Source organism: Tachypleus tridentatus, chromosome 13, assembly GCF_004210375.1.
Source record: "Tachypleus tridentatus isolate NWPU-2018 chromosome 13, ASM421037v1, whole genome shotgun sequence".
NCBI classification, from domain to species: domain Eukaryota; kingdom Metazoa; phylum Arthropoda; class Merostomata; order Xiphosura; family Limulidae; genus Tachypleus; species Tachypleus tridentatus.
This window is the reverse complement of record NC_134837.1, coordinates 126,074,295-126,146,383: the sequence shown is the minus strand read 5'-3', so window position 1 is coordinate 126,146,383 and position 72,089 is coordinate 126,074,295. Positions and strand designations below refer to the sequence as shown.

Sequence of the window (72,089 nt, the reverse complement as noted above, 5' to 3'; positions counted from 1 at the left end):
ATGTTACTGTTCGAAACACTGGAGTTGAAAACCTGATCCATGCCAAGCATGGTCAAGTGTTCTTATAAAGTTTTATCAAATACCTGACAGTAGGATTGTTGGTATTAAAATACTAAGAGCGCCCAGGAGCATTAAGCTAACATTAGTCCATCGTCGTCCAATCCTTTCCATTAAATACCAGCATAAGAAATAAGATGGTAGTTCAACAAGTCCGAAAAGAAAGAAGTTGAGGAATTCGTTTCCATAGAGATTGGTAGCGTTTATCTGTAGACCATAATAAACCATTGAATTTGCAGCCCTGTAACAAAGTTGGGAGTTAATTACCATAAAGCTACAACAAAACTTTTATGTTTTAAATCACTACATCTTAAAGCTTTAATATAGGCTTTTTTAAGAAGGAAAATCTTCTATAAACCTCTTTTTTAGAATAATTTTATAAAATGGATTTCACTAAAGATGTAAAGTTTCTTTTTTGATCTACAGAAAACAATGATATTGTTCATAATGTATACAAAAATGTAGGCCTGTTTTCTACGAGAAAGAAAACGATTGCGGACAATAAATCTTTTTTATAAAATATTGGAAAATAAACCAATACAGCTTATGCACTACATAGGCAAATTTAAAATCTTGATGTGTTCAGTATTGAATACTAAAATAAATTATTAGTGAGTGAAATTTTATACCAAAGAAAACAAAATTATCTAAATTTATAATTTAGTTTACCCAACCTGAAAAAATCTATTAATTTACAGATATTTATGAAAACGTCAAAACTAATGATCGAGGAACAAAACGAAAAAACACAGTATGGAATGTATAGGCTTGACTGATACTGAGCCTGTGTTTTTCTAGCCAATTAAACACGAACATTTCGTGTGTATCAATTCATGAATCTTTCTAGAAGTGATATTTACTTGAGTACAAACTGAAATATCTCAATCTTATCTTTTAAAGTGATGGTAAGGGCCTTCTTATGATCCCAACATCCTAAAGAAAAAAAGCCAACAAAAAACTAGTGATATTTCTCACTGACACATGTAGAAAAGATTATTAATTATTTATTATAATTAAAATACTGAGCTTCTAAATGTCAGATGTATTTATGAGTTTTCAACAGTGCTATCTCTTACCACGAAACGGTGACTATGAGAAAGCGTTTCCTCAACGTTCGATAACAAAAGAAATCAGTTATGTCGTGTGTTGTTTCGACGATTTTTTCTTTCTTCATAGCTTCTTCTGCAGCCTGTGGGCGAGAAAGAACTTCAAATTTCAAAACCTAGGTGGCAATAATGATTTAATATAAATCAGTTTGGGTCGGTTACTTGTAACTTGAGTTTTCGTCTCTTAAAAAAATACAGTGGTGCAGAATACTATCAAAACATCATGCCCACTTCGTATTCTTAAAAACGTTTCGATGGATATTTCATGAAATATTTCACAGATGTTGTTATTTTATACAAGGGCAACAATTTACGTACGTATGAAAGAAACACAAGGGTTCAAGAATAACATTTGTTAATTCTGAAGTTCTAACTATTCAGGGTATGCACTAATAGGAGTTTTGTTTTGTTTAGATACTGCTATCAAATATCATTTACTTTTACAAAGCCTATTCAAAAGCATCGCAACTCGAGCTTTCGGCCTTTCACTAGGTCACGCTCAGACCAATGTTTCTTAACAAGAACTAACTAATGTTTGTTTTTTTTCTAGTTCTGTAAGTTTTCAACCGAAGAAAGTGGCTTCAAAGTAAAACGATTTTTTTTTGCTAGATGATTATAACAAAAACAAAATATTAAGGATAGAAAACGACTGATGAGAAATTATTATATATTATGTGAATATTTGTTTTTACATTTAAGAAACAACTTTTCTGTATTTAATTTTGTTTTGTTGTTGTTTGTTCTAGAAAAACATAACTATTGTTTTGAATATATGATTAAATTTGAGTTAAAAATAACAGAGTACACTGTGTGATATTCTCGAAGTCTGTCAGTTTTTATCTTTATGGAAATACTTTCTTTAAAAATAATAGTTCTTAACTTCGATACATTTAATGTACTGTAGATGTTTTAGCATAGTTGCGGCTCGGAAATGGTTTTCAAGTTGCCAGATCTGGTGTTATCCGTCGCATAAATAAGGCAGTTTTAATTATGTTAACAAAAGTTACAATTCATTTATTTGCGTAAGATCATATTAATGCTTTATCTCCTTGAAGATTTCAGGTTGTAGGATAAATTCTGTCTGGTCCAAAAATCTAGCAAACCAACAAATAAAACTTAAGTCACACACGTGTGTACTGAAGTACTAAATACAAGCGTAAGCGACTTAACTTGAGATGGCGGGTATGTACTTAACCGTATTATGTACGACCAAATATATTTCACAAAAAAAGACTGAACTGCTTATTTGTAAAGACAGTCATTTGCAATTAAACAGTGACATATAATCACAAAATGTTCTTCAAATATTAAACATTAAAAAATAAGTTAACTCACTGTCAGTCTTTTAACTAGATCAATGGGCAGAGGGCGTCCATTTGTCTTGGCCATTTCAGTCAAAATCACTACCGCTTCTTCGTAACGTCCAACGGACACTAACCACCTGGTACTTTCAGGCAAAAATCTGAAGAGTAGCAAGAATGAAGATTTTTAGAAATTTTATTCTGTAATGAAGTCAATAACTGGTGATAACAATTCTGTGTTGATTCGTTAGAACGTATTAGCCAACGCCAAGTACGCTTCACTCTTCTAATTGAGTGCTTTTTATATCACAAATTAACGAATATCAGTATACAAAAATATACAGCTCTTTTCCATACTACTTTTGAAATACGTTATTTTCGAGGGTAATCGAACGTAGTTAGGTAAGTAAATGAATATTTTTGGAAACGATTTTTAGTTGTGTTTTTTATTTATTTCGTGCTTTATAGGGCAGTTAACCTTAATGTCAGGCTTAGCTTACCACAGGTACACGTTGAAGTCGGCAAAGTTAGGCTGTGTTTCTCTTAATTTTTCTTTATTGAGAACTTCATGGATAACAAATGGTGCGAGTAGAAAACAAGATATGTTTAATCTACAGTTTATTAAGAAGGTACTGTTGAAGTATATATTATTTAATAAACAGATACAACAGTTACTTACTCGATTATATCTTTTCATATTGATGTAGCATGCGCTGAAAAGGTTAATTTTCTTGTCCATGTTTTCGTGAATATTCCAGATATACTTTCTCATACCCAGCCTAACTAGTCATTACCTAGTTCGAACACAGAGGGCCAGTTATAAGATACTTTGATCAATTTAGATTAAGTTTTGATTTGGTTTGTTTTGAATTTCGCGCAAAGCTACTCGAGGGATATCTGCGTTAGCCGTCACTTGTTTAGTAGTGTAAGACTATAGGGAAGGCAGCTAGTCGTCACCACTCATCGCCAACTCTTGGGCACCTCTTTTTACCAACGAATAATGAGGTTGACCATCAAATTATAAAACGCCACTCAGGTTGAAAAAGCGAACATGTCCGGTGGGACGGGGATTCGTACCTGGGACCGTCGATTTACGAGTCGAGCGCCCTAACCATCTGGCTATGCCAGACCCTTAAAATGAACTACAATTCTTTAAGTATTTAGCTGAAGCTTTTAGAGAGAATTCTATCCGCCCTTAAATACAACAAAAATAATAAAAAATACATAAGAATAAAATTATATGTCAATAAATGCAGGAATTTCCTCGTTAAAACAAAGGCATCGAAAGTGAAAATACATATTTATTAAATCAATACATAAGAGACAAATACAATCAAAAGACAACTGTACCTCCAGTAAAAGAAATATGGAATACAAAAGCAAGTGGTTATGAGTCCAAAAGTTCTCCAATTCCGGAATAGAAAGGCAAAGAGTGGCAAACTACAAAGACCCAGGGTCCATCCGATGCAGGCAATCCCCATCAATCGAGTTCGTTTCTCTTTTCCAACGATTTCCACTACTGAAGTAATGTATAACAAAGTATCTGTATCAGAAATAAGTTAACTTTTGACAATGAAAACATTAGACAGAACAGACGGTAGAGATAAAGTGATCAGGTGTATCCTTTAGAAGTTGTTGACATTTTGTTTTATGAATGACTAAAAGGGCACTTTGGGGGCGTAAGACTTGTTTGTTTTATGAATTTCACGCAAAGCTACAGGAGGGCTATCTGCATTAGCCATATCTAATAAGCAGTGTATAACGAGAGGGAAGGCAGTTAGTCATCACCATCCACTACTAACTGTTAGGCGATCCGATTGTGTACGTCACTGAAATGTTTCTCATAAAAATGATACTAATTTTGGCTGGATCTTTTTATATACTGGTAGACATTTCGAAAATCAACTAATGGAACAGTTGGTTCATCACGATACGCAGTTATGTGTCGTGAGACAAAAACAACCTCCAGGACACACTGTGTGTGTGTGTGTGTGTTTTTACAGGAGCGATATTTTACCAATTTTCCACTTTCCGTAACTCGAGTTGTGGTCATTTAAACTTTGACTTATTTTTCACGGATGTGTCCTACTGGAGCCTTGCACCTCACACCAGATTGCAAGACAATCCATCAATAAATGTACGAGATATAAAATATTGAGTTTGACTTATTTCATCATATTTTTTCTACATTTCGCCTGGAGAGAAACTTTGATATAAAATATCCTTGACTTTTACGTGTTTTTTTAAGGTTAATACACTGATAGATATTTAAAACCTACAATTTATGGCAAATAGCCAAGTGAGCATTAGATTTAAAAAAAAATTACTATTGCTTCACCTCAGAGTAGAGGTGGACCATTTATTGTTTTTTTCGTCATTCAGATTAAAGATGGCTAACTTAGAGCAACTAAACTATAGGATGAAAGCACGTGCAGATACAGAAGTGTTGTTCAGGTCAAGCAAACTAGATCAGCAGTTTCTAGCTCCAGTTTTCAAAAGAATAATACAGGTGGACGATTATAATTGATTATACAGGCCTAATTAAAGAGCGTTTAGCGTCACATGATATTAGTTTAAGCAATTAGCATAAATATTGATGGTTAATACGGTTGTACCAATTACACAGGGGTGATGACAAAGAACTGTTAATCTGAATTCTGTGGCGTTACTATAAACGAAGCTATTAACACTTTTCTGGCCGCCAGTTTTTGATTTCGTTCCATTAGGTCACATGTTCATTCGTTTTGTTGTAGGGGCACCTTTTTTTATACCTAAGGTGTTTTTCATTAGATAATCAAAAGATAGCCGACAAACAAAGTCAAACTACTTCAGTTTCTACGCTAACCTCAAGATATTTTAGTATAAATAAATGTCGTGGAAGTATATTTCACAAACGTGGATTGACCAAAGCGTCCTTATCAAATGTGCGTTTTGACCAAAGACTTGTGGCAGTCATATCTGGTTTACTCAAAAGGATGTCAAATGATTTTATTCAGATTATGGGCAACACCTCCAATAAAAAAACAAACAAAACCCATTCATGTATGTCCTACCACACACCACTACCTGGATGTCGTGAAGCATCCCTGTCGACCCCCCTTGAAAAAAGAAGTAAAACAATTGATCAACAGCTACATAATTCTTTGTTTGTTGTCATCACATTAACATTTAAGTTAACACGTGTGTTAATTCTAACAATAATTATAATGTGTAGCTGGACTAAAGTCAACAGATAAAGTATGGATAATCGTGAGACAGATAATATAATGGGGAGTAACTTACGCATAATGTATGGCACTTGGAAGATCGTGGGAAGTAGCGAACCGTTGATGAAACGAAACAGAGCAAACGCTGTAAAATTAGGTAAAACCAGAGAAATGACTCCAGAGACAAACGTTATCATGACGCAGATGAAGAACGTCAGTTTACGTCCTATTCTGTGAAATATAGTTAGGATCAGTTTACGACGTAAGACTTTGTTTTATGTTGTTTTTGTGTTTTTAATTGTAATTATGAAAGTTTATAATTTAATAACAAAAAATAAAAAGCAGAGATCCATTTTGTGATTAGACATGAAACTTGACGGCATTTTAAATTTCTTATACTAAAATTCTAATCGTCAAATGACTGATTAGTGAATTATGTTTCTTGCATTTCAAGAAGTCAAACATTATTTGGAAAAGGTTTAAAATTGTGAGATTTACGGATCCAACTTAGTGGAAATAGATTTATAATGTAGTATCAGAAGTTGTTATAAGTTCTTAAAAACTAAAGTTGAATAATAACTTTATTTTTAACTGTGGTTTAGTGACAACATATAAACTACTTTTTATGGAAAGAACTTTTGATTTTATTCGTGTTAGACATTTCTATTAGTTGTTTAAAAAGCATTTATTTTTTTATGGCAAAAATAAATAAATAATTTCCTAACTTACCTGTCCGACATGGTGCCATAAATTGGGGTTGCTACAGCGCCCCCTGCTAGGGCAAGAGTAAATATGAGTGAAGGCAGATGATTATTGTCACAGACCAAATCCCACTGAAAAGTATATCATGTACGTTATAAACATAAAACAATGTAACACGAACAACATTTTAATTAATAATTGAAAGTGTTTTAACACTAGACTGAATCTAATCCACTTAAAAATAAAAAACAAAAGCTTATGTACGATTTTAATGCTTTACTCCTTTAATTGGTATTATTAGTAACCAGCTGGAGTACTCGTCCCTTGGACAGGGATTACATTAGTGGTAAAAAGCCACAATAAAAACTGAAAATGTGTACGTTCCTCAACATTGGCTTTATGAACTTTCATATTAAATTTGGGGAAGATTCGTCCACCCCATGCGAAATAGTTACATGGACACACAACAGACAATACTGTTATATACTGGTCTAAATAATTAAAGGAACAAGTACATATTTCAGTATATTTTTGTTATAACTAAATTTATGTGTGAAAAACATATCCGTTCGTCTACAAGTGTATTTTTAAGCTTGCGAGTGAAGTTTGAAGCAACTCAAACGAAACTCACCTCAGTGAAAGAGAATACAACTCATGGTACCCTATATAAGGCTGTTACGTGAAACTATGCATTAATTCTCGAAACAAACACCAACATGAATCTTCTGCGGCTCGTTTTGTCAGTGTGTACTTCATCTTGTGTACCAAAGTAGTCAGGCGTCATCTGACAGAGAACGAGGTGGCTAGGGCGGTTAAGATGCTGGAGGATAGCCAGACCCAAAGGAGAGTGGCACAATGCGTCGGTGTGTCACCAAACGTCATCAATCGACTTTGGCAAAGCTACCAGGAGACGAACTCTTATGGCAGGAAACAAGGTCAAGGCCATCATCGCTGCACAACAGACAGAGAGGACCGCTACATCGTGACTACCGCTCTGCAGGACAGGATAGCTGAGGCTCGGTAACTGCGAAATAACCTTCAGCATTCCACTGGAACCCGTGTGTCAACCCAAACAGTTCACAATCGTCTGCACGAAGGACGCCTTGAGACCAAATGGCCTGCAAGAGGAGTTATTCTGACAGCGCGACACCGTGCAGTCAGGTTGGAGTTTGCTCGTCAGCACCTGGACTGGCAACTTCGTTAATGAGCCACTGTGCTGTGAACAGACGAGAGCAGGTTCACTGTGTCTCATGATTATGAACGTGCGAGAGTGTGGAGATGCCGAGGAGAGCGATTTTCCATCTGTAACATTGTGCAACTCGACGCTTATGGAGGAGGTTCTATAATGGTCTGGGTAGGCATATACTTGAGTGGCCGCACGGACTTACTCATACTCGCAGGGGTGCTCTGAATGCACGACGATATAGAGAGACAAAATTCTGGAAACCATTGTGAGGGCTTTTGCCAGTGCAGTTGGCGATGGGTTCATTCTCATGCAGGTTAACGCGCGAGCCCACGTCGCTAGACTGTGTATGGACTTTCTTGACCAGATCTTCAGGTTTAAATCCGATTGAACATTGTTGGGATATGTTATCGAGACGTGTTAGTTAGACCTTAGTTTTGTGCCTGATTTTTGAATAAATTTGGTATTAACTGGAATGTCATATTTTGTAACTAGTTTTTGCCAAATGTTGGCTATTTTTCTGCTGATGTCGGGAATATATGGTATGCAGCAGTATATGGTTTCGTGATTTTTTAATTCATGAGATATATTTAATTTTGTTGGTTGATTTTGCTTTTTGTCTTGGTGTGTGCGTATAATGTTTTCTACGGTTTGTGGAGGAAACTTGTTGATGAAGTATTGTTTTATTTTGTCTAATTCGTCGTTAATTTTATCTGGTTAGCATAGTTTTATGGCTGTTTATTTGGTTTCTTAGTATGTCGAGTTTTTGTTTTGTTTCATGTGCTGAGTCCCAAGGAATGTATAGGCCAGTATGGGTGATCTTTCGGTGGATGTCTGTTTTAAATTGTGTACCGGGTTTTGTAATTTTGAGGTTAAGAAATAATATTTGATTGTTTTCTTTCTGTTCACATGTGAAGTTAATGTTGGGATAAATAGAGTTAATATGATTGAAAAATTAAGTGTGTGTTCTGTAGATGTGAATCCCGCAATCGTGTCATGTGGATTGTCATCTGTACCAATATAGTGGTGGATGTAACTTGTGTCATAAAAATTTTGGCTAGAACTGGTGAAACTGGGTTGCCCATGCTTAGGCCATTTGTTTGTATGTAGTTGTGGTTGTTGAATATGAAGTTTCTCTTCATCGTGGTGAATTCTATGAGGATTGCTAATTGGTTGCTGGGAATGTTTAATGATGGGTTAGGGTCTCGGATGTAGAGTTCTAAGACTATCTTGCAGGCTTCAGCGGTTGGGACTTCTGTAAAGAGGGATATAACATCGAAACTAACCATTAAGGCTTTTTGAGTAAGTTGATTAAGATTAGACTTAAAATTAAGAATCTTTGATGAATGAGTTGGCTAATGTTACATATTTGGAGAATGCCCATGCTATGTATTTACCAAGATTGTAATCAAACGATTCGTCTGTAGACATTATTGGTCGTGATGGTTTGTTTGTTTGTTTTTTGAATTTCGCACAAAGCTACTCGAGGGCTATCTGTGCTAGCCGTCCCTAATTTAGCAATGTAAGACTAGAGGGAAGGCAGCTAGTCATCATCACCCACCGCCAACTCTTGGGCTACTCTTTTACCAACGAATATTGGGATTGACCGTAACATTATAACGCCCTCACGGCTGAAAGGGCGAGCACGTTTGGTGCGACGGGGATGCGAACCCGCGACCCTCAGATTACGAGTCGCACGCCTTAACACGCTTGGCCATGCCGAGCCAGGTCGTGATGGACAATTTGGTTTATGAGGTTTGGGGATGCCGTATATTTGTGGTGTGCGTGAGTCGGTCTTACGCATGTAGGAATAATGAATTGTGCCAAATCGGTGTCAGGAGTGTGTCACAGCCTGTGGAGGTCACACTAGATATTGAATGTTTTAAACATTTCTTGAAGGAACACACGTAATCTGTTTAAAGTATTGTTTAATATGGGACATCAGTTTTGCTGATATTAGTCATTTTTAAGAATTTTATTTTTCCATGTTTTACTGTTAATCACACCTTAAACAATGGATACAGATGGAACTGAAATGAGGCAAATTACCTAAGAAAATAAAAATGTTATCACATTTGGAAAATTGAGATAAATTATATAAGAAAACGTAAATGTTCCTTTTATTTTTTGAACAGTTTATTTATATCGGCTAGTTGGAGTATCCTTGTCCTGGATGGAAGCTACGTGAATTCATGATTAATTAAAGGTTATCTTAGGACATGGAAAATTACTTCCCTTCTATTTAATTGAGAAAATCGAAAAAAATACCATAAGAACGACGAAGCACAAAATGTAAAACTACACATTTCCGTGTATTTCCGCTTGGACCTATTGAACCACCGTTCCACTTTTGTTGAAGTTCCATCCACACCATTTACGTAACTTTCGCCCAGAGAACAAGTACTCCAAGTAGTTGTAAATATATTAGGACTTGCCTAAATCAAAGTCATGTTAGCTTTCTGCGTCAATACCAGGTGTTTGAAAACCAACAAAGGAACCCATCATTAGGAGTAAAGTAGTACAACCAATAGTGGTGTACATCACATATTTGAACAACAAATGTAGGTTTCAGGACCTAAATACAGCATATGTGTTTGGATGAAGTCCGAGACCTTTAATATCATAAAGTCACAGAATGAAATCGGTAGAAACAGACAAGTTTGTTCTTAGTTTTCAGAATGATGCTCTATCCAGTTTTAATCTATGTATGGAATTCCGGCCTTTTATTCGAAATGCGTAGCAAAACGGATTTTTAAAATGGACAATGCGAACAGAGATAAAGTAAATCACATAGAACGTTAGTGAACCAATGATCTAGAAAATTCTCACAGAAGAATATTTTTTTTATTCAGTTTCTGGCCGTTAAGAAATAGTTTTTCAAATATTTAAACGAATGTATGAAATATTGTATGTTGGCTGACCGACTGAGTCTTTATGAAAACGTACACTGATAAAATCTGATTATTTGAAATTTTACTTTTACCACTTATTTCTACTTAATGGGATCTGTGGGTAACGTATTTTGAATTAATAATAAAAATAAAGAATATTATGGTGTGGCCTCTAAGTGAATTTTACCTGTTCTGTTCGTTTTTTACAATATATTACGTATTTTTATTAGGTGTTATTTAGTCAACAGATTTCCTTTTGTCATGCTTGTTTCTTAAACTGTTTACCCAGATTAAAACAACAACAATACGTGTGTGTCTTGTACTAAAACAGCATATCTACAGATCATGAACTACACAAACAATATTTCCCTTGTGTGGTGGTTGTTTTAAAGCTAAACCCGAAGAAAGGATTTAGCATAGAACCTTAAATTTAACCAGAAAAACGGAATCAGTAAAGAACCTGAAACTTCACCTGAAGAAAGGGGTTCAATATAGAACCGACAACTCCCCCCTCGCAGTGGCATAGCACAGATAGTCTATTGTGTAGGTTTGGGCTTAACTTCAAACAAACAAACTCTTTTGATATAAAAAATGATGGGGTTTCAACGTTTGCATTGCCTTTACGTTCTATTTTATTAAATATCTGTTGTTTTGAAAATAAATTTATTTTAGCTTGACGCTTTAACAAACAATTGATTTATAATTATCGTAAAACATGATTACCTAAGAAGGTTTAAATAACGAAATTAAATGATATTTGACATTTTTTGCATGCAAACCTATCTCTAAAGAACCTTCTGTAAAGATTTCTTAGGAATCAAAAGATAATTTTGAAACCTAGCATAGGGACAAAAAAGGACCATTTGGTTCTACGAAACTATTATTACACACGCACACCCACAGATCAAAAGGTGCCTTGTGGTAAACATTTTGGGACCTTGAATCCTAGGGTTAATTAGTTTGTATTGCTCCGTCGTGAAAAAAACATTCCGTGTTCTACAATAAACCAGGTTTCTATATTAAACTTCTCAAAGTTTTACACGTAAAAATACATGAACGTAATATTTCAACAACTTCATTGAGGTGGCCTTGAGGTGACAGGAAGACACTGTATTAAGAGTTCAGTTCCTGTTTTAACGTTTGGTTTGTTTTGAGAGGTAGAGGAAATGCAGCTAGTCATCACCACCCATCGCCAACTTTTGACTACTCTTTTACCAATGAATAGTTGGATTGACGGTCACATTATAACGTCCCAAGAGCTAAAATGTTTTGTGTGATGGGGATTCGAATCCGCGATCCTCAGATTACGAGTCGACTGCCTTAATCACATGGCCATGCCGAACCTAATTTTTTATTTAAAACATTTAATGAATGTAAAAATGTAAATAGAAATGTCATGAATCACCATTGATTTGCTAGTTTATCATAACACAGTAAATAGAATAGTTTAAGACATCTAAGTACATAACAAAAAAGAACTTTAAAAGTCTGCAGCTGTTTAGATGGGACATTTATGAATTATTTGGATTACAATATTCACTGATATTACATATTTTCATGATGTGCAACTAAGACTCTCAGGTTTTGTTTGTTTGTTTGTTTGTTTGTTTGTTTGTTTGGAAATTCGCACAAAGCTACTCTAGGGCTATCTGTGCTAGCCGTCCCTAATTTAGCAGTGTAAGACTAGAGGGAAGGCAGCTAGTCATCACCACCCACCGCCAACTCTTGGGCTACTCTTTACCAACGAATAGTGGGATTGACCGTCACATTATACACCCCCACGGCTGGGAGGGCGAGCATGTTTAGCGCGACGCGGGCGCGAACCCGCGACCCTCGGATTACGAGTCGCACGCCTTACGCGCTAGGCCATGGACTCTCAGGTAACCAAAAATATATTTCAAACAGTTAGAATTAGTACTTACTTGAATTAAAGCTGTGAGACTGTAGAGATACTTATTAGAACCATATTTACTTGAATGAAAGCTGTGAAACTATAGAGATATTTAAAACAGTTAAAACTAACACTTACCTGTGTGGAAATAGTGGACTATAGAAATATTTAACACAGTTACAACTAACATTTAAATGTGTGGAGGTACAGAGATATTTAAAACAGTTAAAATTAACACGTGTATGGAAGCTGTGGACCTATATAGATATTTAAAACAGTTAAAACTAACACTTACACGTGTGGAAGCTGTGGAGCTATAGAGAGTCCTGTCGTAAACCCAGCCGTTCCGACACGCCTGTATTGAGACATTCGAGAGTATAGTTTCTATTTCAAAAGTTATATTTGACTTTGAGTTCTTTAACAAGTTCAAAATGGCACTACTATAATTGAGGTCATGCATTTGACATGAACTAGGTATCTGTAACCCATGCTGGTTTTCCATCGGCCGAATCAACATTTGTTGTTGCTGGAAACTGAGATTGGTTTCGGTAACTTCGGGAACGTGACACCAGTGATCAGGAACCGACATCAGGAAGATCTGATTTAGAGAAAACCATGCTAATGGAACAGTGCAAGGCAAAAGAAACCAAATGACGAGTCTTTTTTGGAAAACCCCATAATCTCCTACTTCTGCAAGGATTTCTTCAAACTCCATTTTCTTCCAAATATTTCGAGTTTATTTTAGATGTTTTCACTTTATTTTATGCAGTTTGTTCACAAATAACCTCTCTTTTTACAGCTAGCCTATTTATTACAACTACCTTAAAATGGTTTTCAATATTGTAAAGTTGACCACGAATTAAATAAAGATTGAAATTATTACTCTGTTTTCCTCTCTATAATTGAAGCCGAGTAACAGTAAGTGAAATAAAAGAGAAAAGAAAAAATTGGTCACTCTGGTTTCTAATCCGGCCTAAAAAAACCTTTAAACCTAATTTACAGAAACTTTATAGATGACTATAAACACAAGCAAACAGTTGCTTCAGTAACACAGAAATGATGATCCGGTTTCATACGATGACGCATTGGATCAACGGAGGTGTTGTGGTAGGAGAAAAAAATAACTAAAATACGTCTTTCATTAATGCACATCCCGTTAAATCACGTGGTAGTCACTCGCCCGGCTCTTTTCCTGTCACATACACACGATAACTTTGATATAGAGAGAAATTATTTTTTCTTCATGTACTTACTATACAGGATTCAGAATAAAACAAAAGCCAACTGAGGTCTTTCTTCTCTTCTCCACATTTTCTACTGTATTCAGAATAAGAGACAAGCCAACTGAAATCTTTCCTCTCTTCTTCATGTACTGTACTGGATTCAGAATAAGAGACAAGCCAACTGAAATCTTTCCTCTCTTCTTCATGTACTGTACTGGATTCAGAATAAGAGACAAGCCAACTGAAATCTTTCCTCTCTTCTCCATGTACTGTACTGAATTCAGAATAAGAGACAAGCTATATGATGTTTTTCTACATATACTGTATCTGATATTAGTGTCTTCTATTTACCTTATGCCAATCTGCGTCTCAATGCTAAACATAATCTGAATTTAGCAATGGTTAGGATTGCCCTAAAAAATATGTTAATCCTCTAAAAGTGTTCTGAACACATATCAAGCCAGAACTCTTGGAAAAGGGATCAAATGATATGTTAATCTCCTGAAAAATAAATGGGGGGAACTCATACTGTTTCTTTTTCACGGCACCATCTTTACAATGGAGAGACATAAACATTTGCGTGTATCTTATAGTATTACTTGCTTGCATTTAGATGTACATTTGATGTTGGCTTAGTTACTGGCGAAAGACCAGACCATCACTTGTCAAACTGCTGACTTAACCAAGTTAAGATTTTTGTGTGTGTTTACTTCAAGCCTCGTTTCTCATGTTTTATCAGGCTGAAGCAATGCTTTGGTTTCATAAACAACAAATAATTCTTTAACATTATTTCAACATGGTCAAGTAGAGTTGTTCACGAGATACAACACGAGACGATTGGCTGCTGACAGATTGTCCGGGGCTATGTATGACGACACCTTAGGTTCGAAATATCAATCCACGTGAGCAAAATAGTGTTTTATTTTAGGGTTAAACGTCATACGGTATCGAATAATTAGTTTTACACGTGTTTAAGCTTACGCTCTAATATAATGATCATGAGATATACGAAATTAAGTCATTTTTATATAAGGACGAATTTTCGCTACTTACAACCACTAGTTTCATTTTTTATAAAAAAAAAAAGTGGTTACTTGGAGTATGTCTCCACTCCAGTGGCTCAGCAGTATGATTTAGAACTTATACCAATAGAAACCGGGTTTCGATACCCGTCTTGAGCAGAGCACAGATAGCTCTTTTGTGTAGCTTTATACTTACTAACAAAATACCAACGTTTAGTGCATATTTGAGAAACGCACACATATATGTTTAGTCAGACACTGTAATATGGACATACACCACGTTTTGATTACATTTTCTTTTTCTCAAAAATGCTTAAACGTTTTTCCCAGGTACCACTATAAGTCTGCAGACATACCACTAAAGTGTTGCACCTCCCTCTCTCTCTCCTCATTAACTCATCTATGGATATTCATAATACATTATAGTTTTATTGAATTATGTATACATTTTTTTAACTTTTGAAATGTTTTCACAACAAGGAGCTGCCAGTCTTCCCACTAATTGAGCTACAGGAATTTTATTTCGCAATCCTGCTGTGGAGACAAATAACCCATTACAATGTGTGTGTCTGTGTTTTTCTTATAGCAAAGCCACATCGGGCTAGCTGCTCAGCCCACCGAGTGGAATCGAACCCCTGATTTTAGCGTTGTAACTCCGGAGACTTACCGCTGTACTAGCGGGGGGCGACCCATTACAAGACAAACGGACACAACATCCACAAGTCTGAAAGATCACTTGACTTGTTGTAATGTGACGGAATGGACTCTATAATGTGGCGCAATTTGAGACATCTCGCTAGCCATGTTATTGTCTATGAGGATTAGAACAGAACTCAGAAAGGTACATCAATATATGCATGTGCGCACACACACACACATATCTCCACTGTACAATTTTCTATGTTTCTTGTGTAAATGTTCCACATCGGGAATTGATAAAACGAATTTCAAGACGTTTAGACCCTTGAATTTACCAAAGACAAATACATTTGAACAATTTCAGTTGACGTATTTATTGTAAAATACGAAAGGCGACTTTATATTAATCATGTGATACGTAATATGAATTGTTCCTTGTTCATAAACAGATATGGAATGGCTTTTACGGAGATTGATTACATTATATTAAAACAATCTTAGTTTGATTTGGTTTGTTTGAATTTCGCACAAAGCTACTCGAGGGCTATCTGCGCTAGCCATACCTAATTTAGCAGTGTAAGACTAGAGAGAAGGCAGCTAGTCATCACCACCACCGCCAACTCTTGGGCTACTCTTTTACCAACGAATAGTGATATAGACCGTCACATTATAATGTTCCCACAGTTGAAAGGGCGAGCATGTTTGGTGTGACGGGGATTCAAACCCGCGACCCTCGGATTACGAATCGAGTGCCTTATCCATCTACCCATACCAGGCCGTAAAACGATCTCACAGCTTAACCACATCATTGGTGGCGGGTGGTGATGACTAGCTGCCTTCCTCTAGTCTTACGCTGCTAAATTAGGGACGGCTAGCGCAAATAGCCCTTGTGTAGCTTCGCGCGAAATTCAAAAAACATATACATAAAAATATTCTTTAGCAATAACAACGAACTTGGTGGTGAAGTGTCGAACAAGTGAGTCAGTTTCTTGTGAGGGTGTATTTACTCATTGTTTCGTACTCAACGGTCTACAATATGAAAGACACAGGTTACTTCATGCTTCCACGATGCAATGGAACTCAAAGGTACAATCTGTGAATTTCGTTGTTGATTTGATAGTTGGAAAGGAAATCAAGAAAACTAATAATATATTAAATTTCTGTCAACATCAAAACCGAGTGAATACAAAATGGCTGTTTTTGCTAAAAACGTTCAGTGGTTTTAGAAATTCAGGGCTTGTGTTTTAATATAAAATATATTACTACTGCGCATACAGTTTGTTTGTTTTTTACCTCAAATATGTACCACGAGAGGGTCTGACAGTTCTTCCAAAGTTATAAGGCTTCTCGGTGTGTCTGTGGCAAATTTACGGATCTATTGTTTAGATTTCTCCCTGTAACGTTTACGCTGAAAGCAATAAACCGACCCGAAGTTAGAAAACTAAATAATTATACGCAGTGAACTTCTATGTGCGTATGGATCGTTGTTTCTCTGTTGTCGTTGTTTTTTAACATGACAAAACAAGAAAAATAATATTCAGTGTACTTTTTGCGATGCAATAGATTGCCAGTATGGACTTCAAAACAGTTAAAATCTTAAAGAAAAATATCTTGTGATGTTATTTAAAAGTTAAAATATTTTCTTTTATTTAACCTTACAGTTGTGAAAACAGTATTTTCTGTAACGTTAAAATAATAGATTAAAATTCACGCGTTTTATATTGGAAAAAGTAGATAAAAGATAGAGATGTGAAAGAATAATGCCAATAATGTAGTTAAAACTGTGGCAAAGTTGAATAGAAATTATTAAAAAACAAATAAGTCAAAAACAAGAGCTTTGTCTATTGTAATGCTTTTTTTTCTTTGCACTTTTGAAGAGATAGATAATTTTGAATTAATAGAAAAACTACCACTAGGCCTACTCTTGCCAGGCAGTTTTCACCATCACTCTTATAGAGCATCGATGGCAACGGACTGCGAACCATTAATCCTCGGATCCACAGTCTATGCACTCTAACCAGTAAGTCACTTATCATTTAGAAAAAACTATTAAATAAACGCTGGTCCTCCCAGCTATGGTACGCATAAGTACTGTTTATTAACAAACGAAAATACTGTTATTACCCAGAAAATTCGCAAAGGGGGTTACTTCCGTAAAATAACAACAAGAAATAATTGATGAATTAATTAATTTACTCGCTATTTCTGTAAATGAGTACGTTTACATTCTAGTAGACAAAGTATGTTCGTATTATAGTCCTCAAAGAAAGAATCAGGGAGACTGGACATTGACATTAGTTTGGAAGGTTATGAGATATTTTCATTTACTGTTTGCTCTATGTGATAGATATTGCCTTGAAAACTGTAATACAGTGTGCAGGCTATGAACTAAAACAACACAACAAAAAACGAGTTTTTATATAGAGCCAAAGTTTGTTTACGTTTTAGTATATGGTCACGTCAACACTTTGTTTCTGAAACCAAGAGAAGTCGCTGTTTACACTATTCTACGTTAACTCAGTGTCTGTATAAAGAGTACATTCATTTCGTTTCTGTAAACAATATTTTATTTAAGTGCCACATTTGATAATGCTTTGGCGACGTTATGTTGATAACTGAGAAAACGAAAGAGAAGAAAAATGAATATTTCTCCACCTTACCGATTTGTTTTTACAGTGTATGCTTTTCATTACTGATAGAGTCCATGTTTTACTTCATACTGAGGAATATTCAATGCAAAGAACCAGACGTAACAAACAATAGGTGAAATCGCTAATTTTCTATGTAAAATGTAAACCGGAAATACTAAGAAGTAATTAGCGAGATCAACTGAAATATTATTGTTCTTTTTGTTTAAATTTTGGGTGTGACTTACAAGCAATTTGTTTGTTTGTAGTTAAGCACACAACTACACAATGGTCTGCCTGTGCTCTACAAACCACGGGTACTGAAAGTTGGGTTTCAGCAACATACCGCTGAGCGACTGGAGGGACAAGCAATTGTTGCGAAACAAGAGGGAATTCTTAATAGCTGCAACACTTGAAATTATTTTAGGCTAATTTTTTGCACCAGAAATACCAAGCGAGAGGTGCACATTTTATTACTCATCAGGATTTCTACCAACCTACTCTCAAACTAGAATTATTCTAGATAGAATTAGAATAAATTAATCTGTGAGACCACGGACACAGTCAAATATATGAATCTAAAGGGTTTGACCTCCTGAGGCCAGAACTGTAATTAGATTTTAAGTCGCTCAAGAGATGATGGAGATATAAACTAAAATTTGTACTGAAAATAAAAAACAATCCAAGTCATTCTAGTAAGAGTTATGTCACAAACTGACTAAGTCAAAATACTTATATCCGTTGAGTATTTTATAGTTACGTTTGTCTGTTTTATCCCAAAGACACACTGAACGATCTGTTGTGTCAATCGAGAAAAATCAATCTCCAAATCTTATACCTGTACATTCGTAAACCTATTGCTGATCCACCGGGGTGGATCTAGAGTTAAACAGTTACAAAAGTTTTTCACAGGGACAGAACTGATACTGTTAGCAACTTTGATATTGTGGTTTATTAGCAGTTGTAATCTGATCCTTGATAATGTTTTGTTTAATTTTATCTTAATTAAACTTCGACATTATCTATTTAATAATAATATTACTGACGATAACAGATGTCTGATTTTTTTACTACTATAGAACTGTTTTAAAATATTTGCTTTTTTAAAAATGTTATCCACAAAAAAAAGTTTATAAGATGTTTGTAGCAAAGATTCTATTTAATTTTTGTGTCGTTAATATGTTAAAATTCATTTTCTTGCCAAGTGCCTATGAAAACATTATAGTGCATGTTAACAGTTTACTTGATGAAACCAAAGAGAATTCTTCTTCAAGGACCGAATGACGTTGATAATTATAAATCAGAAGAATGTTTTAAAAACTTTAAAGAAGTTCTTTAGAAAATTAGAGATGGTAATAGATGGGCTGCCCTTCTGAGTGTGATCTTTGAGACTACAATAAAACATGAGAATAAATTACTTACGAGACACCAAAGTTTAAACAAAGATTATACGTAAAGAAATAGGTGGGAAGTCTCTTTGATAGTTTTCAGGATAAAGTTGAATTATACGTTAAAGGTTGGCTGTACTTAACCATCAGGCTGAAGGGTGTTTGAGGAAGCTCCAAATATATTTAATGAAAGCAGTTTAAACTAACTTTGTATAAAAGTGGAAGTTTGTTTGTTTTAGAACCAAGCTACATTAAACCATCTTCTGTGGCCACCGCGAATAATTGTTTGTTTTGTTTTTTGAATTTCGCACAAAGCTACTCGAGGGCTATCTGTGCTAGCCGTCCCTAATTTTGCAGTGTAAGACTAGAGGAAAGGCAGCTAGTCATCACCACCCACCGCCAACTCTTGGGCTACTCTTTTACCAATGAATAAAGGAATTGACCGTCACCTTATAACGCCCCCACGGCTGAAAGGGCGAGCATGTTTGGCGCGACCGGGATGCGAACCCGCGACCCTCAGATTACGAGTCGCACGCCTTAACGCGCTTGGCCATGCCGGGCCCACCGCGAAGAATCGAACACCGAATTTTAGCACAATTTAAATAGTGATGTCACAGATCGACGTGTCAAATTTTAACAGATTCAAGAACAAACTTAGTATACATTATCCTGTCGCTGGAAGTATAATGGACAAAATAGATGAGGTTTAATTGCAATGAAAGACTGTTGTATAGTAGTAATAAATTAAATGCACTATTTCGTTAGTTAAGTGGGCTTTTCTTTATACAGTCCCTGTTCTTTATTTATTGGTTCATTTCATTCGTCCAGCATATGATTCTTAATGCTGGAAGATGACGTAGGTTCTAATATTTTAAACTTGCATGTTCTCGCGTGCCACTAGTGGCGGATCCAACATAATCTGTATAACATTTGGACCATTCATACTCTTATGTTACGTCTAAATTTAAAACATGTTTATTCGTTCTTCAATCCGTACAGAAATATTTAATTTCCATATGAACTTAAAGACACATCTCAGTTTAACCTGTAGACAAGAATTACGACATACCTAATGTAATTGATTTGTGATTAAACTAAATAAATAACACTGCACAACAAAGTTTTTGCTTTTTGAACACTGTTGGGTGTTCCTTATAGATTTTTGGCTGCTGGTCACGAAAATCACATCCAAATTTGCCCATCACGTACCGTTTCATCGAAATCTTCAGCGTTGTCATGTTTTTTCTCATATTTGTGTCCAAAATTTTTCGTTTCTGTAAAAGACCTATGAACAATGTTTTGTGCAGTCTGGGCATGTCCAGGCATAAAGTCAAGCCAAGTTGGAAGCTGTTCTGTGGAAGTATGAAGCCCGGGCAGGCCGGAGCCAGCTTGACACTGTCTCAGCAGGCTATAAAAGTGGATTGCATACACAGATGCTGCTCATTGGATTAATATAGACCTTATAGTTTGTACGTATTGTTTCAAAATATAGCATTGCCTCAGTAGCACTGTAACATGTTTGTTTGTTTGTTTTTGAATTTCGCACAAAGCTACTCGAGGGCTATCTGTGCTAGCCGTCCCTAATTTTGCAGTGTAAGACTAGAGGGAAGACAGCTAGTCATCACCACCCACCGCCAACTCTTGGGCTACTCTTTTACCAACGAATAGTGGGATTGACCGTCACATTATAACGCCCCTACGGCTGAAAGGGCGAGCATGTTTGGCGCGACGAGGATGCGAACCCGCGACCCTCAGATTACGAGTCGCACGCCTTAACACGCTTGGCCATGCCGGGCCGACAGGAAAAGAGCCGGCCGAGTGACTACCACGTGATTTAATGGGATGTGCATTAATGAAAGACGTATTTTAGTTATTTTTTCTCCTACCACAACACCTCCGTTGATCCAATGCGTCATCGATGAAACCGGATCATCATTTCTGTGTTATTGAAGCAAATGTTTGCTTGTGTTTATAGTCATCTATAAAGTTTCTGTAAATTATGTTTAAAGGTTTCTTTAGGCCGGATTAGAAACCAGAGTGACCAATTTTTTTTCTTTTCTCTTTTATTTCATTTACTATTACTCGGCCTCAATTATAGAGAGGGGTGTGTTTTTGTTATAGCAAAGCCACATGGACTATCTGCTGAGCCCACCGAGGGGAATCGAACCCGGAGACATACCGCTGTACTAGCGGGGACAATTATAGATAGGAAAACAGAGTAATAATTTCAATCTTTATTTCATTCGTGGTCAACTTTACAAATATATTGAAAACCATTTTAAGGTAGTTGTAATAAATAGGCTAGCTGTAAAAAGAGAGGTTATTTGTGAACAAACTGCATAAAATAAAGTGAAAACATCTAAAATAAACTCGAAATATTTGGAAGAAAATGGAGTTTGAAGAAATCCTTGCAGAAGTAGGAGATTATGGGGTTTTCCAAAAACGACTCATAATTTGGTTTCTTTTGCCTTGCACTGTTCCATTAGCATGGTTTTCTCTAAATTATATCTTCCTGATGTCGGTTCCTGATCACTGGTGTCACGTTCTTGAAGTTACCGAAACCAACCTCAGTGTCCAACAATAGTGCCATTTTGAACTTTTTAAAGAACTCAAAGTCAAATATAACTTTTGAAATAGAAACTATACTCTCGAATGTCTCAACACAGACGTGTCGGAACGGCTGGGTTTACGACAGGACTCTCTATAGCTCCACAGCTTCCACACGTGTAAGTGTTTGTTTTAACTGTTTTAAATATCTCTACAACTTCCCAGCAATCACACACGTAATTGTTGGTTTTATCTGTTTTAAATATATCTATAGCTCCACAGCTTCCATACATGTATGTGGCTTCAGAGGTATCTGCAAAAGCAGGTTGTATAGAATACATCTGGCATCTTCCCACCATAACTTGTCGCTCACGGATATTTGTATTATTCTGTATTTTATTCATTCATTAACAGTTCGACTCGTTCTGCTGTTCCTCTAGGCTCATTTTTTTTCCTGCTATTCTTCCTTTGGAGTTTTAATTTTTTCTCTGTGTCTTAGCCTCGTCATATATTATTTGGCGTTTGTTGAATATTGTACAAAGATACTAATGGGGCTATCTGTATTAGCTACCCCTAATTATGTTCAGTGAAAGGCTTTGATCTCGCGACGCCAATAGTTGTGAGTGGAACACCCTAATATGTATACATATCAAAATAAGGTTATTCTATTAATAAATATTTAACAGCAACATCGTACTAGTTACAAGATCAGTTGTGTTATACTTGTTAATGTGTTTACCGTAAACAATTAATCAAAATAACATTTGATCACGTGAGTTACCGTCTTGTGATTTTGAATGACAGGTGAGGATTTAAAAAACACATCTCTATTTGATTGGGGTGGAAATAACCAATGACGAAGCAGAAACAGATATGCTACTTTAAATATCTTTAAAGCAGTGGTTTCCAAACTTTTTTCATTGACGACACCCCAACACACTTAGCTTGATTTGCGCGACACCTGCAATATTTTTGTAAAGATTTTTAATGTTCCTAATTATTGCCTCTCAGTGACACAGCGGCATGTCTACGGACTCACACTACTAAAGACCAGGTTTCGATACCCGTGGTGGGCACAATACAGATAGCCCATTGTGAAGCTTTATGCTTAATTCCAAACAAACAATATCCTAAATATTCATCGTTTGTTTAACCACTCGAAACTTGTTTTACCACAGGTTAGAATAACTGTTTTAAGGTGCCCCTCTGTTAAACTATTTACGATGTTAGGAAAACACGTAGGCTCCCATATCAAACTAACTAGATTTTGATATCGTGTCTTTACGAACATGAATGCTAAAATACTTTACAAAAACAATCTATCTAGGTACATTTTTGTTCGTGATTAATAAACGAATAAGTTATTAAAAGTTTATATATTCTCCAATCCGGTATTATTCAGGGCAGGTTCAAGTTTTTAAAGACTTTTCTGTTTGTTTGGTTATAGTTGTTGGTTTTTACCAAGATAAAACACTAATAAATTTTACAAACAATATATATGCATTGACAACAGCGTTTTTTTTTAATCAAATGTAGAACTATATAGGGTAATGTGCTGATTATAAAAACAACGTAAAATAATTTACTTTAGTTATGTTCTAAGACCAAACGTTAAAACAGGAACTGAACTCCTAATACAGTGTCTTCCCGTCACCTCAAGGTTACAATTAATAGACGACAATCAAGCTGTTGAAATTTACGTTCATGTATTTTTACGCCTGAAACTCTTGAGAGGTTTTATAAATTATTGCGTCAAAACTGCACGATGTCACCTCTTTGTCTCTATTTTGTCCGAAAAGTATCCATAAAGAACTAACATATCATGATGGAAAAATTAGTGGCATCTCAATTGAACTGCTAAATTGTGACGTACAAAGCTACACAAAGGGTTATCTGTGCTCTGCCCAACACGGGTATCAAAACCCGGTTTCTAGAAGAATAACCCTGCAGAACACGGATTTTTTTTTTCACGGCGGAACAATACAAATCAATTAACCATAGGATTCAAAGTCCCAAAATGTTTACCACAAGGTAACTTTTAACCTGTGTGCGTGTGTGATAATAGTTTCATAGAAGTAAATGATCTTTTTTTGTCCCTATGCTAGGTTTCAAAATTATCTTTTGATTCCTAAGAAATCTTTACAGAAGGTTCTTTATAAATAGGTTTGCATGCAAAAATGTCAAATATCATTTAATTTCTTTATTTAAACCTTCTTAAGTAATCATGTTTTACGATAATTATAAATCAATTGTTTGTTAAAGCGTCAAGCTAAAATAAATTTATTTTCAAAACAACAGATATTTAATAAAAATGAAACATAAAGGCAATGCAAACGTTGAAACCCCATCATTTTTTATATCAAAAGAGTTTGTTTGTTTGAAGTTAAGCCCAAACCTACACAATGGACTATCTGTGCTCTGCTTACTACAGATATCGAAGCTCAGTTTCTTGTAAAATAAGTCTTGTTCATTTTACCTCTGCTAATACATACGTTTACTATAATGTTTGAAATTGAACATGCAAGCATGCTCTCGAGACTATTAATTTCTTAATGCAGAGTTAAGCAAAGTTCTGTCTCTACTCGGTACAGTGTGGGGAATCGAACTCCTAATTTTAGCATTACAGGCTCAGAATTTCGCAGCCAAATGTCGGGAGACATCTTTCTCTGTTAATGAAGATGTTCGTAATACTAGCCTAGTGATAATCCACTACTTTGATACATGCATTTTAATAATGTTGGTTTAAATTACGTTAAATTTCGAAGAAAAAATATCCAAATATGGTGAGACAAGCGATATTTTTGTATTTTCCTGTTATCACTATTCATAATCACCGATTAAAATAAACTAACACTACACGGTCAACAAACCAAACTTTATTAGTTTTCCACTGCATATTTTTAATGCTTGTAACAGCGGCTCACAGAAAATAAACGAACAGAAAACGTTAATATCAAACATATATACATATTAACTGAAAAAAAACAATAAAATTACAATGCAACTGGCATAAAACACATACTACAATTTATTTCATTTATTATTACTATATACCAAAGTTTTATTATTGTCCATAAACAACTATTCAGTGCTTACTGAGATGACGGCAAATTATGTTTCTGACACTGTCCTTCAGATAATAAGGTTCCGTTCGGTATGTTAGCTTCGTTCTCCACAAAACACTGTATAACTCAATAACAGCGTTTATTAAGTTTAAAAAACCACCTTTAAAATGTTCCGAGGTTGAGTTTATTGTTGCACCAAACACCACGAAACAAGTATACACAATGCGAGCATTTTGTTTTTGTACAACGTTCTTCCCGCTGTATTAATATTAGTCATTACGGACTTACAATTTGTTATTCAGAATCAAACACAGAAAACAAAGAAAGAAAATGATCCAGTAATCAAAAATGAGTTTGTTACTGATTGTTTGTTTGTTATATGGCACAAAGCTAATCGGTTGTCTGTGCTCCCTCTCCACCATGGATTTTGAAATAATCCAAATAACAGCGCGCGCGCGTGTGTGTGTGTGTGTGTGTGTGTGTGTGTGTGTGTGGGGGGTGATTTAATAAATAGTCTATATACGTTACGTCAGATCCAGAAGAATTCTCACTACATTTTTCACCACTGCTTGTCCACGAAATAATACTGACTGCTCTTAGCTATCAGTAGTTTACCTTAATAAGCCCGCCAACATAACCCGAGACTAAAGTTGTTTCCGTCAAGTTGAAAAATGTTATCTATGATCAATCACGTGGATGTGGAATAATATGGGCAGTTTTACTCGGTTAATTTTTTCAGTTTCTATTCCGATCATTGTTCAGTCTGTTCAAGGATAAACCTAGTAAACAGTGGAATATTAGGATACCTTAATAATACTGAATGACACATACCCACATTACTACATACAACAGCTAGTCCATTAAAAAAAATAAAATAAATAAGAATAATTTTTTACAATGACAAAAAATACACCTGAATATACAAATAATAATGAAACAAACTAACATTTCGTATGAAACTCCATTTCTTCTTTATCATGAATAATAAAAGAGATGTGGTCTTAATGGGGCTATTATACCCAACAATATAAGGAATGTGGTCGTAGTTGGACTGTTATATCCAATAATGTAAAGAATAGTCTTAATGGAACTGCTATAACCATAAAAATACACACTGGATGTGCAACAAAATATCTTCATCTACTAATCATCAATATAAGATGTTATCACTGCTAACAGTCAGGTACAAGAAAGGTATATAACCAGTTCAGGAGTTTTAAAATGTAGAGAACAATAATATGACTGAACTTAAAAAAAACAACAAAAAACACATGCATTTCTAACATGCATATTTCATCATTCTGACACCAGTTGTCACAGGTTTGAGAAAAAAAATTCTTCATCTATTATAGTTTAAATTCAAAAGCAGAACAGAGGAAGTTTGATTGTTGAAGTGAAGATTATGACACTGAGAATGACATTAATAAGACAGAAATTTTAACAGTATATAATACATTTTTCATATACATCCAAGAACTATTACTAAACTCCAAGTCTCATCATGAATCATCAATATATCATTTCTATGTGTAACTCTCAGCTGAGCCTACGTATCCTAGTTTGGTTATTTCAGCAAATAATACAAATATACAAGAAAAAAATTACCAGAGTGCTCATCTCAAGGAATGGTTTATGATATCCCATGGATATGAACATAGCTCGCTATGTCCAAAATCAATAGGACCAAGTTAATGTGTTAACTACAAAAGAAAGATGGAGCAATGGCTTCCAGATAAAACTGATGAGTAAATAAATGACAAGACTTGAAGAAAAGCAGTTCTCAAACAACCCTCCTTGAAACCCAAGGAAGACCAGTTTTTCATTTAAAAACAATTTCAACACAGAAGAAATGTGTATACCTAAAACTGACAATATGGTGATGAATGAAAAGTGGTACTTAAAGCTACAGAATTTGCCACTTCATATATAAAATTATGGTAATTTCAATGACCTTATGGTTAGGCTAGTTCATTGGGTACCAAGTAATTATAATGACTGAGTTTTAAAATGTGTTCATAAATTGTGGTTTGGCTTTGCTAAGATGTCCAGATTTGAAAATGATTACTACTGATCTGCAACAGGGAAATATTCCTTGTAAATACAATTTATCCTCAGATAATATTTCTGCTTGTTCTTCCAACATCCACTATGGTGCCTATTTATCATTCAGAACAAAGTTTCTCTTTGCAACAAACAGCAAATATTTAAATGACATTAAATTGACATATTTATTACTTTAAACATGAAAATAAGATATTAAACTGTTAACTAGCATAAACTACTTCAACACTGATTTTATTGTCTAAACCATGGCAATCAAGAAACTAAACTCACATCAACTTGAGAAAAATGCCACTTGCTCACTTCTTTCAAATTCAACAAACCACTCAAACTGTTAGAGACCACAATACAAGAGCAATCACACTGTCACAAAGATCATATGTAGGCCAGATTACATGCAACCAATATATTATAAAAGATTTTGTTTGTTTTTGATTTTGTGTAATTCTACATGCACGCTATCTGGTTCAGTGGTAAGTCCACAGATTTATATGATAAAATCAGGGATTCAAATCCCCTCAGTGGATTCAGCAGATAGCCTGTTGTGACTTTACTATAAGAAGACACATACACATACAAAGCAATATATGAGACTAGATCACAAAGAGAATGTTATGTCAGCTAGATCACACAGAGCAATACATGGGATCAAATCACACAGAGTATATACAAATATAGAAGACTTCATCACACAGGAAAAATTAAGAGGTCAGGTCAAATACAGGCTGGTATATGACAAGATCACACATGATTCCATTTAACATACAGACCATGATATAAGAGCAAACACAGAACACTATATGAAATCAGCCAGCACAAAGACCATTATATAAGGCGTGATCCTTCAATCAATGCCATTCTTAGTGGTTCTTCGAGTTCTGCTCTTTATGGAAAAGATAAAACAAAAAGTGTAACTGACAAATATCATCAACAAATATGTTTTACCTTTTCTAAGGAAAATAAATCTTATGGACATTTCCACATAAAATTATGTATAGTAAATGGACATTTAACCCTTTGAATCACATTACATAATTATGGCAGCATATCATTCATGTTCTCTGGTAACTGAAAGTCACTTTATATTAACTACAGTAACTCCACTTTCCCCTCACATTAATAAAGATGTTTTTTACAGAAAGTTTCTAGGTTTTGTTTTGTAGACATTACTAAAGGTGTGCCAATATCTCAATACGATACGAGTATTGTATCATGAAGCCATGATACAATTGTACTGATACATTGTTCGATACACTACTATTTCTGCATCTTTATGAAATTAGGAAAGCTTTCGGTAAACATCATGTCTTTTGTAGAGATAAAGATTGGATTTTCTAATAAAATATCTCAGATAAAAATTAAACAATTCAATAAAGGAAGATAAATACTGAGTACTACATGTTGTCGTCATTAGTTTTATCATAAACATTACATGTAACAAAATAGACAAACAGCTATTAACTTTTATTTTACTTATCTTGCTATCTGTCATTTAGTTGAACAAACCTGAAAATGTTAAAACCTCTGTAAAGTGTGAAGTATTTAAATAAGATGACATTGTTACTATAGATAATAAATTACAGACAAGAGACTGTCAAACTGTATAACAAACCATTGGTTAACACTAATGTATCTAGATACGTATCATATCAGATAATGAGATATACAAACCTTAGATATTACAATAAAATGAAAACCATACCAAATTGATATAGAAATGTTTTTTAACAAAATGTCTCAAACCTAGTATACCCATCTTCTTATTTCCTATTTGGAACAAAATAAAAAAGGGGAAAATAAATTTATCTAAATATTAAAACAAAGGACCAAAACTCATGCCTACATTTCTCATTATGTAGAGAAGATATAATATTGATGAAAATGCACTTTGAGTTATAAAAATAAAGTTAAATGATCTATTATAGACAGGTGTTGAGTACAGTTGTTTAATAATGAAATATTTTATAATGTACTAAGATATTTTTAGAATATATATCAGTATAATATTACAAATGCGTGCATAATATTTGAAAATTTAATACTTATTGTGAAACTGCCTTAGAAACAAATTATTCTAAAGCATAAAAATGTAATAAAAATTAAATTTAAAATGTAAAAAGAGAGAGAGATTACAAACTAGAACAATAACTGAAAATATTACAGTTTATGTCGAAATAAAACTAAATGTACAATATACAAAAATAATAAAGAAAAACAGAATTTAAAACAATATTTAAAAATAAACTCCATTTTTAATTATGGTATATAACAACTTATGTTGATGAAGTATCTCAGTACCTTATGGTAAATAACACAAGAAGTTTGTGTTTCAGCAGCCATATTGGACTATCTGCTGTGCTGAATGCAGGGATAAAATCCTGCCTTTTTCCACTGACCCGTCGAGGGGACCTGACAATGTGTTTTTAAGAAACCTTTCTTTACTAGCCCTGTACATGTATTCAGGAAGAAAAATATAAAAAGCATATCCACTTCACACCTCTGCTGGTAAGGTCTTTCATTCTTAGGTTGAATGAAATAATCCAGTCATCAGGTTGACTGGATACGTAACATATAAAGCACACGCAGAACCATATCTATTAACCAGGTACGCAACACAAGTCACATATGAAACTGTATTTGTTACAAATTAAATGAACCTTATTGTGATATGCTGTCCCACAAAACACTAAATAATTTCTTGCTGCTGCCAAAGTCAGTAGCTTAAAAACAAAATAAAAAAAATTGATGGTATAGTTGCTAATTGTGATAGCAAATTGATTTTGATTACACTGGGGAGAAGCTATAACTCAGTCCATATTGCCAAAGTGCATTATAACAAGATTATTTCAAGAGCACCAAGCCAGTTACTGAACCACAGATAAACTGACTAAAATGGTCTCCTAAACAATGTATATTAAAATGAAAATTTTGGGCCCCAACAAGGACCAACATTGAGTCCTGTACCATAGCAGGCTACCAAAACAATGTCTTATGCACCAAATAGCTGCTGTTCTTTAATGATAAAAGCACCATTTTCTGATTCAGTTTAGATGCACTGATCACTATGTATATAAAAATTACAGCATAGAAATAAGGGAAAATAAAACAATGTTGAAATCCCCAATATACCCTTCACATTGTTAATATAACTTTAAATCTGTGGGTGATGCATCTTTATAACACTGTGGGTAAGGTTTCTTTTATGAAAATAAGTCTTTGAAGGCACACAAAAAATTAACAGCTGTTCATCACCAGGAACTTTAAGTGTTTACTTTTGTTTTTCATGCTTCCCATAACTTATCATACAGATTGTTCCTCAGATGTTTAGATTTGATACATAAAAACATAATTTTTGAAATATTATATTTCATTTCCTCCCATTAGCATGAAACTAAAAGAATGGAATTATATATTAAAAACTTTGGCTAATACCACTGATATCTAAAAAAGAAAACAAGTAGATATTCACAACTGTATCAATGAATAATGAATACATATAAATGAAATGAATAACATTTGTTTCTAGCCTTGCAAGTCTGCAGACACACTATTATGCCACTGGAGGCTGTTAAAAAAGGAAGGTGCAACTACAATTTTCCATACTTATTTGTTGTAGCTGCCATATTGTCTACATTAAATTCTGTACATGTGCAGAAATAGATTTTCCAAAACCTGTAAGAAAAGCTTCTTATTGAATGTATCTTTGGACCTTATATCCTTGAGATACGAGCCACCTTCACTTTGACAAAAGTTCAAAGGAATCTTATATTCAACTTTCTATTACACAAACTGTCCTTCTATAGGAAAACATCCTTCAAACACCGAAGAGCAAGGTTAAAGTGTTGTTTAATCTCTGGTATACCTTGTACTTATACACTTATAATATACACATACTAACTTATACTTCCAAGTCACTCTTCAGAATGTAACTTCACAAAGAATCTATAATGAAGATATTCAAATACCATTTTTCAACAAATTTTTTCTTGACCTACTGACAGAAAATGTAATCCTTGTACAAATTAAGTACACTAAAATATTTTAAATTAAATTAGTTTAAGCTCATTATGAACAATTTCCTGAAAAGCAGTATTTTTAAAAATCACATAACTAGTGCATGAGATCGATAAATAATCTAAGTACTGTAGAATTATTTGTATCCAAAAGGTGGAAAGTTGTACATGTTTATATATAAATACATGTTTTGTATTTTTTCCACATATTGTTAAACTGCAACACAATTATCTCTTGTTCTGTTCACTCCTTCCTCATTCATAGTGTCAGGTTAATGGAAGGAATGAGTCTTTTCAAATCATGTTTTACTAAAAAGGCAATTCATCCTTACAGTTCTAACCCTTATTTATTTCTATTCCTGTTGAACCTAATGAAATATTTATTGAGTTGCCACTCGTTTACTACTTCTTAAGCACAGATATTTACACTAATTCTTTGCGACTCTACTTTCAATACACTATATGTATATAAATGTTTTTTAACTCTAACTTTTCTCTAGAGTATATCAATAATCATTGTGTATGCTTCCACAAATGCAACATGCAAGGTAATAATCAATTAATGATAATAACAACGATTAATTTCATTTATTTGGAAAGGATAATTTCCTTGAAACTTAACGGCACTTATCTTTTGAAGACAAAAAAACAACGAACAGCGAAGTAGGGCAGTTTACAGTATTAACGGTCTAACAACAGTACTCAAACAAAACACCAACAAATTTAATTTTCACACCACACTGTTTAAACATTTCAAGAATTAGACTTTACATCAGTTTTGTTACACTGTGAAAAACAAACTATATAGAATCTGGATTCTGTACAAAATGCATAATGACAAATAAAAAAACGTCACAATCTAATGTGCTTTACAAAGAATTAAATACAACAGTTATTGCAGTTATATTTTTCAATGAAAACACTTGCTTTGCATAATTCTCTTTTTTTCTCATCACATATAGGTTAAAATAATACAAGTTTTGTTTTTATAACACTAGTTAGGATATCTAGATTTGTTTCTTTACTTGCACAGATTTCATTTTTAGTAGAAGTAATCAACACTGGTATTTAGTAGCATAAAGGATATTTTTTTGATAGATTTACTCAACTATTGGTTTTAAAAGATCTTGGTACTGTATTTTCAAATTACTGAAATAAAAGAAACTAAATGCAGAATATTAAAAAGATTAAGTAATAACAGAACAATTACTGCCTTTATTTCCCTTTAAAAATGTAACAAATATATAAAAAAATTAACGTGTAACTATAGATGTAATATCTAGTATTATAGTTCAAATCAAATGGAAAAAATTACAATTTCAAATAGTTTACTCTTTCATCTAATTATTATTTCAAACTTTATGCTAACAAATGCTTAAGTTCTATTGTCAGTAATACTGCAATCAACAGGCTAAATTCGACTCATGATATCAGTTGAAAGGTAATTATGACAATAGAAAACAAAAGTTTCTGGTCATGTATTTAATGAACAATAAGTTTGCTTATTTACTAAAACCTAATTCTATGAGAAATTTACAGAATTATGATGAATTTTACTTTTTCCCACAACAAAACAGCACCTCATCAACAGAATATGTGAGCTTAGCATTTTTGATTTTCTTCTCTTAAAGAAACTCACAACTAGATAATGTCACGAGCTGTGAAGAAATCCAGGATCTACGGAGGTAACTTTGGCACTAAGGAAAGCATGCAGACAGAAGAGAAGACTGTGGAGTGAGGATGACTGAAGTTCCTGTATAATAAGACAAGGCTTATGTCAGTAACTCGAATTTTGTAGTTCACTTGATTACAGATTACCAAAAAATATAATTTACTACAACTATCTTTTTATAGAATGTCTCAAATTTGTATGGGAACATGAAACACAACAGATTAATAACTATTACTTCCCATTATGTTACGGTCCTATAAATTTCGTAAATACTCTTTTCTTTTTTCTGTATGTGGGGGGCATACAAAGATATAAATATACTCACTTGAACCTCCACCTTCCTAGTTTCTGGATCTTGAAAATGGAGTTTTAGTTTGTTCAAGCCATCATCTGAGGAGGACTTAAGTTGTGAAAATCGATATTTCCAAACATACCACTGGAATTGTAGAACATTATAGTAACTTTGTTTGAACTTTCAATCATTCTTAGACAAGCTTAAGGAAGCAAAATCTACTTTGGAGGTTGATTTGATGTTCTCTATATAGTAAAGGTAAGCATTTATATAAACTAAGAATAATCCACACTGCTCAAGCAGGGTGTTTTAAAATTTCACTATGTATAAAATATTCATGAAATTCAAATATGATGTAATCTAGAAAAAAAAAAAAAACTAACATTTTTTTAGAAACATTAAAGGTCAAGAAAATTGAACTTGCATCTGTTTGTATTAATACAACCTTTTCAAGATAATTATATCAACAACAAGGTTTATGTGGACTTACTCTATAACAAGTACTCAGTCACCTCTACATGGAACATTTTAAAGTTAACACCCATAAGACACTTGCTCTAAACATCAGGATATGGCTCAGTGTGTTAATACCTTTATAATATGACTACACACAAGATTCAAGAATTCATGAACCACCTAAGAGGACAATATCTTGCTATATGTTCACAACTGAAATCATAACATGATGGTTACCATGACACATGACCTATTTTATACCAAAGGAGCTTACAAGAAACCAATACATATAGCTTAATGCCTTGAATATAAATCAAACCACCCCAACAGTGTAGAGGCAAGCATTACAGACTGTCTAGTCTCTAGAAATAACAATTATGATACCAAATAAGTTAAGATACAAGTAAAATTCATTACAATAACCCTCCTTGACAACAGATAACCAGAACACTTGATAAGAAAAACAAAGATGAGCACCAATAATATATAAAAAATAGACAAGAACAACTCTGACAGCCATGGTTATAATAAGATGTCAAAGTAGTCAAGAAATGGAGCAGTGAGCTAAAAGTATGTACTTGGAAAAAAAAACAAAAAACTGAGCCATTCTCTGTGTTGCAATGCAAATTATAGACCAGCAGTTACATACCCCTATGATGCAGGCCTCTCATAAAAGATAAGTGAATAACAAAGTGAGCATAATAAACACAAGCTATGTTCCAATAATATAACAATAATATACACTAAATTACCTAAAGGTTTAAGGGAGAAGGAAAACACATTGTGTAACATTTCTTGTGAATGTGAACTCTAATACACTTGAAAAACAAAACGGCCAAGAAATATAACTGTCACACAAGATGGTAATACTAGTATATATGTATACCTAGACACAACAATAACAACAACATAATGAAGTAATATTATAATAATAGGATATGAACCACATACACAAGCAAGGAAAAAGGGCAGCAAAACAAAAAAAAACTTCCGCATCTACAAAATTGATAACACACACACACACACACACACACACACACTGTCAACCTACCACAGGAAAAGAAACTCACTAAAACATTCAATCAGTTAGTTGATTTAAGTTACAAATGATGGAGACCCCAGTTGAGTGAATGTCACGCCAGATTTCCATTGTGAAGATTGAGGATTTAATCTTATCCCCTACTAACACAGAAACAGTCCTCCTCACAGTGTTTCTAAAAATGGTATTCAATTAGTACCCAAAATATAGGTCAACACTAATCACTGATTAGTCTCAAAAATCTATCTGAACATATCAAAATTCTTAGAGGGCTTACCTCAGGTACTAAAACCTGCACCTTATACATGATGCATGTACATACATTTGTATAACAGTTACAAAAACATAAAAGTTTCCACCTGCACATACAAATATCAAATCATTGTTGTTATAACAGTTAATAATTAATACCTCTCCTTAGATGATCCTATAGGCTACTGATAACATTGACAACTACTACAGTGTTCAAGGTTTAATGCTCTTTATTTATCAGCATCTATCTGAACATCTTTCCTCTTTGAAAGTAAAATCCAGTTACACAAACTCTTCACATTAGTCACAACAAAAGCCCATGATACAGTTATTCAATAATAACAATGTTTATAGATCCTGAATCAATTCCATATTTAACAGTCAAAAAGTTACATTTTACAAAGCTCTGAAGAACAGATGCCTCACCTTTGCTTCTGTATCATATAAAGCAAACCCCATTGTCCAATCCAGAGTCAATCCTCCAGTTCTCCCATTGTATATGACAGAGAAAGTTTTGCTCTAATAATGTTAAATAACATTAAAAGAATGATAGATATTACATTTTAAACATACCTGTAATTATGTACTTAGAAAGCAATGTCATTGGAATTTAAATTATTTACAGGACTATGAAGGAATCATAACTTCCATAAAATGCAAATTAAATTAACATCAGAATATAGGTTTACACATCATTAGTGTTCCCCCTTAAGCCTAACAAAGTCTTCAATTATCAATACATGTTAAATAAATTATTTATTAAGGCTGAGAATTTGTGTGTGAAGTTTACAAATACAAAAAACTAAACTGGAAAATAAACAAAAACATTATATAATTTCATGACACCTTTAAAATAAAATTGACTGTCTTTTACTCACTAGTCATTGAAAGAAGTTGCATTTGATGATTTAGTGTTTATGAAAATCACTAGGTATATTACACAGGAAAACCAAGAACCTAAAAGTCATGGTTGCATAAGGAACACAGAAACAGGTATCTTTTACTTCCTGTATCAATATTTTGGTTTCAATAATATTCTGACTCCCTGCATCTACTTTCATTACAGCTATTCATTAATCTCCTACCAACCTCTTTCCATCTTGTATGTTTATGCAAAACTTACCCCTAGTTTTGTAACAGAATTGTATATAGCTCGATTCCACGCTGTTTCTATCCTCAAAAGGTCTGCCCTACTCTCTGCAGAAAAGTACCGAGATTGGGAATGACCAGTTTGGACTAGGAAACAGTGCCACCTGTCATCAACATAATCACTCTCCTAATACACAAAAAATATCCTTATTAATATTGTGAATTACACATTTAAAAGTCCATTTAAAACAAGGAAGCAATGCCACCTCTCATCAACAAAATTGTCTATCTTAATATTACAAAATGGGCAGTTGCAGTAAATACTACTTATAACTTTATATCAGTATTTTTTGTTTGACTCCACACCATATTTAAGAGAATTAAATAGTAGTTTCCAGTAATAATCTTACTGCTATTATGAATACAACTAAACATGAAACAAAAGAAAAATTCAATACACGTTTCAATATGCCTATTTCTCAATATTCTGCTTAGTCAGAGCTGTAATTACTATAAGAAATTCACCTCCTGTAACAGTAATGGAATTGAAGTAAGTGCTCTTAAAGTGTATTTTTTAAACTTAGCACTTTTAGTTAAGCCCAGTAACATTAATTAAATTTAGGAGTCAAGAAATGTATAGATGATGCATGTTAGCTACTAAATACACAGGCCTGAGAACTTACACTTCATAAAAGTTGTTTTGGTTTTAATAATGAATTATACTAACTCAGCTCATCAGAGTTTAAAAACAACATTCACTTTTTTTCTATATCAGGTAACGATTTTTAACAAATCAGAAGGAGAAAAAAGTCTTTAGAACAAATTATTATTTTGTGATGACAAGAAACCCACTTGATGTAAAAATATTTCTCAGGACGGCTGGTATGGGTATTAACACTTTTTCTAATAAAACAGAGACAATGTTTCAATTTCTTAAGTCATCTTTAAGTTAACTTGAAACATTCTCTGCTGTATTAGTAAAAGTGTTAATACCCATAACAGCCATCCAGAGACATAAATGATTACTTCATTCATCACAAGTAACCTTTTTCACTATTATGTTTGTTATGCTTTGGTTCCAAAACAAATCAATAAGAATCTCGCATTGTGATTGGTCTAGAGAAACCTATAGCTAGTGTTTGTCAACATTTTAAGCATAACAAAATGTGACCCGATTTCAAAGAAAAGTATTCATTTATGTAAAAAGTACACATGATGTTTCATAAAAAAAATTCTTTACATGATGGAGAAAAATGTATATTGTTTACAGATTTGGCATGCAAGAATGACTGCAGAACATGTAAAAATGTCAAGACAATAAAACCATCACAGAACTGTTATCAGTGGGAAATAGCTTCAACTTTCATACAAGATCTGCAGCAATACAAACTTAAGTTGATGCAACACCCCCACTGTATATCTTTACTGAATTGCAAGAAAACAACAACAAAAATTGGTGTATAATTATTCCAAATTATCATGACTTCCCCCCAAAGCACCATATTACCCCAGCATATTAAAAGCACTCTTGAGCACATGTGCTCAAATCACCCCCAAATCAAAATTGTATTTTTATGCATAAAGTTAAATACACTTTTATTAAATAAATTCCAAAACTGAAGTTTACTTTTGTTTTATGTTTAGAAAAGCTAATAAAAGTTTATTTATTAGATTATTTAAATTCAAGTTGTGGCATTTTTCCTTGAGGTCTAGTGCAAACAGTTGATTTAAAATCACCAAACATAAATCTTGATTTTTTAAGAATGCATAAACAGTTACTTGAATTATTTATTGGCAGTAAAATAATGGTCTTCAGCATCAAATATTTTTACTCATGAATACAGTTTTAGTTTGTGTACACACAAATAACCAAGATGTTACATAATTAGGAATGAATTTCAGAATGATACGTTTTCCCCTTCTTAACCAATTAATGCCCAGTTTCCCATATATGGGAGTTGCAACGTTATGTGTTGCCAGAACTTGGTTGTGATTTGGTCACGTTATACCATAACAGTGTCTAAACATTGCAAAAATGTCAGATTGCAACGTCTCTTCCTGACGAATAATGGACGTTGCTATGTAACGTTGCCACAACGTCGTAATTGGTCACATTTTTCTATTAAGTTGTCTAAACGTTATGAAAACGTCAAAATGCAGTCATTTCATAGCGAATAATCAATGTTGTGATGTAACATTGTGTAAACGTTGTGAAAAGTAACATTATATGCTGTAAAGCAATAATCAGAATGCACATTACATGGATACTTCACCAAACAAAGCAGGAAAATTGTCTATTACTTGATCCAGTTTTCGGAATGCTACCATGGCCTCAGCGCCCTGTCTTTTGGGAATAATTGAACGGCTATAACAGATCATTGAAATGGGAGTTTAAATGACTTTACCAGACCTCCGAAAGCCTGGTAAAGCTGGAAATGAAGCCAAGGAAATCTGACTGAAGTATCTAAGCGAAGCAAAGAAAATCTAACACTGGACTAGATTGTGAATAGCAGATAAGAGTCCGGACTTTTCGCACCTTTTCGGCATTGATCTTAAAATTGATTAAAACAGGTGAGTGAGCAACCAAACCAACGGCTGATTTGGAATCTGACTTACCAAGAGACCAGGTCACGTCCGAGGTGGTGGATGAGTGGCACTCGTTTGGAATAATTTTTTATCAGAAATTCGTGGATAGGTGCATCTCAGGTGCGTAACTATTTTTGTGACAAGAATGATTTAGATGAGAGCAAAATTGCTCAAGCAAGACCTTAAAATTTTATGATAAGATTTTTGGATGCACCGTTATATTCCCAAGGTGAAAATTATTACTATTAAATCTATAATTTGTTTATTCGTTGCAATGTTCATGTATCAGTCATATCATTTCAAAAATACTCATAACAACTTCGCTGTTAAGGATAAATGTAATGGGGATTTGGTTTCAACTAGATTTAATCTTTCCCATTCCTCTCACATTCTCCTGATCTCATTTACCTATTAACTATTGATCATTTGTTTGATCTACCCACGCTGTTGGCCCTAGCTTTTATGCAGGTTTTCATGTTCTAAAACTCAAATTTCCGAGAAAGCAAGATGGACCCTCTTATGGCTTACGTTTTGTCACGAGAGGGCGCGAAAACTGCTTTGTCCACGAGCACTGAAAACCCTAGCTACGCCTCTATTCTACCATACTTAACTTCAGTGAATATGTTAGTCAACAGGAATGAATTGCCTAATTTAACACATTGGCTCCCAAGCCTATTTTGCCAATACTTCCCAGGGTCCCACTCATCATTTTGCAATTACTATTTTTAGGAAGAGTGTTTATGTAACTGCCGTGTCCCAGCCAACAAGTTGCCCTTTAAAAAGGAAATAGAGCACAACTCACCTTTGGGTCATGTGGGTCTTACTGAAACACTATCACGACCCGCTGGTGGGTCGTTGTGGTTTAGTTTGGTTTAAATTTCACACAAAGCTACATGAGGGCTATCTGCACTAACTGTCCCTAATTTTGCAGGGTAACACAAGAGAAAAGGCAGCTAGTAATCACCACCCACCGCCAACTCTTGGGCTAATCTTTTATCAATGAATAGTGGAATTGACTGTCACATTATAATGCTTCCATGGCTACTCTTTTACCAACAAATAGTGAGATTGACTGTCACGTTATAATGCCTATACAGCTGAAAGAGTAAGGGTGTTTGATGTGATAGGGATTCAAACCCGCAACCCTCAAATTACATGTTGAGTGCCTTAAACACCTGGCCACACCAGGCCAGGTCGTTTGGGAGCCAATGTGTTAAAAGCAAATTAATTTAATATATTTCTATTCCAGTAACAAGGTACATAACTAAAGAAATTAGCTTATTTTTTGTAACAGTAACTAGTAAATATAGTCCACTTTTTTTTTCTCTCCATTATTGAAACAATTTGATGCATATTCAATAACACTATTCAATTTATTGTGTACTTGATGGATTACCTGTCCCTCAGGTGGAAATTGTGCAACTTCACAATTAATGGAATATTATTTTACTACATGAAAAGTTGATCCCTTTGTACATATAATTATAAAAAAAGCACAAATATGCACACAAAACTGCAAAACAAAAAATGTGAAACTGCATGTTTACCATATCTACTCATGGACCCAACAAAATTTGGTGAATTAGTGGTAAAAATGCCCATAACAACTGTAATGTGCAAAACTGAAAATTCATGTGCATCTCCCCCATAGATCCAATGAACGTCCATACCAAATTTGGTGAAGATCTATCCAGGAAATATGAAGTAGTGGTAGAAAATGCAAAAACACCTGTAAAAACTGGAAAACTGAAAATTTGTGTCTACCCCCTTACATGGACTTAATGAACCTCTATACCAATTTTAGTGAAGATCCATCCTCACCCTGCAAAGTAGTTACATGGATATACAACATACAGTATTATTATATTTATATAAATACTATAACACAACTATAAATGTAATTTAAATAAATCAAAAACTTGGAATGTTTTCACTAAGAAGCTAGCTACTATTAGAGTTTAAAGTGAATAAATTTTCATCACTGCATGAGTTAATCAAATCATCATATCTTGATAAATCTTACCTTCAGGCACCTAAACATACACTGATAAGCTCTGCAAACTGAGGGACAACTTAAGAAGTCTTGTATATTGCTCTGTAAATAAAACGTTGCCAAATTTAAAGTCACAGACAAGAAAGCAATTATAAAATGTACAACGATGAAATTGTGCACACCTACAAACTAAAACTTACTCAATGTGCATTATTGCATAAATAAATTATTCCAAATCTTCAATGCAGGTTTATCGAGTGTCAACTCAAAAGGTTTGTTTTTTTTGTTTCTTGAAAATTCCACAAATCTGCTTGAGAGCTATTACATGCTCTATCTATTCCTAATTTACAAGTGAAAAGCTAAAGAGAGGACAGCTAGTGAATATATTCCACTACCAACTCTCGAGTTACTCTAACGGGATAGAGGGATTGAATGACACATTATAACACCTCAACATGTGAAAGGGCCAGAATGTTGGGACACACCACATGTAAATTGCATGTCAAGTACTCTGATTACCAGATCATGTCAGATCTCTAAACAAGATTAACAATCAATAACATAGTAGGGACTAGAACTAGCACAGATTTTGTTTCTTATTAAATCAGGTGCACTTCAAAAACACCTTTACACAAAAATGGAAGTCAAAGGTTCACACCATTTTACAATGGTTTTTGCACCCTAGCAAAGATTGTAGATTCTGAGATTTATATGTGAACTGTAAATTATGTGGAAGAAAGATAATGCACTTAGCATTATTAAGTTCATACCATACTATATGTATTATACTTTCACAGAGTTCAATGTTACTCTAGGTGTAATAGTGTATGTTAATCAATATATGGTTTTTTAATTTGTGGCATGTACAGTATAGACTAGAAGGTATCTAACTCAGAAAAGCATAAGATGAATTATACTAAAAAAGAAGTTTCAAGTAACCAATTTCCAAATATTTCAGTCATTATATTATTATTATTTTCATACCTAAAATTAGTATGTTACTTTGATAAATAACACTGACAATATTCAGTAGTCTCAATTATGTCATGAGCTATATATCTGTATAAAAAAAAAAACACAGACTCACAGTACTCAGTAAATGTTAGAGCCTCATGTATATATATTCTAGATTGCAAAGATTATCTCATTGTGTGTGTGTATATATATATATATATATATATATATATATGATGAGATATATATACACATATATACACACACACACACACACCATTATTTAGTCACAAGTTAAATTGTACTTTACAAAAGATAGACTTCATATTTAATTTAAATTTCCAGAAAAAAAAATTAACCTGTCAGCTAAGAAATGCTTTTCAAAGTTGGAAATTAGTGAAAATTTGAGACAGTCAAGTATTCTCATTCTTTGCATTCATATGTAATAGATGGAAGCAGTAACTAATGAAATACTTTAATCAGTGATGTCAAGAAAACCCACTTGTAGAGAAATATATACGCAAAAACGGCTCGTTTGGGTTGTTTTATCGTTTTTAAGTTTGTCTTTATTTAGCCCAACTACAGACATTCCCAGTAACCAATTAGCAACCCTCATAGAATTCACCATGATAAAGACAAACTTCATGTTCAACAACCAAAACTATATACAAACAAATGGCCTAAGCATGGGCAACCCAGTATCACCAGTTCTAGTCAATATTTTTATGACACAAGTTGAAACACAAGCAATTAACACAGCATTACATCCACCACTATACTGGTACAAAAATGTAGATGACACGGTTGCAGGATTCAAATCTACAGAACACATATTTAATTTTTTCAATCACATTAACTCTATACATCCCTACATTAACTTTACATGTGAACAGGAAGAAAGCAATCAAATATCATTTCTTAACCTCAAAATTACAAGAACCAACACACAATTCAAAACAAAAATCCACTGAAAAATCACCCATACTGGACTAGACATTCCTTGGGACTCAGCACATGAAACAAAAGAAAAATTCAACATACTAAGAAACCAAATAAACACAGCCATAAAACTATGCTCACCAGATAAAATTAACGATGAATTAGACAAAATAAAACAATACTTCATCAACATCAATAAGTTTCCTCCACAAACCGTAGAAAACATTATACGCACACACCTAGACAGAAAGCAAAATCAACCAACAAAAGTAAATATATCTCATGAATCAAAAAATCACGAAACCATATACTGCTGTATACCATATATTCCTGACATCAGCAGACAAATAACCAACATTTGGCAAAAACTAGTAACAAAATATGACATTCCAGTTAGTACCAAATTTATTCAAAAACCAGGCACAAAACTGAGGTCAATACTATGTAAAAACTACACTGACAAACACCACACCAACATTATTTATAAAATACAATGTGATAACTGCTACGACTTCTATATTGGAGAAACAAGTAAAAAAATGGAAACCAGATTCAAAGAACATAAAAAGTCACCTTCACACGTTTTCAAGCACTGCAAGTCAAATAAACACAACATAACCATAGAAAACACTCAAATACTAAATAAAGAAACAAACATAAACAAATGCAAAATTAAAGAAGCCTTACTTATACAACAACTTAAACCCAAAATAAACCAATATAAAGGAATGCCTTTATACCTATATTAGTATAATAAAATAAATAAAATTATATATTCAAACAACTAACACTGCCCTCTACGTTCCAACACTCAGTTGCACAACCCCTTTCAAGCATGTGGTCAGCTTCCGGCCAGTTACCTCTCTCTTTCTTTGTGAACCTGACGATGACCGAAGAAGGTCGAAACGTTGTTCGGTCTTCTATGTAAAATATTTTCTCAACCCAAACAAGCCGTTTTTGCGTTTATAATGAAATACTTTGTTTTCCTAATAAATACAATGGCAACCTATATAGCATTTAATTTTATCAATCCTCGTGTCCTCTATGAGATTCATTTGCTATATCTTAAACCTTGTTTTGTTACTATTCATCACCATTTATCACATTAGAAAAGATTTAGAAACTGCTTATAGCCTTTCACTATTTATTTGTTCTTTCTCTCAACCACCTCTTAAGATTATTACTGAGTAGCTGTATAAAAATATGCTTTACAATACACCTGCTACATTGGTAACTGTTTATTTCGAATTTCATGCAAAGCTACCCTCATGGCTGAAAGGGTAAGTATGTTAGGATAGGGATTAGAAGCTGTGACCCTCAGACTGTGAGTCAAGCACCTTAACAACTTAGCCATGCCCTGCCTCTGCTACATTCAAATGAACACAATATACCTATAGATAGATAATAATGTCCATATTTAATGACAGTGCTAAAAACTTTACAGTTAAAATAGAAGAAAAAACATTTTAATATAAAGTTTTACATAGCTGACTTTTTGTAGTTTAATGTTCGTGTTGCAAAGAAATGAAGTTAATGTATCCAAAACTTTTAGAAAATTAAATAAAACCGATTACTTTTTATATTATGCACAGGTGTCAATAGTAAGTACACCTGTTGTGTTATAATATTATAAAACTGTCAACAGATAGTACCATGTAAACATTTAGGACAAAGTCAAAAAATTAGATTTCAGGTTACTTTCAAAAGAACAATGGAAGGTATATCTCAGGTGAAATATCAAAATTTTATTAACCTTCATAATTAGTACAACAGAAACTCAGTGGAGTTCCTCAAAACAGTTAATATTTTTTGTGTCACATTTTTGCTTTAATAATTGCAGACTCAGACATTGTTGCAAGATACTTAATCTAAATGTCCTTTGGGATTTTACTCCAAATGTCTCTAATACACTCCCATAAAGTTTCTTGGGAAATACCTTTTGATTTGTCAAGTTTCTGAGCTATTAAATCCTACATCTACTCAGGTTGGTTAAAATTGGAGCTCTGTGGGAGCCATGAATCATTTGAATGACTCAGGCAGCTTCTTTCTTAGCTAAGTAATTTCTGTCTAGGTTGGATGAGTGTCTGGAGTTATCTTCTTGGTAGTAGAATCATTTACCACTAATATGTAAATCACTGGGTATACCATCACAGATCAGTGTCTGATGATATTTGCATTGGTCCATTATTCCACCTATTTTGCAAACAGTTCCTGTCACCTCAGTAAGAAAACACCTACAAACCATTGCACTGCTTCCCTTATGCTTCATGGTAGGTGCTATGTATTGAGGTGTGATAAAAGTAACCAGACATACAGTAACCTACACTTTGAACCAAACATTTCAATCTCAAGCTCATAAATCCACAATACCCTTTTTCAATCATCAATGGTTCAATTTTTGTATGTTTTTTTTCTGCAAATTTTAGTTTCTTCACAACATCTGCAGATCTAAGTACAAGGTTTTGAACTGCTACACAACCAAATATTCCATTCACATTGAGTCTTCTTGATGCTGTTGATCTCGACACTTTTCTGTCATTTGGTTCATGATTGTTTATCTCATGCTTGAGATCAGTAACAATCTTCCTTCTGTCCTGAAGGCTACATAAAGGAAGATACTTAACATCAGTATCACTGGGTTTAGGTGTTCCAACAACTCCATCTTTCCTATTTTTCAACTTATGTGTCTAAGTCTCACAGTCTAAGGTGTACTTGACAGCATTTGGGAAGCAGTTCTGGTCTGCAGCAATTTCTTGAAGAGTCCAACCAGCATACATAAAACTTTTTATGCAAACATCTGATTTACTGTCAATTCTCTACACCTTTTGGGACATTCATGACAAGAAAACTTAAAATATAGTGTTTAACATTGTTTGTTTGTTTTTTTAAATCAAGGTTTCTTTGTGGAGTGCTATTCAATTTATTTCTTCTAACATATACTGGTACCATATGCTGACTCTTTGCTATCTTCTTTCTATACAATTTAGACACTGCATGGGGTATCATGACAGTTATTTCAGCCCATAAATTTTATCAGTATGTTCATTCAAGCAGAACCCTTATGACCTATCCTTGGTACAAGCTAATAAAAGTTAAAATAAGTACAGGTTAATACATGTGTTCTGCTTTAATTTCTATGATTCATCAAATGTTTGCAAGCCAGAGAACAAGCTGTTTGTCACAAATGTTGTAATGTTTCAAGATGTAGATTCATTAGAAAACTGATGTCAAACATGCCAATAATATGCTTAGAGAAGCCTAAGACTTTACATAGAAGAAATAGAAATTTTTTTATTTTTATCAAGCATATTTGGGTGGTAAATAAAACAACATTAACTATTACATCTTTCAGCAAAATGGCAGAGCACAACTTGATAACTTCCATACTTTTCATTAAATACTTGTTCCTTAATTTATTCCAGAGAACATGATCTAATATCTATTATCAGAGAAATAATTAATCACTACTTACAGGTGGTACATCAAAGAAAAAAATATCAGGACCTTTGAAGGCCAGAAACCGAGCCTGCCATTTGTACCAAGGTTGTGCTGCAATGGTTCCCTCACTAACCCATCCCATGTGATGCACCTGTAGATTGAGGAAGATGCATTAATAACATATACACTCATACTGAGACGCCTAATAATATAAAGACACGTTTTTCTTAACATTATACAACAGATACTTTGAGAAGTACTCAAAGTTTTAGTTAAAGTGCACTTAAATGCAAATCTCTTTGGAAAAATCAAAATCATTAATATTTAAAAAGTTTAGACCTCCAGGATTTTTTTTAGCAATTTGTACTCAACAATCTAAAAAAAAAAATCTCTTTCCAAAATGCATTATGCTGTTGCCCCAAAAGTTTAAATTTCACAAGGAAATGAAATGTTCCACAGCATTTACTCAAGATGTTGATCTTTAATGTTAAAAAACAAAGACACACTGAAGCCCACTAACCATCATATCATAATTGGCACTTTTCACATAACCTACAAACAAATACAAAAACATTGAGATGATGTAGAACAAATTCTTGGATATCCTGTAAACTGAGGTACATCTTATGAGGTACGTCTTATGATATAAATAAAGATTGCACGGATGATTACTTAACAATTCACATTCAACTTCTCAGCACATTATTTCACCCAAATAATGTAAACATATTCAACACACTTTAGAGCTTTAGTCCACAGAGAACTACCTCCAGTACCACTTTATTTGGTAACTTGATTTGTTTAAGTTAAGTACAAAGCTACACTTGTCTGTGCTCTATCCACCACAGGTATCTAACATCATAAGTCCACAGACACACCATTATGCCACTGGGGGCACCTACATTGAAAACATTCTAATACAAAACAAATCCTCACTTGATTGTCAGTTATAAACACAACACGAGGCATGACTATTAAAAATATATTAAATCACAGAAATAAACGAGTTACGTTTAGTGTTATCTCATTAAGCCCTCCAAAATGCATAACAATTGCACAATATATGTGCAAACTAGAAGCCACTAAACAGTGGGCACACTTCATGATGACGAGAAACCTACTTGAAGTAAAAATATATCTCAGGATGTCTGACATGGATATCAACACTTTTACAAAAAAAAGCAGAGAACATTTTTAACCTGAAGATGACTTAAGAGGGTCAAAACGTTGTTTTCTACTTTATTAGTAAAAGTGTTAATATCCATATCAGTGGACACACCCATAATAACAATGTTTGTTATCTTAAGTATTATTATCCTTTTGATTGCGAAACTTTGTTTTCCTCTGAACATATCAATTACCAATGATTCGATAAATCCTGAAGCCAACTTATAAAAAAAACTCTTCAGTTATGAAAAAATCCATTCAGCCTAATTCTGTTGTAAAATTATAAAAATTCTCAATAAGAATGGCATAATATTGATGTTAATCGACAAGAGTAGCAATGAAATAATTTACTCTAACAATCACACTTTTTCCCAGAAGTTCTAAAATATTTTAAATTTAGACAACAGCTATATTCTAATAGCATAAGCCCTATAAATTAGGGCATCTACTATAAACAACATTAGATCAGTATGCAAAGCAGCTTTTACATAAACCTAAAACGTGTATATATTCTTAGTTGAAGAAAGATGTTAAATTAACCGATTATCAAATATTGTCATTCCTGCAAGAGAAGACAATGTGCAAGTTTAAGTATTCCTAAAATAATATATGTAATCTCAGCTATAAATAAATCACACAACTTCTATTATTAATTTATTTTTTAAAAGTCATCTTTTGGGAGTAAATGTTTTGAACATAAAATCAATTAAAAGATTTTCAAACGTTTCAAAACCTGAGGACAACATTTAAATTCAGTACTGAGAGTGATTTAGGTTTACCCACATTGTCTCAGTTCTCTATATGTAGTTGACAACAACTTGGACATGTGCTAGTTTAGTGTATCATTATCAGATATAATGATCTGCTTCTGCTCAGTCCAACCAAACTATTAATTTATCAACCTGTCATTGATGCTAATTCTAAGAATTTCACTGGAGTTTGATAACAGTAAGAATTTGTACACTGTAAACCATTTTACTTCTTTATGTGAGTCTTACGATATAATGACACTAAATAAACTAACAAGTTATTTTTTTAATTTTACAAACCTGATCATTTGGTGGAAGGGACTTGTTTAGCATTTTCATCTGAAAAAAGGAAAAGGAAGAGCTAAGTGTTATTAAATTGTAAAGCATATCTACATTATTATTTCTTATATGACAGACATATCTTCATTAACCTGAAGATGACCTAAGAAGGTTGAAACATTGTTCTCTGCTTTATTAGTAAGTGTTAATACACATACCAGCCATCCTGAGATACAGAGGTATCTAAAATTCACTCTGAATATTGTTATATACAAAAATGATTAAAATAAATAATAGAACTATTCCATTTTGCACTCAGAAAATAGATTTATGGATATTTTAGAGAACAGAATCATTGTCTACTTTAAGACTCTCATGGCTTATAAAAAAATTTAAAAAAACTTAAGATTTCTTTTGAGCTATGGTAGCTACACTGCTATAGGAAGCAGTTTTGGAGTGGTTAGGTTATTGTCACATCACCACTTCTAAAGAGGTCTGGAAACAAGCTCCCCCCTTCAAGTAAAAGTTTTTAAAAATGTAAATGCTATAATCTGCAACCTTGAGCCACTTTAATTACATATATTACACATATACAACATAATGTACTGAATTAAAAGAAAGTTTTAATGTATAAATTTTAGCTATATGTGCCATAAAAATGTATTCACTTCTTGGCCTCACTGGCTATACTGATTCCTACAGCCCTTATCCACATTTCACAAATTAATAAGATAAAAGATTCCCATGTGATTCTACACTAATTTGATGCTAATTATTCATAGCTACTTAAAGATACAAAACATTTTTCAATAAAAGTGTGGATATATTTGAAGCATGTGATTTTTATTCTTTACTGAAAATAGTAGTGAGAGTAGCAGATAAATGTTAGCACTCCTTACTGTGTCACTGAGGAAATTTATCTTATATTTCTTGGATCTATTGCATGATAATCAACAGTTCTCTTACTCCCCTTCCCTGCTTTAATTTACATAATATAATGTTTAGGGACAACAAGGGACCTTTTGGCCCATCTCGAATGTCCTGTCCTTTAAAATAACCTAAAACTATTTAATAAATAAATCTCAAATCCTGCCTTTATCAATCTTACACTTACCAAGCCAAAATGTATAGTTGTACACCAAAGTCCTACTATTCTCACTGTTAAATATGATAAAAACACAATGCATCAACCCTATCAATTCCCTTTACAATCTTAAATACCTCAATCATATCCCCCCAAACTCATTTTTTTCAATACAAAACAATTTTAAGAGATTTAAGCCTCTCCTCATATGACAGCTCCTCCATTCCAGGTATTCTAGCAACTCTTCCCTGAATCCTTTCAAATAATTCAATGTATTTCCTAAGGTAAGAAGCCAAAGACTGAACACAATATTCTAAATGTGACCTAACTAGTGACCTATACAATGAAATTCTAACCTCTTTAGACTTGTATATGATATTTCGCTTAGATACAACCTAAGATCTTGTTTGCCCAACCACCTAGCAAGAGCATACTGCTTGGATGACCCAGATCTCTTTCCTTCATAACACTGTTAAGGCCATTCCCATCCAAATTATACTTATAACTGAAATTATGATAACCTACATTCATTTATTACAATTAAAACTAATCTGCTATATATTTGATCAACTCACTAAATTATCTTAATCCTATTGGTCTTTAAACTTAAATATGTTGTTTTCTTTTAATTTTATCCTGTACACACTTTGCAGGCCAACTTGTACAAAGATAGGGTGGCTGCAGGTAAAAAACAAGAAAGATGCTAAGGTACTATCCTTTGTCTTGGTCAGAGCCAGTCCTACAGAACAGGGGATCTTAGTGCAAGAACTAATGGAAGATTTCCCTGTTACAATGTGCATGAATTATAAATGTGTGTGTGTGTGTGTGTGTGTGTGTGTGTGTGTGTGTGTGTGTGTCAGAGAGAGAGAGGCAGGGTAGGGGGTTGGGAAGCATGCATGTTTTTGTATCTCTCTCAGAATGGCTAGTGTGGGTATTAAACATTTTACTGATAATAGTGACCATTTTTCATCATTGCATTCCTCTAAAGAATATAAATAGTAACAACTAAGCCTACCTTTACAACTTTCTATACCTATTTCATATGCTAAACTTTTCTTTAAATCTTATTTTTTGCACTTATCCTGAACCCTCACACAATCATCCAATCCTACTTTAACACTTCCTTACAACTTAGTTAATAGCCCTTGTAAACAATCAAGCCCCTAACCTACTTAAATCTAAACCATCCATTCCAAAAAGTTTCTTTTTCCCACTGAATTGATGCCAAATGTCCAACAGGCTAACCTGCTCATCCCTACATATTAATTTCAATCTAGCATTTAGCTCTCATGAACTACTCAAAATTTCATATTCACAATATATTCTTGACAGTATCCCTGATGCAATTAATTTAAGGCTCTTTTCTTTAAATGTTTTTCTCCACCCCCTGTCCTTATCAATTATCTCCTCTGACCTACCTTTCTCTGTATCATTAGCCCCATAAGTGCACAATAAAAACCGCATCACTGCTAGCCCCCCCTTTATTATATCACTTGCTCCAACAGTTATATCATCCACCTATGCCTCTGAGTAGAATAATCTAATTATTTTTTCCCCTGCTTACCATACAAGACTATCCCACCTGTATGGATTATCAAGAAATCACCCATAATTTTATCCTAAAGTGTATCATTCATAATACAATTACATTTGAATGAAAACGTTTTCTTTCCCTCCAGGAGTTAATTATCTGCACAAGTCAAAGGCTCAAACCTGTTGTTCAACAAAACATTATGTAGATCTCTTTTGTAAATCCTTACATAGAAAACTTGGCAAGTCATACTGGAGTAATTTTAGAAATATTACTAAATGTACGAAAAAAGCTATGTGTGGTATTAACAAGACATATCTAAAAGGAATGGAAATAGAATTTAAATGTGAATTGCATATTAGGCAATGCGTGGGAAATATAGCTAAGACAGAGACCTCTGCAGTTCAGATATAGCTATCCTAGTTCTAAACAACTATAAAAAAAAAAAGGAAGAATAGCCATTCAGCAGGATGTACTATCACTTTGATTTCCCCATTGCTGTTAGTGCAAAATTATTTCTATGAAATTCCAGCTTAAACCTCATACAATCAGACATGCAGCCCAACAGTCACAGACAGACAATCGGTATATATCCAAAGAAAAGTGCACTTAAATATCCAAAAGCAAAACATTACATGCATTTAGAGCCTGTAATACAAAACTATATGAATCTTGCATTTTTTAATGCTTGATTATAATTAAACCTAAAATATATCTCTCTATACATTTTGCAAAATCAGTTTACCCATGATTACTAGTAATAAAAAAAACAAAAATATTTTAGATTTCACAAGTTTGAATGAATGTGTATGTTTTCTTATAACAAAGTTACATCAGGCTATCTGCTGAGTCCACCAAGAGGAATCAAACCCCTGATTTTAGTGTTGTAAATCTGTAGACTTACCACTGTACCAGCAGAGGAGACAAGTTTGAAGAGTGCTACTTAACAGCCACAAGAACAACATAAAAAGTAAAAATAAACACATTTGTTGAAGTTTTGATATCTAATTACCATAATTTCACCACAGAAACCTTTAATATGAGTTATGTCACATTTTAACTCTCTGCTCAGGTACTGAAAGATATTTTTCCTAATAAATACGGAATTATACCTGTTGAGCTGTAAGTTGAATTATATTATTTGACATGTGTTTAATCCATTCAGTCAACATGCCAGAATCATCACACTGGACTACTGCTGATGGTTTTCCTTCCTGTGCTCTTATTTCAAAAGCATTTGGTCTAAAGGAAATACATGAAAAAATTACCAAGTTACATTGTAGAAACAACCTGAAGACTAGCACAGAGAAACACAAACAGAAGTTCCAAATAAAGTATTCCATAGATGACAGAGCATTCCTCTACAAACTTCAAGTACTTTTACAAGTAACATCTTCTTACGTTTCATTATATTAAGTGCCCATATTAAGTTTTGCTTGCATTTTGTTATATCTTAAAAACAGAAAAGTGAATATAGCTTACAGTTTCTTCTGTTTTATCTTGTATATTTACAAAGTGAGAAAACTGATTAAAAATATTAAACAGTCAATTGCCAACATTTAATGATTTAATTATAAATTCAACATTAATTAGACACTGACGAAGTAGGAAACAAGTATGGTTATTTACTGTCTGCTGTTATAAGTATCATGTACAAGGGTTCCTATCTACACTTAAACCTTTTCACTAAACAAGCCTCTCCTAACACTTTCTTTGAAAAAAGTGTGTTGTTGCTGCAAGTTTGAAGTGTCTGTATAAACAAGTCCCACACAAAACTACCTCAGATACAAAACTACAGTCAATAAGTCATTGACCTACATGGGCTGATTATATGTTTTTCTGCACAAAGCTACACAAGGCTTATCTGTGCTAGCCTTTCCTAATTTAACAATGTAAGACTAGAGGGAAGGTAGCTGGTTATCACCACCCACCACCACCTTTTGGATTACTATTTTACCAAGGAATAGTGTAATTGGCCATCACATTATTATGCCCCCATGGCTGAAAGGGTGAACATGTTTGGTGTAATGGAGATTTGAACCCATGATCCTTGGAGTCCAGCACCCTAACCACCTGGCCATGAAAGACCACATAAGCTGATAAAAACAAATATAGATATAGACTGGACATCTATATGCTTTGTACTGGACACCCATTTTATTAAAAGACTCGTGTTTGTAAAGTGCTTTACTTAGTTCCATATGCAAAATATAATGACTGTGCAATGTATCAGTAATTGCCACTCTTTTATAAGTAAGCCTTACTCATACCACGCATTTTGAATGACAACGGATAAAAATAAAGATCTCTTAGACTTTCAAAGGGGCATGATAATGGAGCTCATCCAATAGACACAGTTATCAAGTAACAATGGAAAACAATGCAACATGGTTTGATATATTGTACTTTACTACTGGGAAAAAATCTAAAGTAAGCCCCCATAGACACTGTACCTTGCTTCTCTTATTCATTCCAACAGTTTAAGTTACATGGAGTGATGTAATAAAGTGTGGATTTTTATGAATTTTGATTGAAAATATCTTTAAACTAAATTTAATTTAGTATCATGCTTCTGTAGCATACATCTGCAACAGAAAATGTTACACATACCTTAGTTTGTCAGTGTCTAGCATGTATCTTGTCAAATATGCCATTAAAAGAGGAATAGTTGTGACATCAACCCATCTCCTATCTGATCGAAATATGAAGCTTTCCTCATTTGCTGTTGGTGTTTTGGCCGACTGTAAGAAAACTAATGAATTAATTTTAATTTCAATCAGGACATAAGCTGATAATGTTTCAGTTTACAAAGGTAATTTCAGTTCACCCACAGAAATTAAGTTTTTTTCACATTATAGCACATTAACTATTAATAGGTTTTAGTTTTGGATGTTGTCAAATGTTATAGAAGTATGTAATAAAGTATTTATTTTTCTGCATTCAAAAAGATATTTGAATTTCTCGCATTTAAGTATTACTGTAAAAATTACAGTTACAAGAATCATTTTTTCCAAACTGACAAAATAAAAAGCAATATGTTTCATGTTTTCTTAATAAATTTGAATCCATGTCATATTTTGTACTGGATATTACAAAAGGTATATATCAGAGCATTTAGAGGAATTTCTAATTTATCAATGTTTTCATTCCTTCCTTTTCTTAAAGATTCTATTTTGAGTTTTTAATGGCCCAAAGCCTCTAAGTTATCGAGGTCCTTTCATTTTGTTAATATATTAGGCCTTAAAGAGTCAAGTGTGTTAATTCACCAGCAAATCTGTTGTCATGAAATGTTAAGTTTTCTTACTTTTATTTAATTTCATGATCTATTTACTTATTTTTGCCACTTCATGGCCAATTCATTTTAGTTTTAAGTTTTAAAACTTATATATTCTACAGTAAATGACAGCAGTTATTATCAGACAGATAGCTGGAATGTGGTGCATATAAATATCAAGAGTTATTTTACATTTTAACTTTTCATGTGGGTTGTTTCTTTATTTTAATTAAAATAGTGTTAATACTAATACCAGCCATCTTGAGAATACATTTTTACTTCTACTAGGTTCCTTGTCATCACAAGTAGGTTGTTTCAGTTTTATCATAAAAAAGTTCCTTTCCATTTGTGAAACACAGTTTACATTTTTTTTTCATATTAAAACAAAGATGCACTTTATCTTCGATTTATAGTGATAAATCAATAATGTAAAAGGCATGTTATTGTTAAAAAATGATTCAACTTACTTTAAGTTCTCACAAAAAATTATGTTTAACAGATTCTTTCAGAATTACTAAAATGCTAGATTAAAGCATAATATTTTGCCTTAAGAGATTCAGAGAGGACAGATACAAAAAGAAGCCTTAAAAAAGAATCATATTTCATATTCTACATGATAAATGTGTGTAGGTTTTTATCTTATTATTTATTATGAATTAATTCATAGTTACCTTCCATGCACGATGACCATCACCTACTTTGTATGTGGGGGCTTCCTCTGCCACACAGCGCTCTTTCCGTCTCTGTACTAAAAAAACAACAGTAGTTTATCATTAGTAGCCCATCAGTGCAATTTTATTGATTTGAAACTACTAAAGTGCTTCTTAAAACTGAATTCACTGGATGAAAAGTCTCACTACCTTGAAGTGAATATGGATTCACTGGATGAGCATTCCCAACACCTTGTCCTGAAGCCTTGGATTCATAGGGTGAGAAGTCCCACCACCTTCTATTGAATCTCTAGGTTCACAGGGTGGGAAGTACCACCACCTTGAGGTGAAACTCTCAATTCACCAAGTGAGAAATTCCACAACTACCTTGTAGTGAATCTCTGGATACACAGTGCGAGAAGTTACACCACCTTATAATGAATCTCTGGGTTTATTTGGTGACTAGTCTTAACATCTTGAGGCGAAATTATAGAGAAAAGAGCTATCTAACACTAAGTATTATCAAACACTTAATTATCAAGCCAATGAAGCAATATTTTTTCTTCTAAACTTGTACTGAATATCTCTCAGCTGGTAAAAATTATGGGACTTTTGTGATTTCAATATACTGTATTAAGTTCCAGAAATTAACAAATGTGCATAAAGAAATAATGAAGAAACTGTATGAAACATGAGGGCTTCCCCACTGAAGAATACAAATATATCTATACCTGAATTCAGTATTTGTGAATGTTTCTATAGTATTTTATTAAAATCGTAGCATACACACACCATCATTTAAATGTGTAAAGAGATGTTTAATGAACAAATAAATACTTATTCCAGTCCTCTTCAATAGTTTGTTTTGAATCAGTGGAATGAAATGAACTTATGACAAGCAAAGAGACATTGTAACCAAATTTAGCAGTGATAAACTTTACACTTAATTAAAATATGGAAGTTACAAAACAGTATTTCAGTAAATGAAAACTGCAGATTTAATTCTAACAGGTATTGTACCCTATGTAAAAAAAAAAAAAAAGTTTCTTGATCTTTAAGATATAATGCTGATGTTTTAACAGGTCCTTTCTGGATTATTTAGTAAAAATAATACCAAGCCTAAGAATAGTTTATTTCTTCAATAACATTTGCTGTAGACAAGTTCACTGGGAGGCTTAACTTTGCAAACAAACATTTCAACAGAAACTCAGAAACTAATGTATACCTAAGTTACTCATAAATTTAAATCACCAAATTTTCTAGCTAATCAGCTGATAACACAAACACTAACTCAATGAATCATAAAAATAAATACAATAACTGAAATTTAACTCACTCACTGACACTGAACTTAATCACTCAGCAATTACTCATTGACTAAATAATTCACTGCTTTTGGTATATATATATATATATATTTTATATATATTGTACCTTTATTTTATCATACAACACAAACTTCTAGATTTCAAAGCCTTAACTTTCATGAAATTTATAGATCTTTTATCACTGTGACTGCTCCCCCTCTAGGACTCAAAACATCAAAATGAAAATATTAAATATATAGCTTACAACACTATCCTACCTAAACCAAATTTACTTTTGAATTAACAAAATGCCTCAATAATAAAAGCTTTTCTACATTTTTCTTTTTATAAAAATAAACAGTTTATTTGTATATTAGTTATTAAAAACCCAGAAAAGCATTTTAATTGGTATAGGTTTATAAATGCTTACAGAAAAAAAGGAATAATGAATCAAAAGCATTCAAAATGCTGGTAATCAGCATAAATCTCTTCCTATAGGAAACGAGTATGAGAGAGAAGTCGGAGACTTTGACTTTATATGTATGCAAAATACACTTTTGCACACACACAAAAATAGTAAAATCAGTACCAGAACTTGAACAGAGACTTTTTTTTTTTTAAAATAAGATAGACAATTAAAACATTTTTTTTTAAATAATGCTTTTATGTCATTTAATATTTTTTTCTGTAAGGTTGATCTCAGCTGAAAAAACTATGCATAAATCCTACTAAAATATTCTCTCTCTTTATTTACACTTCAATAAGACTCATTTAACAGTGACTAGATTTTTTGTTTAACTTACTTTGCAAACAGCAGATACTTATTGGTCAAAAGTGTAAGAGTAAATAACAGCTAATTTCCACATAATGAAAAATATAATCTAAAATCGTATGAGGAGTTTTCATAAAATGTACAGCAATATTTGATACTGAGAGAAACCAGATGTCACTTCTGAGATCAGAGTATTTTTCTTTCCGTAAACTTCATTATACAGGTGAAATGCAAGATAATAAAGCTGCAGCTACAAAATGAAAGCAGAAGGGTTGCCAGGTTAGAATTATATAGACTTGGAAAAGAGCTCTGTGTTTAGATGATACAGGGGCTGCCAGTATTCCATCACATGAGAACATCTGTTTTGATTCCTGATTTATAATTCATTGCATGCAACATCATTAGTAGCAGATGAATGTACATACTATGAATGAAATAATTCTTTATCTACATTCAGGGTTTGCAATAGTACCAGTGGTACCAGATTACTGGCACCAGTACCAACTGGGTACCACTGATACTGGTACATCTCTAATCACGACTTTAATCACATGACTTGAGCAGTTAGAAATTCAAATATTTTTCTGTGTCGTTTGATGGGAAATTATTTGCACAACAAACTGAACTGTCAATTATCTGCAAGCCCACTTATTCAGTTGAAACCTAGGTTCTTTATTATTCAAGTTTACTAGGAGTTGGCCTCAAAAAAATCTATTAGAAAATTGTAAATAAGTGAATATCAGAAGTAGGTGTGAAAAGTTTTTTCTGCATTTTCATTAATTACTATTCAGTTCCTTAAGAATGTAGAATATAAAAATACAGGCATAGAAAATCGATGATGAAATTATAGAGAACATTTCACATTTCATACTTTTCTAGGAGGTGGATAAAAAAATTAAGATGAGGAGAAGGTGCAAAAATAAATAACCAAATCTCACATTAGTGGAATTTAAGGTTGTTTTAATATATTTCCTTATACAAAGATAATAAATCAAACTTTAATATTATACAATTAAGAACTGAAATCTTGTATAATATTAAAGTTTGATTTATTATCTTTGGTTTATGCCAAGTTTATTTGTATACCAGGACAGATAATTAGTTTAACTAAAGTTTAAATATAATTCAATTAAAACATCTTGAAATGCACAGTTTGACCTGCCAGCATGTTAAGTGTTAATCACATATGTACCTACTTAACATACAATCAGTCGCATACGCGCACACATTCACGTACCCTTCCAATGCACAGTAGCTATCAGTTTCATATACTTCAGGCTGTTGCAAATTTTTACAATGAGGTTTGCTTATTATTGACTGAAGTATGAACTCAAAACTACCACATCAAATATTAATATATCTGTGAAAAGCAAAGCTGGAATACCAGTGGATCAAAACTCAGAAGATGAAATGTGTCATAGCAGAAGTTATTATCAGGATATGATACACTATAAACCAGTAGACCAGTACTGACTGCAAACATGTCTGCATTTTACTTAAACCAAGCAAGTAAAAATGAAATTCTATTTCGTTTTAAATAATTCAGCAAGATATTCTTACATGTAACATATGATATACACTCTCTCTCTTTAAGATAACAAAATAAAAATTTACTTTTACAATATTCAGTAGTTTCTTACAACAATTTAGAAAAAAAAACAGAAGTAAGAATAGCATTCATCTAGCAATGAATTAGCATATACAAACAAAATTTTCACACCTCATACTATTTTATTTTACTGAACACAGAAAATATATAGAAAACAAGGAAACCAGATATTATAATTTCACTAAGTATATTGCAACTAATATATTTAAGCCAACAACTGAACAGCCAGCAATACTCACAGCTTCGGGATAAAAAAGGACTAGCTGCTCTATGATGTCGAACAACAAGACATACTGAATCTCCTGCTGATCTAAGGATATTCACTGCATCATCGTGGTTGGCATGTTTGAGGTCAATTCCATTAACCTTCATGGAAAAGAAAGTCAGTCTTAAAGATGAATTAGGTTTTAAAACAAAAATGCAAAATTTTACAATAAAAAGCTACACTTTTTAAAAAACTAATTTCTATAAGGATATTTGTACATAATTCTAATTCAAAAGCTAAAGTATTAAAAATTCTTGAAACTTTTATATACAGTAACATAAATGTGTGTGTAAACACACCTGAAACACATGGGAGTCACAAACAGTGTGCAATGGCAACTGGATAGTGGATTTTTTTAATCATACAAAACTGGAACAAATCACAGAAATGGAAAAAGCAAATGAAACTTTTGGCTGATTCTGAGATTCACCCTATAAAAGCCAGGGAAGTCAAAGGGTTATTATTTGCTTTCTGGTGCATTCCAGACTGTTTGGAAATGCTACATTCTTTACTCTTAATAATGAGAAACCCACTTGAAATAAAAAATGTACCTCAGAATATCTGGTATGGGTATTAACACTTTTATTGATAAGCAAAGAACAATGTTTCTACCTACCTAGGTCAACTTCAGGTAAAGTTGTTTTTGTTTTTTTTGTTGTTGTTGTTAAATGACCTAGGAAGGTCAATACATTGCTCTCTGCACCAAAGACTCACAAAATATAGAGGCAAAATGCTATGAAGATTCCACATTGTTATTAATAATGAAGGTGGTCATATCAAATATTTAGCATTACAAAGACATTATTTGCATACTAATTTTATAATAGTTTCCTGTAGTTAGCTTGTAATAATTTACAAGTTAATTTTGAAAGCAAATCAATCAGTATTTTGTTTCATAAAACTCTTAATAGTTATTGGTTTGTTGTACTAAATTTATGTATTAGTTGATCCACATTTACAGCAAGGCCAATGGCAAGATACTGTTATCTATGAGCTATGCCATCAATAATATACCCTAAGATACCTATCATCACTTCTAGAGAATTTTATTTCTCATCTTTGACCAGTTCTATCATAAACATTGCCAACTTTATGTAACCTCTTTAAAGTCTTGCCTATAATTCCTAATGAAATATGAGTCTTACTCAATTTTTTGCACATGGTACCCTTAACCAACGAAAATGTTTGTTTCCTTTGTAATGACATGACTGAATTTACACTACAACAAATAGCCTGTACTTCATAGGATTTATATTTGTATGGCAGGGCCTGGCAAGGATATGTGGTTGCGGTAATCAATTCATAAGTTATGGATTATAGGGCCAAATTTCATCAACATACTTTCACCCATATCAGCCATAGGCCCATTACTATATGATGGTCAGTCCCATTATTCACTTAGCCAACAGGTGATTTTGACTGGCTGCCTTGTCTTTAGACTATTACTTCAAAATTGTCTTTGCACGAAAATTCAACAAGAAATTGGTTTAGTAGTTATCTGAGTGGTTAAAGGAGAACCAGTCAGAATGGAATTTATCAACACACGACTATACTCTGCTCATTTCCACATGATAAAGGGAGTGGCATATCCATAATTTTAGATAAAATGTTTTCTTAACATTTCCATAATTATTCAGATTCCTGTACTAATAAATTAATATTCAATTTTTATCTCTTATTTTCAGAGAGAAGAGGAATAACATTAAGTTCACATTACAATTTTGAAATCCTTTGGGTAAAGTTATGTTGTGGTATATGTTGAACAGTCATCAGAACAACACTCCTACCTATGCAACAGAAAACTTACTTTTAAACATTTATCTCCCATAAAAACTATTCTAAAATTATCACAGCTTTCTGTTGCATGATTTTCATTAGCAGTGTTTCAAATTGTCTATTACTTAAATAACTTAGAATGAAAATATGTTCTACATGAATGTTTAACCCATAGGGTGAGAAACAGCAAATAAATGAATGATATTTCACAAACTTAAGCAAAAAAAAAATATTAAAAGGTGATTAAAACACACCATGGACTTTTTCTCTCTACTGTAGGTTTTCACTACCTGCATTAGACAGCTGTATGTAACAATGTAAAAAGATTCCTGAAACATGGAAACAAAATGTTTACATAATTAATAATACTATAAAACAAAACTTTAACTAGCCTTAAAATACATAGACATTTAAAAATAAACAAATACTGGCACACAAGTCAAATTGATTCTTACCATAATGATGGCATCACCCACAAACAACTGGCGAGTCTGGTCAGCTGTATAAAAAAAGAATTTAAGTTTACTTTTACCAAGTATATAATTTAGAGTTGTTTGTCAAAAAACAATTATAGATACTAATAGTCTATAATATGATGGTAAATATTTTTATAAAAACCTATGATTTTGAGCTATCTAACTTAACAAATAATGTCTGGAAACCTGAAGATTATCTAGCAATATCATTAAATCCAATTGTAGTTCAACCTACACACGATCAACTTTCTGTATAATTATATCCAACAAATCAGTACAACCAGTCAGTATAATTACATAAAAATTAATTGTACTATAGTTCATGTTTCCCAGTAGCTCAGTGCTAAACATTAGATATTGATACCCATGATGGTCAAAACACAGATTCCATTATATAGCTCTGTGTAAGAAAACCGACTGCAGTTCATTTTCATGTCTGCAAAATTCTTTTTATGAATTCTAACAACCTAAAAACACAGAATACATACTTGACTGTCAAATAAATATCACTTTGTTTTCAATAATACAAGTCTTGATATTTACAGAAATTGTAACTTGTCTGCATGACATTACCTTCTGTGAAACACTTTGAAGCTTGCAATAAAAAAGTATTTGATAATTCACGTTTGGGATATTTATGTGAATTTTTACATCATACATTCTTGACATAACACTAATGCATTAAGGGTTAAGAAGTAATTTATACTTACATAAATACATATATAAAAACTGTTGATATTTTATATCTTTTTGTAAGATTTGTGCAACTAACATGTGATGAGGATGATAAATAAAAGCAAATATTATTTTGCAGAAATAAAATTATGGGATGTAAAACTGGTTCAGATAAATATAGCTGATCTGGAAAGATTACCTCCATGTAGTTAGGCTTAGCTATCCCATGTTATACTTGAACAACTGCACAAGAGAAGGTGAGGAAAACGAATTGCACAGAAATTTTGGGATTGGTTATCTAGTTTGTTTAAAGGTCATTTTAAATCAGATCTTTTAAATTTTATTGAGAATATTTTTACAATATTCTTTTGAGAAAACATAGAGGCTGGGAGTAGCCTATAGTAGAATTATTAGGGGGATATTTTTTATTTCAAAAACTCTTACAACTTTTTAAGAGTAAAGATTGGGATGAACTTTCAATATAAAATATTTTTGGGTGGTTTTATTTTGTTCCTATTTTTGATATTAGTAGAGCTTTTAAGAATTACTGCCTCAGCACAACTGGCTGTAAACAGTGAAAGGCAGTGCAGTAGGAGTTGAGATATAACAAGTACAAGCACTCAACTTTGTACCCTTAAATCAATTTTCTATAACTGCTAACTTGTTTTTTATCTGCATTTGGATTTCATCTGGCAGATGGGATGTACCTAATGCTTTTGAGAGCTATCATCACAGACAATTTCCTTCATGACTTTAAGGTTATGGCTTGAAATTACAAAATAATTTTAAGGCTTATCTTATATTAAGTTAATCATTGTGTTATAATGCTTATTTTTAAAATCACCTGTTAACAACTGATGTAAATAATATAACAATAGTTTTGAAGCTATTTCCTTCATTATATACATACACACAATACCTGCTTGATCTTTGAAAATCCGAGAGATCAAAACTGGAATTTTGTGTTCTGCCCCACCCTATCCAAACAGAAAAATATTTAAGGTCATTCATATATGGTTAATACATTTTATAAATTTATATACATTTTTTTTTTACCCCCCAAGAGAGTAGTAAGAATTAGATGCATTGAAAAGTCAACTGTGCCAAACAAAATTTGATATGCTGAAAGAAAGAAAACTAAAGAATAAGTTTCATTTTAAAACAACATGTACACTGTGTTAACATGAATAGATATAGTTTCTTCATATGCTTCACAAATTATACGAGCTTTGTATGCTCAGTCTCTATAAACCATGCAGTGGAAATCTCTAACTGTTTATACTTCATTTTTAAAACGCTTTCTAAAATGTACTTTTAAAGCTGCGTGTACAATTAAAATAAAAATGGCAATGAAATTACAAGCCTAAAGATACGACACACAGAACTGATGCTAGAATACTAAGCCTGTCACCACTTATACATTTGCAGCTATACAATTAAAAGTGAAAAAGTTTTAAGCCTCAAAGTGATGAAAAGATCTAGAGTTTAATTAGTAGATTACTTCATAACATAGACCATAAAATTGCCATAAATAAATAAATGCTGGTATGAGTTAAAAATTCTAGAATTATTTAGTTACCTGACTAGACTGAATCTCTAATGGAGAAATAATATTAAATAAATAATGTTAACTCTTATTCCAAATTTACAAAGTATATCTTCACAGTGTGTCTAAGACTTTTAGTAAATAGTACAAGTCTATTGTGCAGTAAAAATGAGTTAAACTGAAAATATCTTAGAAAATTATACATTCAAAGAACAGAAACATTATTTGTATTTTGTAATTTTTTTTTCCAAAGTTACTTGAGGAACAGCTGAACTAGCTGTTCAAAATGTAGCACTGATAGACTAAACTAAAAGTAGCTAGTCAACATCACCTACCACTAACTCTTGGACAACTCTCTTACCAACAAATAGCAGGTGAGACCTTCACATTATAATGCCTCCACATGGGGGAGCTTGCTCCCAAATGGAAAATGAGAAATGTAATTCTTTCTTTATTCATTCACTGTAAGCATATGAATTTAATTCAAACTTCACACTACTTTGTCTCCTGTCCCATGCCTTTCCTTTTTTTATGCAGTTTTTCTGTTTTACTAGTAAGTAGCAAATTAATAATGTGATGCCTAATTAAATGAGGTTAACACAATTCATCCAGGAATTGTGATGATTGTGAAAAAAAATTTTATTGGACCCTGGTATTAAATTAGCTATATTAATTACTGAGTTAATTTTTAGCAAGTCCTGTGCGAGTTTGGTAACATGTTAATTATTATTACAAGTTAAATATTTCCTAGATTCTTACAGTTACCAAATACATGCACAGTAAAGGCCATACTGATGCCGAGTTATCAAAAATTGTGTAACCAAAATAAAATATAAACTTCTGGTCACATAATCAAGTGTTACACGTTTTTCAAATACGGTTCCATTTTCTTTATACAGCATACCTTGATGCTAAGCCCCAAGCCTCCAACCTTCTGTCGATGTATTGTTATAACCCTCTCCTGTTAAAAGAAAAATATATTAAATTAGAAATTTTGAAAGAAAAACTTGCATTTACTAAATGCCTGGAATGTAAAGTGTTATAGGTCTTGATAACAAGACTGGCTAAATTTAAGTTTCACCAGTATTTAGACACTGACATAATCAATAATAAAAAAAGGAAAAGAAAGATAGAAGATTAAGAGGAGAGTATATCGAAAACAAACAAAATTAGAAAAAACAAAGTCACTAATATTATAAAAATATGGCTCCTTCTGTACACAAATAAACTCAAAAACATATCCCAATACTACACAGTAAAATAAAGCAACTATCCCCACCTATCCTACTCTTAAACATCAGAAAAAAGCATACACAAATAAGCAGAAAGCATGTCTTTAAAAAACAACTCAACAAAACATTAAAAAAAAGACAAATATGAACAACCACTTCATGAAGATAGTAAATAAATACATTACCCACGATATATAAACACATCACACACTTCACTAAAGACACTCAACATAATAGCATAACAGAAGCAGAACATGACCATACAAGAAAACAAGTTATCAGACCATTACACAAGTACAAGAAAATATAAAACATTTGAAAAACAAACCACCAGGACAAGAGAAAGTCTAAACTTATTATTTAAGAACGGCCCTTTGAGATTATTAGAACACCTTATATCTTAATACAAGTTGTATCTAAAAAACCGGGATACATAACACCTGCTTGGTAACAGGCTAATGTTATGTTCCAAAAGGAATGAAAATCATCAAATAACCCCAAAAACTACATACCCATAAGACTAACGTGCAATATAGTAAAACTACTTGAAAAAATTATTTTAAAAAAAATTTCTTAATTATCTTCAAATTAAATTAATATTCCTTGAAATATAAAATGGCTTCCAAAAGATGAGAAAAATAACAGATCATCTTGTAAAAGTTACAACAGAAGTAATACGACTTCAATAAAAAATAAAAATAAAAAAAAAATTCATGGTGACATGCTTCCTACATGTTGAAAAAAACATTTGATAAAATATGGTATGATGTATTCAGATACAAACTATTCAAACTGAGAGTCTCCATATAAATTATTCACCGATTTTCTAATTTTCTGGATTATAAGAGCATCAGTAAATTCTGAGTACTCCGGGTGTCCCTTAAAGAGGAATACTTAGCCCTACCCTGTTTATCAGCAACATGTCTCTCAAAGACCCAACCACACCTTTTGCTCATAGTTTGCAGATGATGTAATATGGAAGGATACCCCAAGCCCAACAAGAGTAGCATCCAATATACAACCACTACTAATGAAATAGAACTGTACTGTAAAAAGTGGAAAAGTAAAATCAACATGCACAAAACAGATGTCATGTTATTTACAGAATCGTACAAAACAAATAAATCAATACCACAGTTATGTCTAGATAAAATCAAGAATTCTGTGTTGAAAGGCTTTTAAGATGCTACTGCATGCCAATAATAAATCTTAGTTTTGAAACATGATAGAACTTAATGGTCATAAATGATTGGACAGAAATGTTTTTATCTATCTACAAAATTGATATAAATAAAATGAGGTAAGCAAAAGCATATTATTTCTGAGAAAGTTATTAGAAGTTCTGATGGAAACCAAGGATTCTAATATGATAAACATTTAGTGTTATATATATTTTTAAACTACAGGAATATTTCTTCTCAAAGGAAATATCAGATAAGGATATTTAGAGTTAGTGAGTACATTAAGCTAGGAGTTCTACAATGAAAGACTATTCAAATGACAGAAAAACTTTGTGTGTGTTAGTAAGTTTATTATTATTCAAACAACTTAAGATGTAATAAAAAAGGAATAGTTATTAGAAACTGGACTTAAAACTGTTCCAACTCTATCAGCATATACTTAGCAATGGGATACCAGTTCAAAATGTGATTCTACCAGTCAATGATTTTGGTATTCACCAGTATTTAATATCATTTTCATGACTACCTAACTGCTTCAATGAACAAAAATTAAACTGATGAAAGTAAAACAAGTTAAAACTCATTGGAAATATAAAATGAGACTTCCTAACCACTATTATTAAAAGAAATCCAGTTTTGTTTCTTTCATATTTTATAACAGTTACTTTCAATACACAAGGTGGTATTAAAGGCCATAACTTAATTCTCTCAGTAGTACTGTCCAGATTTACTTTAGGGATGAAGTTAAGTATGTCACTAGGGCTAAATGTTAGACTTAGGTTAGTATGTAAGGATGAGAAGATTAACTGGTTGGGCTTGTGGGATCAACAGAAAATAGGAGATTTTTAGAATGGATAGTTTACATTTAAATAGGGTAGGGGCTGGCTTGTTTGCTAAAGCTATTAACTCAGTTGCAAGGGTCATTTTAAACTTGGACTAGACAGTGGTAAGGACATGATAAACTAAATGCAAAGAGTATAAAAAGGCAGTGAAAAGTTTAGCAGAGGAAATGAGTATAGAAGTAGTTATAAAGGTAGGCTTAATTATCACCATTGTAATGCTAGAAGTATGAAAAGTAAAATAGCTATCTTTAGAGCACTGGTAGGTAATTTGATGTAGTGGGAATAATTGAAACTTGGTTAAAAAATATATGATTTTGATAAAAGTTTCTTTGAAATACAGGGTTACAAGTTGTTTAGAGTATTAAATTGGGAGAAGTAACTTTATATATGAAATGAGAGTTGAAACTTAGGATATTAAAGATAATAGCATGAAGATTGGAATCATTTGGGTTTCTATTAGTAGATATAAAAGAAAAAAGGCTTTTAAGGGGGTATTTGTTACAGACAATCAAATAATGCTGATAAATTAGTGATTACAATTTTATATGTTAATAACATTGTAAATATGAGTAATTTTAATTTCAGGCATATAGATTTGGAAATGCTAGTTAAACCATAAGGGAGAAAGAATTTTGGAATCTATTCAGAATGGCTCTCTTCACCAATTAGTAAAATGTTGTTACTGGAACAACAGACACAAACATTGGAGTTTTATTGTCAAAATTATTCTACTAAATACATTTACATAATAAAAAACAGAGAAACTAATACAAAAAATGCATTTTTAAATGTTTTTTAAAACAGTTGAGCAATAAAATATACAATCTAAAAGTTACACAAATATCGCACAAATCAATAAATATATCAAGTACAAACTAGATATTATGTAGAAAGTGCATAAAAAACTACATACTATAAAGTTAAGCATTTTAAGGGTGAGAAGAAAATGAATGGGAGATAAAACATCTCCCTACCAGTCATGAAATGGTTAAGAAGTGTTTTTAAAAAATTTTAATTTATAGTTTTTCTTTATTCACAAAACTTAGTTAGATGACAGGTTTAGGTTTGCCATATTAATACCATTTTATCATATAAAGCTTAAGACTGTTTTAGCACCCACAATTAAAAATATATATTTTTATAGGTTTAATAATTATACTTAACATTAATTAATAATTGATATTAAATGTGTATTAACTGAACATAAAAACATGCTATTAATTTATTACAATTTTAATTATCTTAAGACAAGCTCAGATTCTTTGTACTTGAAAAAAAAAGTCAAATCTAAATAGAAATATTGTTTTTAAAAAGTGATAAAATTATGTTATAAAAGTTATGGAATTTTTATTTGATTTAATATTTTAACAGTCCATTTAATATTTCATCTTCAAATAAGTCACCCTACATTTTAATTGTTAAAAATTCTTTTACAACGACAAAAAAAAAACTTGAAGTAAAAATGTATTTTAAATACCTCTAGTATGGGTATTAAAACTTTAATTAAAATAAAGTAGGGAACAATGTTTCCACCTTCTTAGGTCATCTTCTGGTTTTTGCAATGTCCAAACCACAATTTGCAACAAAGCTAGGAAAGGAAATAAAATTATAAATGAAAATTTAAGGAGCCATATTAACTGTTATACTGAAATTAAAAAATTATAATTGTAAATAACAATAAGAAAATTCCTACTCTAGAATCCTTTGGTGGTTCGGCTTTTTGACTATTGAAATTTGCTGAATCAATAATTTCATCCTTCTGTAGAACCAGTGTATTTCCTGACAGTTTTAGTCTCATTGGATGTGGTCGACTTTTACCATCACTCACCATAGCCATTCCAACTTTTTTCTGGTTCTAAAGACAAGCAAAAATTATAGCCGAGATATCCACTGTAAATTCAATCTCTTTCTGACGCTTAGTGTTAAATATTATAAATTGTTCTCCATCTTTCATCAGCAAAGTCAGCCTCAAATGCTAGGATGAATTAAGACAGATAAGGGTGAACATGATACACTAGTAGTCATGTATTTACATGTTAACATTCTGTAGACATCTGCTAGAACTTGACACATACTATATAAGACATAAGTTTGCACACAATTCAGTAATTTCTAGTAATTTACAATATGAAAAGTAAATAATCATCCATTACGTATTTTACTTTTAAGATACACAAAAATTTATAACATTAAATTTCATAATTGTTTTCAAATGAAACCTAAGACTCAAGTAATTTTGAATAGTTCACTGTTCTTCTACTGGAGAATAAAAGAATGGCAAACTATATTAATGCACTCAAGTTTTGGGTCTCATTTGAAAACCATTACAATTTTTGCATAAGATCCCCTTATTGATAAATTAAATTTCTTAGACACTAATAACTACATTAGTCAAATAAGGTATATGAAGCTTTAAATATGACATTTCTGCTTGGCAACTGACATTGGAGCTTGGCAATATCATTAAGCAACCTAGTCTAATGTCATCAGGTGTTCTTGGGTTAAGAGGCTGATAATCTTATGACAGAAAGGGCACACAACTAATGATCTTGGTCAGAATGGTCAAACTCTAGTTTGCCTTCAGAAATTTACAACTTTTGAGCTTTAAAATATTTCATATTTTATTTAACATTTAATAATTTATCAACACAAGTACAAATTACAACCATAAAACTTATCAATACACATAAATTCTATACAAATTTTTATGGATGATTTTATTCAATAACTGATAATTGAAATATTATTAAACTTTATAGTAACAGCTCTATAAAACCTTTACAAAATATAAAATGTTTTTATGTAACATAAGAAATAAATTAACAAGTTGCTTTCATCATGACAACTATAACACCGAGATGTTTTATCAAATTTCAGAGAATGCTATAAATAATACATACAGAACACATCTTGAGTATTGGTGTTTAAGCCTGGAGGTAAGAAGTCTATTACGAACCCCCTCACCACCAACAGAGGTGTCAATGTACATGAAACGTTTTGTCTTTCTCAACCAGAATCCTATCGTTTTCACTTTTCATACTAAAAGAAAATATGGTAAATATCATTTATCTGAAAGTTCAAATCTTTAGTAATAGATTAATATAAAATTAATTCAAAGGCACACTAATATAATGTAATGTTTTAGTCCTGTAGTAATTTCTTCCTGACAATATTCCTGTTGACAAGGACCAGGTTACTTGACCTGATCTAGATAAGAGTACAAGACTAGCTTTTTAGTTTCCCAGTTCTTCTGAGTAGGTTAATTTCAAGTAAAATATTTAAATAATATAAATAACCAACTGGTGTTAAAATATACAAATAACTTAACACTAAGAAATAGTAGTTCTAATTCTGAAATGTAGCAATATAAGTTTGTTGAGAAATTACACTTCAACTTTATTCAGTTCATACTTTACTAAGTGTTGGCAAGCAATTTTCTAATTTGAATAGTGTCTCAACCACCACTAATACCATTCGTTTTATCCCAGCCAGCCCAAAGAGATCCGATTTTAAGTGATAAGTCCCCTCAGCAGTGGATCTAGCAGAAATGGCACTGTTGGTGGTGTAATATCTTTTTTTTTATATTATTTATGTCCCTTGGTAGGACAGCAGTAAGTCATCAATTTTACAACACTAAAATCAGGGGTTCAATTCCCCTTGGTGGAAACAACAGACAGCCCAATGTGGTTTTACTATAAGAAAACACACATACAGGCTTCTTTACTTTCACTCAAAAATTCTTATAAATATAACAGCAGGATGTACTATGAGATAAGCAATAAGTACAAAACTACCTAACCTGATTATTGTAATTTAAAAAGTTAAAACTACCCAAAAAAATTAAATAAGCCTTAAAACAACTTAAATTTCAAGAAACACTTTCAGCTGAAAAGTTATTTTCAGTAGCTAAATATCTATAAACACTAATTATTATATCTTCCTTTCATTATATATCGTCTTTAAAAACAACAGATTCATTTTATTTTTATTTCTTTAAAAGCCTCTACAGCTGCTAGAACCTCATTCATTCACTACTGTTACAGTATGCTCATATTTAAACATTAAACAAATGTTTTTCCTACAAATTTTTCAACCAACTACGTTAGATACATGTATTAATGCTTTCTTTTTAAATTTAAAACGTATGAAAATACAGAAATTCTGTATCTTAATAGCTTTATACCTTATTTTGAGAAACTATCACCAACAGCTACACGAATTGAAATTATGTATGTAAAAATACAAATCTATTAAAATACTGACGTGTGCTAAACAGCACGTGATAAACACTGTTGATATGACCCCGAACATCAAACAAAATACGCTTAATAATAATATGCTAGTTAGAAAAATATAGTTACAGTATTAATGAATTGAATGTGTTACTTTTATTTGACAGAATTATTTCTATACATCTAACAAAAGTTGGGAATAAAAATTAATTTTTGTACCACATACATTATTTTTTTTATGTTTTCATATTCAAGTACGTACCCATTTACTGTAATCAGACGTAATAAAGATATAAATTTTGCACAAGGTCAAATCTGAGATTTATCTACGTCCTTTGTTAACGTCACTGATGACGTTTGTCTAGAAATGGATGGACAGAACAGAAGAGAAAATGCCAATTAACTTCTGTTTTATCAGCACTTTCCTAACGTAAAATATTAGAAATATGCGATATTTCAAATAATCATATGGAACTTTTGTAATAGTAATATAACATATAAGGCATTACAGATAAACGTAAATCAGTTGCCTACCTGATGTAAACAACATCATAACGTTACTGCGATAGCCCTGACATCTAGTGGAAATTATATAAGCTCAGAATATCTATATAAAAACGTTTCAAAGTAATATTTAATTTAAAAAATCAAAGGCCTGAAAATTTTCAGGGTTCTTTTTTAACGAGATAGTCACTGTAATGGATTAGTTTCCGTCAACGACAGTAGAGGATGGAATCTTACAAGAACTTGAAAAGGGACTCAGTGATTCCTTAACAAATAAATGATGGATTTAAATTATTTTTTTCTTGGGAATTAGTATGCAATATTTGCTCATTTATTTGTTTCAGAGTGGCTGTATAAGAAGGCAGTTAATAAACAACGCTCAGCAACAATTTTTTTATATTACTGTCTGATTGTTTTGCTGTTATGCATAAAGCTACTCAATAGCTGGCTTCTGTGCTCTGCCCACCGCTGGTATCGAAACCCGGTTTCTAGCAGTGTAAGTCCATAGACATACCATTGTACCAGTGGTGGAAGGAACATTGTCTGACTGAATAGTTGGGTTCCAATGTCACATTTATAGTTTGCTCATGATCCCAGAACACCGAATGTTTTTTTCACGACGGCACAATATAAACCAGTTAGACCTCGGATTCAAAATCACAAAATGTTAACCACCAATCGAATTACATAACTAGGCCTAGGTGTAGGCTTTTTCAGTAGCCGAAATGTACATCTTTAATATAGGCGTGCTTCTAAGCTTTTTTGATCTAAGCGATAGTTCGTAAGTATCAGTTAGTAGGCCAAAGTATACATGCATGTATCGTGGCAACAAGATTACTCTGTGACTGCATGTTTACAGCTTTCAGGTTCACGTAATCAGAGATTACCAATTTGCAAAGTGAACAGTCCACATAAGTCAGGGGTTCCCAACCGGTGGGTCGCCTTGGCAGGGGAGTCGCGTAGCCTTGTTAGAAGTAGCTTGGGATAACATTAATTTTATTTCATCAATTACATTTTCATGCTCTTACATTTTTTTGTTTCGGTGCAAAGCAAAACGTGTGCTACGTTAGTTCAATGTCATTAAGTGATATTATGGGTGTATGTATGCGTGCCTGTGAGTGAATGTGTATGTGTCTGCAACTGTATGTATGTGTGTACTAGTGAGTAGCGAGTATGTGAGTGCACGCGCATGTACGTATGCTTGTGTGTCTGTTTAGCTGTGATTAAGTGTGTGTGTGCTCGCTGTCGACACGTGAGTCACATGTCCGTTGCTGATTGGTGGATGACGAATCGCGCGACTGGCCAC

The 72,089-nt window shown here is 32.8% G+C and overlaps 2 protein-coding genes across 13 annotated transcripts in view; both read right to left on the bottom strand.

Annotated features, from left to right (window-relative positions):
* LOC143240545 (carcinine transporter-like) overlaps positions 1-14,232 on the bottom strand; it is a 23,562-nt gene extending 9,330 nt beyond the window's left edge. Inside the window, exons 1-7 of one of the 2 annotated variants that reach the window (XM_076483161.1) lie at positions 12,633-14,232; positions 6,400-6,503; positions 5,747-5,901; positions 3,815-3,983; positions 2,499-2,625; positions 1,134-1,246; positions 84-298 (exon numbers count right to left, since the gene is read on the bottom strand). In XM_076483161.1, coding sequence (XP_076339276.1) covers positions 84-298; positions 1,134-1,246; positions 2,499-2,625; positions 3,815-3,983; positions 5,747-5,901; positions 6,400-6,503; positions 12,633-13,052 — 1,303 coding nt within the window. In that variant the 5' untranslated portion in view covers positions 13,053-14,232. The remainder of the gene's footprint in view (positions 1-83; positions 299-1,133; positions 1,247-2,498; positions 2,626-3,814; positions 3,984-5,746; positions 5,902-6,399; positions 6,504-12,632) is intronic. The other variant, XM_076483160.1, reaches the window with a different exon arrangement.
* A 17,392-nt stretch (positions 14,233-31,624) lies between these two features.
* On the bottom strand, positions 31,625-70,855 carry LOC143240544 (gamma-2-syntrophin-like). 11 transcript variants are annotated; one of them, XR_013021811.1, is made up of 18 exons: positions 70,542-70,841; positions 68,948-69,086; positions 67,741-67,902; positions 63,697-63,753; positions 62,157-62,223; positions 60,551-60,594; positions 60,350-60,424; positions 58,294-58,420; positions 54,388-54,464; positions 53,053-53,183; positions 51,555-51,684; positions 47,849-47,887; positions 45,667-45,783; positions 40,332-40,403; positions 35,757-35,909; positions 35,060-35,152; positions 32,920-32,984; positions 31,625-32,675 (listed from the first exon to the last, which is right to left on the bottom strand). XR_013021811.1 is itself a non-coding variant. In XM_076483149.1 (18 exons), exons 2-18 carry the CDS (start codon positions 68,954-68,956, stop codon positions 32,574-32,576), a joined length of 1,566 nt encoding a protein of 521 aa, XP_076339264.1. In that variant the 5' UTR covers positions 68,957-69,086; positions 70,814-70,855; the 3' UTR covers positions 31,625-32,573. The 11 variants fall into 11 exon arrangements, 10 of the variants coding, with proteins under 10 accessions (XP_076339264.1, XP_076339263.1, XP_076339267.1 ...); XM_076483149.1 differs by having other exon boundaries at positions 32,920-33,030; positions 70,814-70,855; XM_076483148.1 differs by having other exon boundaries at positions 32,920-33,030.
* Positions 70,856-72,089: the final 1,234 nt, after the last annotated feature.

Excerpts from the sequence above, each read along its gene's own strand:
- LOC143240544 (XM_076483149.1), bottom strand. Across the intron at positions 60,425-60,550 it reads TGGGTGATGCCATCATTATG|GAATCTTTTTACATTGTTAC; the intron begins GTAAGAATCAAT and ends TCCATGTTTCAG. Across the intron at positions 45,784-47,848 it reads CCCTTCCACCAAATGATCAG|GTGCATCACATGGGATGGGT; the intron begins GTTTGTAAAATT and ends CTCAATCTACAG.